Source organism: Symphalangus syndactylus, chromosome 7 (genome assembly GCF_028878055.3).
Source record: "Symphalangus syndactylus isolate Jambi chromosome 7, NHGRI_mSymSyn1-v2.1_pri, whole genome shotgun sequence".
NCBI lineage: Eukaryota > Metazoa > Chordata > Mammalia > Primates > Hylobatidae > Symphalangus > Symphalangus syndactylus.
This window is the reverse complement of record NC_072429.2, coordinates 107,232,450-107,304,538: the sequence shown is the minus strand read 5'-3', so window position 1 is coordinate 107,304,538 and position 72,089 is coordinate 107,232,450. Positions and strand designations below refer to the sequence as shown.

The window sequence follows — 72,089 nt, the reverse complement described above, 5'->3', positions numbered from 1 at the left end:
TATTAATAAGATAAACTATAGTGACAACAATACCCAATATGATTTAATGTTTAATAAAGTATAATAATTATAAAAACTTTTTTCCTAAATCACTTTATTACATGCCATATAAAAATTGGAAAATAATTTTTATTTTTATTTGGCAGGGTCATACATTATTGTGAAAGAGATCATTCATCCAAAAAGCTTGGGAAATAATGATAAATGTCAGTGATCCCCAAAGTATATTCCTGAGAATATCAGTTGCATGAAGTTCGTATTTTAAGAATAATGCCTTTATTGTTTTAGGAAAAAATGATGCACATTCAGTTTAGAAAGTACACTAAAAAGTGCCAAGAAAAAAACCCTAACAATCTACAAATATCCCATCACCCAAATATAGCCATTGCCAACTTTTATTAAACATCTTTACAAATACATAGTTTGTAAAAGGAAACCTCAGATGAGCAGATATAATTTAAGGAAAATTGAATAATCATGATTATTGTAAAAATAAAATTCAAAAATAAATGGAAAACAATATTGAAATTCAGATAAAGTTTCACCTCCACAGAAGATATGGTTGCTAAATAAAGCATCTCCCTAAGGCTGAGAAAAAAATGTTAAGAATCTTTGATGTCACTTTTGAAACGATGTTGTTTTAACTTTAATCAGTCTTTTTGTAATGAAAGATTAAATTATCACACTCTACCTTGTACCTACCCTCACCTTAATTTTTGTTATATTTTTCTCTTTAGCTAATCAAAGGTTAAATTTACGTTTTTCTCATTTATATTTTATAACAATAATTCCCAATTGCTTCAGTGCTATATTTATTTATTTATTTTATTTTTTTTTGAGACGGAGTCTCGCTCCATCACCCAGGCTGGAGTGCAGTGGCGCAATCTCGGCTCACTGCAAGCTCCGCCTCCCGGGTTCACGCCATTCTCCTGCCTCAGCCTCTCCGAGTAGCTGGGACTACAGGTGCCCGCCACCACGCCCGGCTAATTTTTTTTGTATTTTTAGTAGAGACGGGGTTTCACCGTGGTCTCGATCTCCTGACCTCGTGATCCGCCCGCCTCGGCCTCCCAAAGTGCTGGGATTACAAGCGTGAGCCACCGCGCCCGGCCGCTATATTTATTTTTTACATAGGATTAATAAAAATACTGGATCACAGGTATTTAGATTAGATGGGAATTACATAGAAATCTCTTATAAATTGTAAAGTGCTAGATAAATATTTGTTCTAATATAGTAATACCTCCCACCCTTCCTTCTCTCTACTTGCTTTTTAAAATTCTCCATCCTAGTAAGAAAAATCTACTCACTGTGCCTCTAAAAAATATTGTTTTCTTGGGAGATGGAGCCAAGATGGCCGAATAGGAACAGCTCTGGTGTACAGCTCCCAGCATGAGCAACGCAGAAGACGGGTGATTTCTCCATTTCCAACTGAGGTACCAGGTTCATCTCACTGGGGAGTGCCACACAGTGGGTGCAGGACAGTGGGTGCAGCGCACTGCGTGAGCTGATGCAGGGCGAGGCATTGCCTCCCCCAGGAAGTGCAAGGGAGCAGGAAATTCCCTTTCCTGGTCAAAGAAAGGGCAGACAGATGGCACCTGGAAAATCGGGTCAATCCCACTCTAATACTGCACTTTTCCAATGAGCTTAACAAACGGCACACCAGATTATATCCCGCACCTGGCTCAGAGGGTCCTATGCCCATGGAGCCTCACTCATTGCTAGCACAGCAGTCTGAGATCAAACTGCAAGGCAGCAGCGAGGCTGGGGGAGGGGCGACCACCATTGCCTAGGCTTGAGTATGTAAACAAAGCGGCCAGGAAGCTCCAACTGGGTGGAGCACACCACAGCTCAAGGAGGCCTGCCTGCCTCTGTAGGCTCTACCTCTGGGGGCAGGGCACAGACAAACAAAAGGCAGCAGTAACCCCTGCAGACTTAAATGTCTCTGTCTGACAGCTTTGAAGAGAGTAGTGGTTCTCCCATCACCCAGCCTGAAATCTGAGAACGGGCAGACTGCCTCCTCAAGTGGGTCCCTGACCCCCCGAGTAGCCTAACTGGGAGGCACCCCCTGGTAGGGGTGGACTGACACCTCACACGGCTGGGTACTCCTCTCAAACAAAACTTCCAGAGGAACAATCAGGCAGCAGCATTTGCAGTTCACCAATGTCCACTGTTCTGCAGCCACTGCTGCTGATACCCAGCAGGGTCTGGAGTGGACCTCCAGCAAACTCCAACAGACCTGCAGCTGAGGGTCCTGACTGTTAGAAGGAAAACAAACAAACAGAAAGGACATCCACACCAAAAATCCATCTGTACGTCACCATCATCAAAGACCAAAGGTAGATAAAACCACAAAGATGGGGAAAAAACAGAGCAAAAACACTGGAAACTCTAAAAATCACAGTGCCTCTCCCCACCAAAGGAATGCAGCTCCTCACCAGCAACGGAACAAAGCTGGACTGAGAATGACTTTGATGAGTTGAGAGAAGAAGGCTTCAGAAGATCAAACTACTCCGAGCTAAAGGAGGAAGTTTGAACCAATGGCAAAGAAGTTAAAAACCTTGAAAAAAAATTAGACGAATGGATAACTAGAATAATCAATGCAGAGAAGTCCTTAAAGGACCTGATGGAGCTAAAAACCATGGCACGAGAACTACGTGATGAATGCACAAGCCTCAGCAGCCAATGCAATCAACTGGAAGAAAGGGTATCAGCAATGGAAGACGAAATGAATGAAATGAAGCAAGAAAAGAAGTTTAGAGAAAAAAGAATAAAAAGAAATGAACAAAGCCTCCAAGAAATATGGGACTATGTGAAAAGACCAAATCTACATCTGATTGGTGTACCTGAAAGTGATGGGGAAGAAAGGAAACAAGTTGGAAAACACCCTGCAGGATATTATCCAGGAGACCTTCCTGATTCTAGCAAGGCAGGCCAACATTCAGATTCAGGAAATACAGAGAATGCCACAAAGATACTCCTTGAGAAGAGCAACTCCAAGACACATAATTGTCAGATTCACCAAAGTTGAAATGAAGGAAAAAATGTTAAGGGCAGCCAGAGAGAAAGGTCGGGTTACCCACAAAGGGAAGCCCATCAGACTAACAGCGGATCTCTCGGCAGAAACTCTACAAGCCAGAAGAGAGTGGGGGCCAATATTCAACATTCTTAAAGAAAAGAATTTTCAACCCAGAATTTCATATCCAGCCAAACTAAGCTTCATAAGTGAAGGAGAAATAAAATACTTTACAGACAAATAAATGATGAGAGATTTTGTCACCACCAGGCCTGCCCTAAAAGAGCTCCTGAAGGAAGCACTAAACATAGAAAGGAACAACCGGTAGCAGCCACTGCAAAAACATGCCAAATTGTAAAGACCATCGAGGCTAGGAAGAAACTGCATCAACTAACGAGCAAAATAACCAGCTAACATCATAATGACAGGATCAAATTCACACATAACAATATTAACTTTAAATGTAAATGGGCTAAATGCTCCAATTAAAAGACACACACTGGAAAATTGGATAAGGAGTCAAGACCCATCAGTGTGCTGTATTCAGAAAACCCATCTCACGTGCAGAGACACACATAGACTCAAAATAAAGGGATGCAGGAAGATCTACCAAGCGAATGGAAAACAAAAAAAGGCAGGGATTGCAATCCTACTCTTGGATAAAACAGACTTTAAACCAACAAAGATCAAAAGAGACAAAGAAGGCCATTACACAATGGTAAAGGGATCAATTCAACAAAAAGAACTAACTATCCTAAATATATACGCACCCAATACAGGAGCACCCAGATTCATAAAGCAAGTCCTTAGTGACCTACAAAGAGACTTAGACTCCCACACAATAATAATGGGAGATTTTAACACCCCACTGTCAACATTAGACAGATCAACGAGACAGAAAGTTAACAAGGATACCCAGGAATTGAACTCAGCTCTGCACCAAGCGGACCTAATAGACATCTACAGAACTGTCCACCCCAAATCAACAGAATATACATTCTTTTCAGCACCACACCACACCTACTCCAAAACTGACCACATAGTTGGAAGTAAAGCTCTCCTCAGCAAATGTAAAAGAACAGAAATTATAACAAACTGTCAGCAAATGTAAAAGAACAGAAATTATAACAAACTGTCTCTCAGACCACAGTGCAATCAAACTAGAACTCAGGATTAAGAAACTCACTCAAAACTGCTCAACTACATGGAAACTGAACAACCTGCTCCTGAATGACTACTGGGTATGTAACGAAATGAAGGCAGAAATAAAGATGCTCTTTGAAACCAAAGAGAACAAAGACACAACATACCAGAATCTCTGGGACACATTCAAAGCAGTGTGTAGAGGGAAATTTATAACACTAAATGCCCACAAGAGAAAGCAGGAAAGATCTAAAATTGACACCTTAACATCACAATTAAAAGAACTAGAGAAGCAAGAGCAAACACATTCAAAAGCTAGCAGAAGGCAAGAAATAACTAAGATTAAAGCAGAACTGAAGGAAATAGAGACTCAAAAAACCCTTCAAAAAATCAATGAAACCAGGAGCTGGTTTTTTGAAAAGATCAACAAAATTGATAGACCGCTAGCAAGACTAATAAGAAAAGAGAGAAGAATCAAATAGACGCAATAAAAAATAACAAAGGGGATATCACCACCGATCCCACAGAAATACAAACCACCATCAGACAATACTATAAACACCTCTATGCAAATAAACTAGAAAAACTAGAAGAAATGGATAAATTCCTTGACACATACACCCTCCCAAGACTAAACCAGGAAGAAGTTGAATCTCTGAATAGACCAATAACAGGCTCTGAAATTGAGGCAATAATTAATAGCTTACCAACCAAAAGAAGTCCAGGACCAGATGGATTCACAGCCGAATTCTACCAGAGGTACAAGGAGGAGCTGGTACCATTCCTTCTGAAACTGTTCCAATCAATAGAAAAAGAGGGAATCCTCCCTCATTTTATGAGGCCAGCATCATCCTGATACCAAAGCCTGATAGAGACACAACAAAAAAAAGACAATTTTAGACCAATATCCTTGATGAACATTGATGCAAACATCCTCAATAAAATACTGGCAAACCGAATCCAGCAACATATCAAAAAGCTTATCCACCATGATCAAGTGGGCTTCATCCTTGGGATTGCAAGGCTGGTTCAACATACGAAAATCAATAAATGTAATCAAGCATATAAACAGAATCAAAGACAAAAACCACCTGATTATCTCAATAGATGCAGAAAAGGCCTTTGACAAAATTCAACAACCCTTCATGCTAAAAACTCTCAATAAATTAGGTATTGATGGGATGTATCTCAAAATAATAAGAGCTATCTATGACAAACCCACAGCCAGTATCATACTGAATGGACAAAAACTGGAAGCATTCCCTTTGAAAACTGGCACAAGACAGGGATGCCCTCTCTCACCACTCCTATTCAACATAGTGCTGGAAGTTCTGGCCAGGGCAATCAGGCAGGAGAAGGAAATAAAGGGCATTCAGTTAGGAAAAGAGGAAGTCAAATTGTCCCTGTTTGCAGATGACATCATTGTATATCTAGAAAACCCCACTGTCTGAGCCTAAAATCTCCTTAAGCTCATAAGCAACTTCAGCAAAGTCTCAGGATACAAAATCAATATGCAAAAATCACAAGCATTCTTATACACCAATAACAGACAAACAGAGCAAAATCATGAGTGAACTCCCATTCACAATTGCTTCAAAGAGAATAAAATACCTAGGAATCCAACTTACAAGGGATGTGAAGGACCTCTTCAAGGAGAACTACAAACCACTGCTCAATGAAATAAAAGAGGATACAAACAAATGGAAGAACATTCCATGCTCATGGATAGGAAGAATCAATATCGTGAAAATGGCCATACTGTCCAAGGTAATTTCTAGATTCAGTGCCATCCTCATCAAGCTACCAATGACTTTCTTCACAGAATTGGAAAAAACGACTTTAAAGTTCACATGGAACCTAAAAAGAGCCAGCATTGCCAAGTCAATCCTAAGCCAAAAGAACAAAGCGGGAAGCATCACGCTACCTGACTTCAAACTATACTACAAGGCTACAGTAACCAAAACAGCATGGTACTGGTACCAAAACAGAGATATAGACCAATGGAACAGAACAGAGGTCTCAGAAATAATGCCACATATCTACAACTATCTGATCTTTGACAAACCTGACAAAAACAAGAAATGGGGAAAGGATTCCCTATTCAATAAATGGTGCTGGGAAAACTGGCTAGCCATATGTAGAAAGCTGAAACTGGATCCCTTCCTTACACCTTATACAAAAATTAATTCAAGATGGATTAAAGACTTAAATGTTAGACCTAAAACCATAAAAACCCTAGAAGGAAACCTAGGAAATACCATTGAGGACATAGGCGTGGGCAAGGACTTCATGTCTAAAACACCAAAAGCAATGGCAACAAAAGCCAAAATTGACAAATGGGATCTCGTTAAACTAAAGAGCTTCTGCACAGCAAAAGAAACTACCATCAGAGTGAATACGCAACCTACAGAATGGGAGAAAATTTTTGCAACCTACTCATCTGACAAAGGGCTAATATCCAGAATCTACAATGAACTCAAACAAATTAAGAAGAAAAAAACAAACAACCCCATCAAAAAGTGGGTGCAGGATATGAACAGACACTTCTCAAAAGAAGACATTTACGCAGCCAAAAAACACATGAAAAAATGCTCATCATCACTGGCCATCAGAGAAATGCAAATCAAAACCACAATGAGATACCATCTCACACCAGTTAGAATGGCGATCATTAAAAAGTCAGGAAACAACAGGTGCTGGAGAGGATGTGGAGAAATAGGAACACTTTTACACTGTTGGTGGGAATGTAAACTAGTTCAACCATTGTGGAAGTCAGTGTGGCGATTCCTCAGGGATCTAGAACTAGAAATACCATTTGACTCAGCCATCCCATTACTAGGTATATACCCAAAGGATTATAAATCATGCTGCTATAAAGACATATGCACACGTATGTTTATTGTGGCACTATTCACAATAGCAAAGACTTGGAACCAACCCAGATGTCCAACAATGATAGACTGGATTAAGAAAATGTGGCACATATACACCATGGAATACTATGCAGCCATAAAAAAGGATGAGTTCATGTCCTTTGTAGGGACATGGATGAAGCTGGAAACCATCATTCTCAGCAAACTATCGCAAGGACAAAAAACCAAACACTGCATGTTCTCACTCACAGGTGGGAATTGAACAACGAGAACACATGGACACAGGAAGGGGAACATCACCCACTGGGGCCTGTTGTGGGGTGGGGGGAGGGGGGAGGGATAGCATTAGGAGATATACCTTATGCTAAATGATGAGTTAATGGGTGCAGCACACCAACATGGCACATGTATACATATGTAACAAACCTGCACACTGTGCACATGTACCCTCAAAGTATAATAATAGCAAAATTTTAAAAAACATACTGTTTTCTCAACTTTAAGATTGATGCATAAGTTGCTCCCTCTACTGGGAATGCCAACACTCTATCTAAAACTATCTTGACTTTTGGCCAGGCGTGGTGGCTCACGCCTGTAATCCTGGCACTTTGTGAGGCAGAGATGGGAAGATTGCATGAGCTCAGGAGTTCGAGACCAGCCAGGACAACATGGTGAAACCCTGTCTCTACTAAAATCCAAAAAATTAGCCTGGCGTGGTGGCACATGCCTGTAGTCCCAGCTACTCGGGAGGCTGAGACAGGAGAATCGCTTGGACACAGGAGGCGGAGCTTGCAGTGAAGGGAGATCAGGCCACTGCACTCCAGCCTGGGTGACAGAGCAAGACTCTGTCTCAATAAATAAATAAATACTATCCAACTTTCAATATCAAGACCAAGCCCCTTCTCCTCCCTTGTCTTTACAGAATCCTCCAATCTTTAGTGGCATCTTCATCTGAAGATACACATCACAAATGTATTAATTCACTAGGCAATTAAAAGTCACTCTTCCAGCCTGGGTGACATGGCAAAATCCCGTTTCCACAAAAAAATACAAAAATTAGCTGAGCATGGTGGCACCCACCTGTAGTCCCAGTTACTCAGGAGGCTGAGATGGGAGGATCGCGTGAGCCCAGGAGGCAGAGGTTGCAGTAAGCTGAGACTGCACCACTGCACTCCAGCCTGACTGGACCCTATCTCAAAAAAAAAAAAAAAAAAAAAAAAAAAGAGTAAGACCCCATCTCAAAAAAAAAAAAAATCACTTTTATACTGACCTACTGGAAAGCTATAGGCTGATTATACTGAAGTAATTTTCATTCTTACGCATTGTCTACAAACTAAATCACAAGCTCCTTGAAGGCAAGATCTAAGTATTAGATTTTTGTCTCCATGCAGCCTTCTGTTTTGTACATACCAGGACCACTGGTATATTCATTTTATAAGCTTCCAGAAACCAGGGAATATAATTGTGTACCATAGAGCATATACAATGCTTTACATTGTTAGTAGATATTTAACTAAACTTTGCCTCTGAGACTGACGTTATTCAACAGATAAAAAGAAATACACAAATTACAATGAACATAATCTGCAAATCTACAAATTATGGAGAATATAATTTAATATGTGAGCATTTGGGAGTTCATTCCTCATATTTAGAACCAATACTAAGAGGGTGCTTCTATGTCCTTAATATTAAAAAGGCACTCTTAGGATGACTGAAGATAATCTTTATAAACATCATCAAGCATTATAGGTCAATGTAGTAGACGCAGATGAATTTAGAAGACAAGCTTGAGCTAAATGTGTAGTAAAATGAAATCTAAAACATATACTGAAAAAAATTTTAAGAAGAAATACCAGATATTTATGAGTTTACTTTTTATTCTGTTTCTCTCATAAAATTTGAAGGGAAACAATTTTTAAATTAGTTCATTTAGATTTTCACTTGTTCTAATGAAACTTACACAATGGTATAGGTGATGATAATTTTTCTTTAACTAAAAAGAAAACAAAAAACATCATTCTACATAGTTGAATTTCCCATATTAAAATTCCACTTGAAAAAATGCCATGTAAACTGAAAAAGCATAGTTAACTTTTGGGTTTTAATATTATTATAAAATTTTATTATACTGCAAATGTAGTCAGGTATATGTAGAGTAAGTATGGCACACAACTGCAGTTGCATTTCGTGTTCTTGGAATATAATGATGCAAGTAACAAGAAGCTACTGCTTCATTACCAAGAAGTCAAGGTTAATTTGCTTTCTTTTCCCCTCTCTCTTCAACTGGCCAAAATACAAGTTCCACTGCAAATGCAACAACCAGAAAACACAGATGCCATCATAAATACATAATGCTGCCAAGTAGGAAACCCTACACTGACAAATAACAGAACTCCCCATAGCAACTGGAAGACATTCTAGGCAGCATATTCAGTCCTGAGGCTATACTATAAATAAAATTTATGCATCCCTTAAAACTGAAAAATACATTTTTTGTTTTTTGTTTAACACCAACATTTACTGTTACCCAATGGGTAATTTTTCTGTCTGCTTCATATTCTTAATGGATTGAGAAATTTCCCAAGTCTTTCATTCTGAACTGCTGGAATAGATAACTGCTATCACAAAGTTCCTGCTGAGCCTTAAATAAAATTGGCCACATTCAATTAAAAAACAAAACCACAAACAGCTTTCCAACTTTACTAACCAAATTCATAGTCTGATAACCTAATTTGAGTGTTAAAGTTTAGCAAGTGAATGACACTCCTCACCATTAGCTGGCTTGGAGACAAAATATGAAATCAACAAATATTCATAAGCATTCACTGTGGGCTCAATATATGTTAGATGTTGTAGGGGAAAGGAAATTGAAGACAAGTTCCTCTCATGTACAGGAATTTTTCCTCTAGCTTTTAGAAATTATTAATTCAGGACACTAATAAATCAAAGCAGTACTTCCTGAGATAATCTGATTTCTCGTGGGCCATCTTGCAGGAAACCTTTGCCTATAATTGTTCTAAAGTCTGAACATCTAAAAGTAAAAATTTCAAGCATTACATATCAACAGATATAAAAACCAGAAGAGAACAGAATCTTTTAAAGCAGGAATAAGATAAAGGCTGTTTACCTCTGCAAATAGCTTTGGTTTTAAACCCAAACAAAGTTTTACAATTTTTTCAATGATATCTTTCTCCATCATAATCACTATAACATCTCAATGCTTGCTGACACTGCCTAGTTGAAGAAGCCTATAGGCTTCAACATCTTATTCATTATCTTCTCAATAAAGATATTTAGGTCTATGGATAAATTACAAAACCAATTCTTTCTAGATTTTTTCCCAAGAAATACGCATGTATCATGTCCACCTGAAAACCATAAGAAGCCAAATAAAAAGTTATTTTCATCCACAGTTTATTAGCATTTGAAAAACGTTACTTACTGGTATGTTCGCATCCCCAGTATTTAAGCTTACTCAATGGCTATGTCATCTGCAATTAAACTTTTTAAAAATCCATTGAACACAACAAGGTTAACATACACTGTGACTGTATTTTTATACATATATACAATGCTCTATTTATATCTTTCAAGTATTTTTATATATTTGAATTGGCACAGATAATAACATATTAAAATTAGTCCTAATATCATTGAATCAGACTTTAAAATTCCTGAGCATGATTTATTATCTATCTTATGTGGGCATACAGGTGAATTGTTTAATCTGGAAATATTAAACAAAAATATTCTATCCCCTGTACAGCAATCTCGAGAAAGTTACATGTAAAAACCAAGAATACATTTATGATAAAATTCCACGATTATTATAATATTTGGCTTGATTTTGATTAAAATATGTTACTTTTAGTTTAAAATAACAAACCAAAAAAAAGAAGAAAAAGAAAAAAACAGCCTGCAGTTTCTATAATTTAAAAAATTTAAAACTCTAGGTGGCGTACTTCTACAAGCTTGTAGGAGGAAAATTATCCAATTGAAAAATCAAACTTTATTACTATTTCTAATCAATGACTGTTAAAACTTTTAATTGAAAACTTGTCCACTGACATTTGAGGTTTGTTAATAGAAAAAATTAAGTACAAATTCATGGCCGGGCATGGTGGCTCACTCCTGTAATCCCAGCACTCTGGGAGGCTGAGGCAAGCAGATTACCTGAGGTCAGGAGTTTGAGACCAGCCTGGCCAACATGGTGAAACCCCGTCTCTCCTAAAAATTTAAAAATTATCCAGGTGTGGTACTGCATGCCTGTAACCCCAGCTACTACTTGGGAGGCTGAGGTGGGAGAATCACTTGAACCTGGGAGGTGGAGGTTGCAGTGAGCCAAGATCGTGCCACTATACTCCAGCTTGGGCGACAGAGCAAGACTCAAAAAAAAAGAAAAAAAAAAAAGATAAAATAATTAAGTACAAATTCAAAGCCATTAAACAAAATTAGGCCATAATTTAAGCCACAAAATACCTCATTATGAGTCTTTTTAGACTAGTAAATATTTCCTTGTGGGGAAATCTTTATTATTTAGAGAATAATAAAGTAAAACAATGAAATATTTAGCAGTATACACCCCCAAATTAAAAGAATATTGTTTTAAACTATTTTTACATCTTTAATGTTTATATTTTCAGAAATTCCTTCTCTAATATTTGAAAGACTGTGTTTGTGTAGGCATTGAAGTCCTTTGCAAATATATGTATTTCATTGCCCTTAATATTTGAGAACAATTCTGCATACATAAAAAGATAGCAACGTTAAATCTGCCAGGTGACCATCAGATTACTCTCCCCAGAGCCAGCTGATACCACAGGGCCTGTTTCTAAGTACAGCTCTGACTCCTGGGTACCACATAAGAGGCAACCATTTGTTTGGTACCATGTCTATGTCCCAACTGCTATTACTTTCCTTAAATCATCATATCAGTGGTGCTATTTGAAGTTTGTTTTAGTAAGACATTCTTATACAGTCTTTCCCAATGCTTTTATTTGGAACTAACCAACTTTTATTCCTCTCATAAGAACTAGAGGCATATTTATCTGTGCAGTTTGGTTTTGGTCAGAGTAAGTGGGCTATTAGAAAATTGCCAGCCAATGGGGCTGTGTTGTCTCCTATGTTCTCTGGCATACTACGTATGACAGGTACATCAGTATAGTGAAACTAAATCCAAAATCAGCTGTCATTTGAGTACAACTCTTGAAATCACTGGCTATTGTTACCACTCTGGAGACCTCCAATTTCATTTCAAACAGATATGATGTTGATAGTACACATTTTTACCTATGGTTTTCAAAAGATACACATACATTTTCACATAATTCTTACCCATGTTTTCATGTAATATTTAAGTTGCCTAATTATATCTCTCAAATTAATTATGCATAAGCTCAGATTTCTTCAGTTATGAATCCATTCTGTCTGTTTGGAAATACTCACCATTACTTGGTCTATTGCAGATAGATGTTTCCCCAGTAGTGACTTATTTGCAAGATTAATGTCTCCAAGTTTATTGTTGGTGGCAGCAGTTTGTTGAGCTGAAAACATTTTTCAGGGTTCTAAAGATTTGAATACAAATCTTATTACTTATAATGTTTACACATTCTTATATGGAGTAGTAGAGATGTAATGACCCTATTGGAATTCACCTATTTATTTGTGGCTGCAAGTGGTTTATAGCAATATGCTTCTAATTTAACTTTTATTGGCATCCAAATCTAATTATTAATCGGTTTTTTATATTAAAAAAACAATTTGTATAAAAGTCTTTATATTAAGACACATGCACACGTATGTTTATCACGGCACTATTCACAATAGCAAAGACGTGGAACCAACCCAAATGTCCATCAGTGATAGACTGGATTAAGAAAATGTGGCACATATACACCATGGAGTACTATGCAGCCATAAAAAAAGATGAGTTCATGTCTTTTGTTGGGACATGGACGAAGCTGGAAACCATTATTCTGAGCAAACTATCGCCAAGGACAGAAAACCAAACACCACAAGTTCTCACTCATAGGTGGGAACTGAACAATGAAAACACTTGGTCACAGGGGCGGGGAACATCACACACTGGGGCCTGTCGTGGGGTGCGGGGAGCAGGGAGGGATAGCATTAAGAGGAATACCTAATGTAAATGACGAGTTAATGGGTGCTGCACACCAACATGGCACATGTATACATATGTAACAAACCTGCACATTGTGCACATGTACCCTAGAACTTAAAGTATAATTTAAAAAATAAGTAAATAAAAGTATTTATATTATTCTTGTCTTCTACTATGCTCACTATAATACAAAGTTCCTACTTTCTGTATCCACTGTGGTTATTACAATTGGGTTCTTAAATAAATATAAATATGCATATATACATAGAGAGATGCATATATGAACATATGTGTATAGATAAAGAAATAATTTCTTTTTCTAAAGACCACAGGCCCAGCAGGGTGTAGTGCCTCACACCTGTAATCCCAGCACTTTGGGAGGCTGAGGCAGTTGGATCATGTGAGGTCAGGTGTTCAAGACCAGCCTGACCAACATGGTGAAACCCCATCTCTACTAAAAATACAAAAATTAGCTGGGTGTGGTGATGGGTGCCTGTAATCCCAGCTACTTAGGAGGCTGAGGCAGGAGAACTGCTTGAACCTGGGAGGTGGAGGTTGCAGTGAGGTGAGATCATACCACTTACACTCCAGCCTGGGTGACAAACCTAGACTCAGTCTCAACAACAACAACAAAACAAAGCAAAACAAACCAACAAACCACTGGCCCATCTTCACTCCCTTCTCTTAAGAATTATAAGTTTTTTTAAAAAGCTGTTGAAAGCAGTCAATATAAATCAAGTGAATTCACCTTGGCTTCTGAGAAAGAAAATAATAGTATAATTCTCTGTACTAATTTTAAAATTATTAAGAGAAAGATATTCAATACACAAAACAAACATGGGTAACTCAGTTCTTTACTATAGCATCTAGGGAGAATATTGCTGCCCCCCACCAAAAAAATAGAATAGGAGATGGGGGAAAACATATAAATCAGAAGAGGGGACAACTTAAAAAATGCCACACACAATCACAATGTAAGAAACAAAGTAACATGCAGATCTCCACGAAATCATTTGCTTCTTTCAGTCATTGTTTTCAAAATACAGTCTATTCGACACCAATGGTTCTCAAATTTTAGCGGGACTCAGAAACACTGGACAGGCTTATTAAAACACAAAGTGAACCCCACTCAAGTTTCTCATTCAGTAGATACGGGGTGGCACTCAACAGTTTTCATTTCTAACAAGTTTCCAAGTGACCAGACTTGGAGAACCACTAACCAGACCTTTCTATAATCCATCAACTTCTCTTGGCATTCACATAATCTTTAGAGTTGGGAAAAATTGGGGGCTAAGAATGGCTCCAGTTTACATTTCTCAAACTAGTCAAATTTCTAAGAATTATTTTTTCCTATTCTTTATGTGTTATATATATGATCCTCTTAGTAGTTTTACTGTGTTGTTCATGATATGCAGATTAGATTTTTTTTTTTGAGACAGTCTTGCTCTGCCACCCAGGCTGGAGTGCAGTGGCACGATTTTGGCTCACTGCAACCTCCGTCTCCCAGGTTCAAGCAGTTCTCCTGCCTCAGCCTCCTGAGTAGCTGGGATTACAGGCATTAGCCACCATGCCTGGCTAATTTTTGTATTTTTAGTAGAGACAGGGTTTCACCATGTTGGCCAGGCTGGTCTCAAACTCGTGACCTCAGGCAATCCAACCACCTTGGCCTCTCAAAGTGCTGAGATTACAGGCTTGAGCCACCACACCTGGCCTGCAGATTAGATTTTTGAAGTGACTTCCTGATTGCAGTTTCTTTTACTAGGGAACTAAGTGAAGAAGTGGAATTAAGCTACTTCTGGAAGTAGGGTTTGTTAAATAAACTATACCTAAATGTGCATAGTATTTTTAATTCATTCAAATACATACCATATGCAAGCATCATGCTAGAAACTAAAAAGGTAAACATGGACAAAAACATATAGGGTCTCTGCCCTCATGCAACTTAAGAATCTACTGAGGGAGACAGATAATCACCTGAAAATATAATTAAATGATAAACTCTCCAAATGAAAGGTGCATGACGGCTGTAATATAAAAGTGTATGATAAACTGATTTCCAGGGTAGCTAAACCTGTGTAATAAGTAATTCAGTAACTCTTATAGCTGTCTGCCTTAGTTTCACTTTTTTTCTTTTTTTTGAGACAGTCTCGTTCTGTCACCCAGGCTGTAGTGTAGTGGCGTGATCTCAGCTCACTGCAACCTCCACCTCCCAGGTAGCTAAACCTGTGGTGGAAATGTAAAATTTCCAATTTCAGACAAAATGTCTGAAAGTGGCTCTGCATATCTCAGCATGTGTTATTACCAGCTATTCTAATGGGTGTTCAATGGTATCTTGTTATAATTTGCACTTCCCTATTAATAATGATGCTGAACATCTTTTCATGTGCTTATTAATCTGTACAGCTTCTTTGATGAAGTGTCTGTTCAAGTCTTTTGCCCGTTTTCTAATTGGATTATTTCTTCCTAATAAATTTTGCAACTTCTTTATATATTCTGGACATAAGTTTTTTGTTGAACATGTGTTTGCAAATATTTTCCATTTATGGCTTGCCTTTTCATCCTCTTTAACAGGCTCTTCTACAAAATGTTTTTATTTTTTACAAAACTCAATTTTTTTTAAGGAATTTTAATGTCAGTTGGCCTAACCCTTGCTCAAGATTTCCTGTTTGCTTCTAAGTTTCAGTTTTATATGTTACAGTAAGAACCATAACCCATTTTGAGTTAATTTTTGTTTTAGAGACAAGGTTTTGCTCTCTCACCTAGGCTGGAGTGCAGTGGTGTGATGACAGCTCACCACAGCCTCAAACACCTGGTCTCAAGTGATCCTTCTGCCTCAGCCTCCCAAGTAGCTGGGACTGAAAGTATGTGCCATCATGCTCAGCTAATTTTTTAAAATTTTAGAGAGAGGTTCTCACTATGTTGCCTACCCTAGTTTCAAACTCTTGTCCTCAAGCTGTTCTCCCACCTCAGCCTGCCAACTAGCTGAAATTATAGGCACGAGCCCCCCATGCCTAGAGAGTAAAAGTTTTTATAAGGTAGAAGTTTAGGTTAAGGTTTTTCTTTCTTAGCTATGACTATTCAATTGTTCCAACACTCTTTGTTCGAAATTCAATTTTTCCAACACATCTATGGAATTGCTTATGTACCTTTGTCAGAAATTAGTTTTTCATACTTGTGTAGGTCTATTTCTGTACTCTATTCTGTGTCTATCACTGAGCTATGTGTCTATCACTACCAAAACCACACAACCAGTACCAATATCACAGTCCCGATTACTGTACTTACGTGTCTTAATATCTGGTAGCATGATTCCTCCAACTACATTGTTTTCAAATTGCTTAGGATATTCTAGTTCCTTTGCTTTTTAATGTATTTTAGAATGAGCTTCATTCTGATTCTTTAGAATCAGAATCATTCAACAAAGAATCCTTCTGGGATTTTTATAGGAATTGTATTAAACCCATAAATCAACTTGGGGGCAACTTAGTTAATATATTGTCTTCCAATCCATATAAATGATTATGTTTCAGACTCTTTAAGTCTAGACATTTACAATCTATTATCTCTCTGAAGCCTGTTACCTGAAGGATTCATCTGCATAAAACCTTGGTCTCCACAACCCCTTACTGTCACTTTCTATTGATAATAACTGACTGCCAATCAGAAAATCTTTGGATTTGTCTGTGACCTGGAAGCCCCCACTTCCAGTTGTCCCACCCTCCTAAGCTACATCAATGTACATCTCACCTGTATTGATTGATGCCTTATGTCTAAAACATATAAAGCCAAGTTGTAACCCAATCACCTTAGGCACATGTTCTCAGGATCTCGAGGGCTGTGTCACAGCCCATTAGTCACTCATATTTGGCTCAAAATAAATCTCTTCAAATATTTTAGAGTTGACTCTTCTTCAATGTCCTGTAGGTGTTTTGTTGGATTTATGCTTAGTATTACATTTTGAAATTGTAAATGGTGTTAGCATATAGAAATACAATTTGATTTTTGTGTGGTTGATCTTGTATTCTGTGATCTTACTAAATTCACTAGTTCTTATAAGTTCTTGGAGATTTCTTAGGACTTTGTATGTAAAAAATAATGTTAAATGCAAATATAGTTTTTATATATATGAATTTATATATATGAAATTTATATATATGAAATATATAATTTTTTCATTTCCAATCTCTGTGCCTTTTATCCCCTTTTCTTATATTATTGCACTGGATGTCAAGTACTACATTGAATAGGAGTGGTGAGTGGGCATATCCTTATCTTGCTCCTAATCTTAAGAGGAATGAATTTAGTCTTTCATCATATTATTTTGTAGATGCTGAATGTTTGTGGAAGAAGGAAGTATAACAACTTCATGGACTTTAAGTGTAGCTGAATTCAAAGTGTGGGAAAGTGGAAGGACATCATTTACAATTAAAGAAATTATCTCCTTGATTCTGATACTATACGGACCCTCGAAGGCCATATTAAGAGCCAATAAATGGAAAATAACAAGAGTTTTAATGGTGGGGGCAGCGAGGGAGGGAGCAAAATGGCATTATATTATATTCTAAATATTTTGAGATCATTCTCATATTGACTGTAAATGAAATAACATCTTAATTTAAACACAATTTAAATTAAAATATAATTTACCTTTTTAGTTAATTAAAAATTGTTTTACAAATCAGAACATCTGAATGATAATCCCTGATCTGCTAACAGGCTATGATCCCTGCATATAACTGGTTCTCATTTTTGTCACTCTAAAACTGGAACATCACAAGACAGCCAGATGCAGCAGAGGATACCAGAAAAAATGCTGACTTGGAAACCCCTGACATCCTGGGTCTGGTCCATGCTCTGTAACACAAGAGGTTAAGTTATCTGAACCTCAGATCTCCTCATCTTAAAATGAAGTACAACAAAATCATCTCCAAAGTCCTGTCTAAAATCCTATGGTTCTATGAAATGAATTAAAATGAAGTTACTTTGATGATAAGTGGGCTACCGTATATAAGACAAAAAGATTAACTGAAATATTTGTCAATAAAAAGTTGAAGCATATGCTTGCAGCATACTAAAATTCTGGTCTTCCTTTTATATTTTTCTCTACATTCTCTTGTGCCCCCAAATCAGTATTATTTTTACGGTTAAGCTGTGTAAATATGTCCCCTTTTCACTTCTGTTGGCTTAGAATGCTAGGAGCTGAGCTGCAATAAGACATTCCTTCTTTTGTTATATGTAATTATCTCCTTGCTTTAAATGATTAGATTCTGAAATAGTACTCCTGACACGTCTAAAATAAGTTTTACACATTAAAAAATGTTGAAGAGTGGATAAGTAGATACATTAGTCAGAAACATATATGGCTAAAGTAACAGGAAACCAAACAGTATCTTAAACAATCAGGAGTTTATTTTTTCTCACGTAATAATTGGGGAGTTTGGCAATTGCTCATCTTGGTTTGGGTGTTCAACAATGCCATATCAGGAACCCGGGATCCCCTTAATCCTCCTTCAGTTCCATCTCTGAAATGTAACTTTCATTCTCACATTTGCTGTTTCATGGTTGTTTGATGGCAGCTGCACCTTTAGGCATGTTGCTGGCCAGAAAGAGGAGAAAGAGGCAATGACTGTTACCACACAAAGCTCTGATTTTTTAATTTGAAAGGAAAGCCCTTCTCAGTAGAGTTCTGTTCATTTCATTCAATTTCTCAATTGCAGTAGCCACATATCAAGTACTCAATATCACATATGGTTAGTAGCTACCACAATAGACAGAATAGATGGTTGATTTCCTTCACTGCAAAAAGTTCTGCCTCGTACTAATCAGACTATATGGAATAAAACTACCACTTCTGTTTCAGATCAACAAAGGTGCAGCCTCTGGAGTTGGGGTAAGGTCCTAATCTCTTTGAGGAAGAGGGATCCTTGCCACTATTGGATCAAACTAAGGTACTGTTAAAGAAGAAATAAAGGTAATAGCTGTAGGCAACTGTCTGCTGTAACGGATTATCAGTACATTTAAGTTGAAGTTTATAAATTACTACGGATTGGCAATGTGCTTAACAAATATAAAATCTTGGCAAGAAGTTATTAAAATTTTGAATAAATAAAGTGATACTGGCCAGGCTCAGTGGCTCATGCCTATAATCCCAGCATTTCGGGAGGCTGAGGCGGATAGATCACTTGAGGCCAGCAGTTCGAGACCAGCCTGGCCAACATGGTGAAACCCCATCTCTACTAAAAATACAAAAATGAGACAGGCATGGTGGCACATGCCTGTAGTCCCAGCTATTCGGAGGCTGAGGCACAAGAACCGCTTGAACCTGGGAGGTGGAGGTTGCAGTGAGCTGAGATCACGTCACTGCACTCCAGCCTGGGTGACAGAACGAGAGTGTCTCAAAAAAAAAAAAAAAAAAAAGTGAAACTAAGGCAGACAGCTATAAGAGGCACTGAATTACTTATTACACAAATATAATTGCTAGAGTAAACACTAATCCAGTGACTGACGGGGAGGAGGTTTGAAGGGGAAAAGGTAGTGAGACAACGTGCAGGCACTATTTTCTTTACAGAATATGTAAATTTCAAATGGTTCAATGTTGAAAATGCAGTTACTAATTTCATGTGTACAAAGACGGGATCTTTGTGGTAACAAAGATTAGTAGAGAATTACCTTCAGATGAGAAGAGTTCTTTCAGAGAATATATTAATTAGCTGCCTATTACTCATGGCAGAATAAAATGAAAATGACTGTAATATGAAAGATTAGATATGGAGAATAATTTATTAGCAGAACTATTCAAAAGGTTAAAAGAAGCTGATATTGACAATACTTTTCTTTCTAAACACTTCTAGATTGTCAATTCCTCCACAATCCCCACTTCTCCAAAGCAGCAATGACAAGTCTGCAGATGCCTCTGTATATTTTTAGTAAAAATAAATTTAAATATATTTATTAAAGCAAATACCATAAATATTTGCTGTGAACAGTTGCTATTTTAAAAACCGATTTGTGTCTAAATGAAATTTAACTTTCAAAGTCTCTTCTATTTTATTGAAACGTCAAATACTGTTGAAGGTAGCATAATGGTTGTTTATTATGAAAAGAGAAAAATAAAAAATTCTAACTAAGGTAATGATAGAATAGGAAAATTTTATCATTTTTGTTTCTAAGGATAGTTTTAATTTTCTTATTTTTTCAAAATTAAGAATAACTCAGCCACTACAACCCCTTTAATCCCTACTCTATATGATTCTTGAATATTCTTTCATGTAATTTACTATTAAAGGGTTCAATAAATATAACTTGAATAAAAGTTAAATTTAAGTGTCATAACACATTTACCTTAAGGCATTTTATACGTAAAAATCTCAATTATGTCCTATATCAAAACACAAACTTTACAAAGAAATATTGCTGAACTTTGGAGAATGACATATTTTAAGCAAGACTCATCAGAAGGATATTACAGCAGATAAAACAATTCAAATAGCCCACTGGAATGTACAGCAAAATCCAATTTGACAATATAAACGAAGTCAAAATAATCTGCTTCGGTCAGCTACACATACTGTGTCTTTGCTATTACCAGTAAGGAGTTAACTAGAAACTGAGTTCTTAAACAATATATCCACTGTGAATATAACAAAATGAAGTTAGAATCTTCATACGCAAGTTTAATAAATCATCGTGGTTTATTTAACAAGGTTATTCTACATTAGAGTTTTATATATATATATATGTATATGTGATATGAAGAGACTGATGTACAATCAGTAAGTCTTAAATCTCTCTTCCATGGATTTACCCCATCTTCCCACTTAGCAGTAAAAGGCATTTTTAGGTTTATATAAACACATTCTTTACAACTGCCTTCTTAACAGAAAATTACTGTAGTATATAAATAGCACTGGGCATTTAGTAAATAAGTTACAGGCCAATAAGTTCAATTGTGCAGTTGTGAAATCTAATGTCAAAGAGTTTTTGAAACCTTAAGACTGGGTGATCTGCAATGTTTCCAACATGTCTTCAACAGCCTTAAGAGAATATTTGGTTTCCTTCTTACTTCGACCTGCAAACTAATTAAAAAAAAAAAAAAAAAAAAAAAAAGCTCAATTAGGCTCAATTTCAGTGGCAGGTTAAAAATGACAATCTTACTTTCACATTGTTAATGAAACTTAACATTGACTATTTTATCACTAGTAGGAAATCAAATATATTCTTTGCTTTTTCAATAAGAATAAAATTTAGGTATTAAGGACATTTTCCTTTAAGGTCGTAACCTTCAGTTGAAGTGTACAGAGAATTCACTGCACACTTGGCCAGTTTAAGCGTTTACATAATATAATGACCTATAAAAAATCATGTATTTGAAACTATCCTATTCAGACCAAAATAATATGAAATTGAAAGTATAATTTTAAAATGCAATTTAGCTTATATTTATGTAGTGTAGGAGTGTGAATCATTTCTACTTGTCTGATGTCTAAACAGATTTTTACAATTTCAAACAAAGGTACAATATAAATACAAGTTACTTCACTAAACATTCTAAAGTTGCAAGTACTCTCTAAAATTATTTAAAGTAGCTCATAATTTTTTTTGTTTCCAGATTTACTAGTTAACTAAATGATATGGCTCTGCAAAGAGCTGTCAAGTAAAAACCTATGCTACACATTAAAACAATGTAAACATGTGTTAAAATATGCATTTCTACTTTATTAATTGTAATTTATTTACATTATAAAACTAATTGGGGTTGGATTTTACTATGAAAACAAAATAAATACATCAATATATACACAAAATATACCCTATATTTGTGTATTTAAAAGCAAATTCCTGGCATATTAAATTCAATATCGTACACATAACTGCTGGAGGGAAACACTGGTGAATACCACATGCTGATTTTAAAATGAGTTTGTTAACTGGACTGAATTACCATCATTTATCAGTCTGATTTAAAACAAAAGATTTACTAGATAAGAAAGTGTTCCTTGATGGAGATGGGAGAAAGTTTATTGTGTATGTGTGTATGTGTGTAACCATTTTCTCCCTGAGAAAGTTTATTTTGTGTATGTGTGTGTGTGTGTGTGTGTGTGTATGTTAACCATTTTCCCCCTGGTTAAATATGATTAAAATACTTGGTATTAGCAACATCTCCACTCAATACATTTTCAAGTGACTGATCATTTCTTCAAATAACAATGCTGTCTTAAGCACTTAGTACTTGATTTATGATGTGTTTCTTGTCTTCTGTAATTAACTTAATTTGGCAAACTTCTCATGACCTGTTCAGAAAGATTAAGCGATCAAGCACAGGTAACATCATAGAAGCAACAGGCTTCAGGAATTGGTAACCTGTCTCTGACCCCTCTGGCTACAGCTTAACATTATGATTCCCTCACTTCCTACACTCTAAACCATTAGATTCGTTTCTGTAGTTGAATCCTGATTTGAAAAAGTACATAAGGAATGTTTCTAGGGGAAATGCCAGAGGAAAAAAAAAAAAAAAAGCTTCTCATAAAAATCAAAATCACCTTGCCTTTCAAAAGGCATCACGAATTTAAGGAATTCATATGTTAAATATGGTAACAGCAATATCACATTTAAAACTTTGTCTTTTTATAATTTCCCCTGAGGACTAAAGGCTGTGAGGCATGATTATTACTTCTGTTATCCAGTTAATAAATTCACTTACACAAGGATTTACCAGAAACAGAAAGCTTTTTCTTTTACCACCATTTATGAAACATAAATAGGAATGGTCCTAATCAGATACTTAAAGGTCTAATTCTGAGAAAAAGTTTTATGGGTTGGGGGAGGTGTACAGAATAGGACATCACATAGTAACATTACCACATAACATTTATTCTAATTGCTTTTAAATAGCAAAGTAAAAATAAAAAAAATTATGTAGAGCTAAAACCATAACATGTATTTTTAAATACAGTATTTTTCTTGGTTTATACTTAAACATAAAAATAATACAGTGTGATCTTTTAAAACTAGCTAATTTTAAAGAGTCACCTGAGATGGTGTCAACATTACTCACAACCAGTGCAATTTAGAATAAACCAAATGAATTTACTTGTGTCAGAACAAATAAAAGAAAGTTGGAAATACAAATCTATCACTTCAAATTTAATCTGACATGCAACTATTCTGTCTATTCCAGAATTGTATGGCAATTTAACTGATTAAGTCAGAATCATTTTTTCCCTCAAATCATGATTTAATTTTCTGTTTCCCAAAAGGATAGTAACAGAATCACTGCTGCAATCATAAATATCATATAAATCACTAGCACAGATTTACCAGTGCAGCAAAGAAGCATTTATCTGGAAAATCATTGTGAGTAGGTTCACATTAAAGTTTTTCATGTGCATTAATCAAATGTGTCTGCTTCTACCGAACATGCTAAACCAATTACCTAATTGAAGAGCAAATAGTAGCCATATTCTATTTCATCATTAAGTGGAAACACAGAAAGAAAAGCAGTTCTTGAAACCTAATTTTCCCTAATATATAAATATCTAGAAAAATCACATACGAAATATTATATACTCTACACTAGTTTATATTCCTAGATACGATTAAGAAATTCTCACTGAGATCCCAAAGATTTACCTAGTTATCAAGAATGTCATTCTCTGAAAGTTATACTCTTTTACATTATTCACAAATACTGTATTTTTGTTTTCATACAGTTAGATTTTGCTTAAGTAAATCTTTCATAATTCTCTGTAAGATCTATAAGAAAACTCACCAGAAAAAAACACAAAAACAACCAAATAATAAAAACTTGCTTATCAAATTCAGAGGTCAGTGATTCATGCATTGTAATAACTGAGATACCTTGCTTGGGCTTAAATTTACCTTCATATAATTTGTGGAAAATACATGGGTAGACAAAGTAATAGGAAAAATGAAATGGATTGTAAATGAATGAATCTCAAAAACATGCTGAGTGAAAGAAGCCAGACACAGAAGCGCACATAACCTATGAACTCATTTATACAAAGTTATGGTACAGGCAAAACTAATGTTTGGTGATAAAAATCAGATCCGTGCTTGTCTGTCTCCCAGTGGGGGATGAGGTTGACTGCAAAATGGCAAAAGGAAACTTTCTTGGGTGATGAAAATGCTATTTTGAGTGGGGGGCTGGGAAGGGGATGTACACATTTGTCAAAACTCAGACTGTATACTTAAAATATATGCACTTGATTACATGTAAATTATACCTCAATATACCTCAAGGGGGTCTTGTCACACTGAAGAGACAGGGAAAAGGAAAAACATAATAACTTATGTTTTAATTTCTTTAATTCTCAGAATATTTCATTATGGCCATCTTGCAGAAGAAAAGATACGGCGAGATGTTAGGTAATTTATCCAAGTTTGCATAGCTAATAATTATATCAGTCAAAATTTGAACCCAGACAACATGGGTCTAGCATCTGTAATCTTCTCTTTACTACACTGAACTAGCTTCCATGGACAGGACTCATGATAGAATACAAAGATGGACAGAAACACTGCATATCCATATGGGGAGCAACTGACCCCCTACTTCACATTATACATAAAAATCAATTCCAGGCCAGATGCAGTGGCTCACACCTATAATCCTAGCACTCTATTGGGAGGCTGAGACAGGATTACTTGAGGCCAGGAGTTTGAGACCAGCCTGTGCAATACAGCTGGACCTCATCTCTACAAAAAATTTAAAAATTAGCTGAGCACGGTGACATGCATCTACAGTACCAGCTAGTTGGGAGGCTGAGGCAGGAGGATAACTCAACCTGGGTGGTTGAGGGTGCAATGAGCCATGATCATGCCACTGCACTCCAGCCTGGGCAACAGAACCAGATTCTGTCTCAAAAAAATAAAAATTAAAAATTAAAAACAAATCAATTCCAAATGGGTTGTGGATTAAATACGAAAAGTAAAAGAATAGAAATTCTGAAGACACACAGAATTATGACCATGAGTAGCAAAATATTTCTTAAACAGAACACAAAAAACACAAATGACTGAGGCATTTGAACACATTTCATTTCAGAACTTCTATTCATCAAGATCATATGAGCAAAAAAGTAAAAAGTTATACATATTTGCTTATACATATAACTGAAAAAGGGCTCATAAGCAAAAAACTAAAGAAATAAGTCATGCAAACCAATGAGAAAAAGATTTCACGAAGAGGACATCCAAATGGCAACTGATCATCAGGGACATGCAAAATAAAACCATGAAGTACCACTCTACACATGTACCAGAATGGTTATAATTACAAAGACTGACAGAACCATGTGTTGGTGAAGATGTGGGACTATTAGAACTCTTACCACTGGTGGGAGTAAACTAATTTGGAAAATTGCCTTTAACTACTAAAGTTAAATATACATATATTCTATGACCCAGTATTTTCACTCAAAGGTATACAGAACTGCACACACATTCCACCAAAAGACCTGTACAGCAATATTCAGTATAGTTTATTCAAAATAGCCCAAACAGAAAATATTCCAAATGCATAGCAATAACTGTCTAAATTATAACATTCATACAATGAACTACGGAAGAAAATGAATGAACTACAGACACAAACAAGGATAAATCCCATAAACTGAATAATGATAGAAATATGCAAGACAAAAATGAATACATACTGGCTGATTCCATGAACTATAGGGTTATAAGTGAGTACTCTTAAGGAATACTAAGAGGAGAAATTAAGAGGACTTACCAAGAGAGCTTTGGGATGCTGCAATGTTTATATTTATTAGCCTGGATACATTTACCTTATATTAGTCACTGAAAGGCACATTTATGACTTGCATCCTTTTTTCTGTTATAATTCTTATTTCTATGTCATTAATTTAGTAAAAATTGATTTTAAAATAGTTATGTCAAGAAAGCACTCTAAGTAGCTGTTTCTCATAAATATCTTAAAAACAATTATGTAGTAGGCATAGCGTTACTTTTATATTACGCAAATCTTTTTTTTTTATATTACATAAATCACACACACCCACACACCCCCAAGCCTACTCTGTGTGGAACTCCATTACAGATCTGAGCTATCCCAAATTACATTTGAAGAAGCACAGTCTCACTAATATTTATAAATACTCTGACTTACAATATGCCAACAAAACTAACATGCTCTATAACAGACAATAAAAATACACAAAGGTGACTTTCAATGATGTGATTATGGAGGCACTACATTTGTAAAATCTCCTCAATTTTCTCCAACCAGAAGGGCAAAAACGAACAACAAAAAGCCAGCACCAAAACCAACATAATAGAACCCACGCCCACAGATGACATTTTTCAAAAAAACTAGGTAACAGTCAATTTTCCAAACCCTAGAATGTGACTATGTCATCAAGAGCAGCATGACCTACAAAAGATTAACAACTGTGTGGTAGGAGAAATAGAAAGTAATAGAGGACAACCTGCTACTCTACAAGAAACCAAAAACCAAACAAATTATGAATTCTTAATCCACTAAACAAGAAAACTTGAGATGATGCATCTGCCAATGGCCTAGAAGTCTTCATAAGCTCCAAAACAAAGATAAGTGTAAAAAACTGCTCATAAATGTGAGATTAGACAAGTCTAACCATCTAATATCTTAAAATCTCTAAAATATCTAGCAAACATTCTCTTCCAGAAGGACAAAACCTCACACCCTGAAGAAAAACAAAAACTGAAACCAAACTCAACAGGGCAGAAACATCAGGGCAAGGAGAGATGGTTCAGAAAAGGAGGGGTGAGGAAAGGAGTGATGCCCAGAGGCAGCATTCCCAGAAGAAAACAAAACAAAAAGGAAGAAACACAAACTGTAACAACAGTACGTAACATTTAAAGCTGAGAGCAACACCTCAGATTTCAAGATCTTGATGGCTCTAGAAATAGAACAGAAGGCTGAAGCCAGAAAATCTTTCTGAGTCACAGAGTTCTAAGACAGACTGGCCATTCGCACTCAGTTCTAAGAAAGACTGGCTATACAAAGAGGTCATATTTGAATTCTCTTTAGCAAAAAAGGAGACGGCCATAGAATAGCCAAGCTGGGAAAGCTACCCTAACCTATCTCCAACTCCCTGCCATTCCATAAACATCGCCTGCTAATAGTCCAGGAAAACTACCTCATTTAAACATGGAGGAAAGAAAAATATGAATCAAATTCATATTTTTATAAAATACAGAAAATGACAGAATAATTTGAAAGAAAATGAATAATAAAGGACATAGAAAAACGAAGTCTAATAAACTTACTACAGAAACCCTGAAAAAGAAAACTAAGCAGAGAAAAAAAAAATTTGTAATTCTAAAAGCAACTTTTCTCAAATAAAAGGGCTAAATTGATGTACTAAATGGGTGTACTGTGTATTTGGGAAAACTGACCCAAGAATAATCAATAAAACAAATCGTAGTAAGACTACTGGATTTTAAAGATAAAGAAAAAATTCCTTTGGGTAACCAGACAAAAAGTCACTTATGATAAAAAGCAAGTCAAGATGGCATCATACTTCTTGACGGCAACATTTTATTCTGAAACAGAATGAAATAGCTGGGCATGGCGATGCCTGCACCTGCAGTCCCAGCTACTTAGGAGGCTAAGAGGATCACATGAAGCCAGGAGTTCATGGCCAGCCTGGGCAATATAGCAAGATCTCATCTATATTAAAAAAAAAAAAAAAACTGAACAGTATGCTTAAGATACTTAGGTAAAGTATCAACGGGTATATAAAAAGCCAAATTGTCCTTTAAATATAAAGGCTATAGACAAATAAGGCTAAAGACATACGAAGATGTGTTTTCCCATGAGCAAATTTCTTATGAAAAATAATTTCCTAAAAAATCTGCTAAGGACGAGCTTTAGAAAACTAAGATACAAATGGAGAAGTTTCAGTAAAAGATCTGAAGTGTAAGCAGACTGCACAAACTCTGTTATGTAGTTTGATTAGTTTAAGGCTTTCTTCCTTCTTTTCTATTTCTTCAGATACCTATGATTAATAATACACTCCCATACCCAATCTGCTTCTGAAATGTGACATGATATTTATTTATCCTTTCTGAGTTTTTAGAATTACTTTGCGTTTGCCAAATGCAGAACCACTGAGATTTCCATATGGTAAGGCTAATTATGAAATAATAATACTAACAGACTCCTCTTGAGGGGAAAAAAAGGTAATCTTAAAACTACAAATTAATTCTTAACAACACATTTGATAAAGCCCCAAAGGCATATAAGTCCAATGCTAGACATACGACTTTGTAGTTTGTAGAAACAAAACTGAGAAATACATTAACTGACCTACATAGCAAAATGATCAATAAATACTAACCTGATAAGCTCTGTTTATTTGACTAGCTGCCCAACTAGCATATTTCATGTTGTCCTTTTTCGTTTTTGCACTTGCTTTTGGATTAGAAGCAATATGACTTGCTGACTAAAAACAAACAAATAAAAACATCAAAAGCAAAATTCATTTTTTGCTAGTCAAGATAATCAAAAACATAAGGGACATAGTTGCAATGGGATAATAAAGAATTTTTAAAAACTGTATTAAAATAATTTTTAATATAAACATAAAGTTGAATATTAGTGCTTAAAAATGAAAATATATTTTAAAATATAGTATAAATCCAAAATAGTGGAAAGGGAAAAGATATTTTAAATAATACCTAAAATTATTTAATTATGTACCTATAACAGCTCTTAAAGGTAAAATTCCATATCATTTAAATAAAGAGCTATAGAAGAACACTTTATGAACCAAAAGCACTTTACCACTGTAGGATATTACTGGTGTTATTTCTTATTATTGAATTACATAACTTGCCTATGTCAGAATCATAGAATTACTGAATATTTATAGAAAAAGGAAACTCAAAAATAATTTAGCCTGACATCCTACATTAATAGGTAAAAGAAATTTAAGTCCAATAAGAGAGATTTAACTTGACCAAAGCAAAATAATGGGTCTTCGAAATAAAGAAGATCCTTATCTCTAATCCATTTCTCTTTTCACTATACCATGAGTTTTCAAACTGTGTTTCAGAGAACCAATTAGTCCCTGCAATTTGATCCACCCTCTCCTTTTTAAAAATGTATTTAAATGAGCGGTTCTTAATCTGGGATCTGTGAAAGAATCCATAAAACCCCAAAATCATATGCTAATTACTAAATGTATATATTACTGTGAAGAGTAAGATATAACTTGATTCCTATTCTTAAATGTATTTTACTCTTAAAAGAATATGACCATGCGATTCAAAAAAAGGTTAAGCCTTTGTTTTATGCCAGCCTGTGCTATAGGCTCTTTCACCTATTTCTCCCTCTCTGCCAGTGAAGAATCTATATCCCCAAATCTGATTTTTATACCTCTATGACTTTAATGTTACCTTCTTCTCATGAATTTTAGCAGATGCAGTGGTTACGAGAAAAACTGTGGAGTTAACTTCCTGGGCTGGAAACCCAACTCAATCATTTAGGAGCTCTATGCCCATCTTTGGGCAAATTAATTAAATCTGTGTCTCAGTTTCACCACCTGAGGATAGTATTGACCTACTCAAACAGTTGATGTGCGGATTTATTGATTTAAAATAAAAAACAGAGCTCAGAACAATGCCCAGCACATAAAGTGCCATGTATAAACTATTAATAATTTGTTGTATATTAGTTTTTAAAATTAGTATTTATTTGATACAGAGATACTTCTACTATAGTGCATTTTCAAGCCATTGCAATTGGCTTTGCTAGAATCCAGGAAAATTTTCTTGAAATTCATTTGAATCATCTTCTAACCATATTTTGCCATTCCTTTTGAAAAACTATTTCATTTTTGTTTCTTCCTATCTCCATTTCTTCAATCAGTTCTTTTTCACTGAGCTGCAACAAGAAGACACTCATCAAGAAGTCAAAAGAACAGGATAAATAAAAAATTCAAAGAACTAACTGACATATTAAAGTTTATTTCTCCAAGCCTTTCTTATTGTAGAGAGTTGCTCACTTTATATATATGTCTTACAGGTCAGCAAATTCTTCCTCTGTTTCCCACAGCTCTTATTAATTGACTTTTCTAAGCTCTGCATTTGGCATACCTAAACAATAGGTCATTACATACTTCTCACAATTTCCAAACTGCTTTTCTACACCATAAAAAATGTTTTAATTTGATATATTAGGGATTTGATTTCTAATGTATTTTATTGGCACTGTTTAAAAATACCTCATACAACTATAATTTAGGGAAGAAATACAATAACGTTGGGCATAAACCCAAGAATATCAAAACAAGAAATCATGTTTTTTTCCTATCTGTCACTGTTTAATTTTATAAGGGCAGATTTCAATTCTGATATGATAATAGATAGTTTACAAAAAAAGAACGTCAAACAGCTAGGCTGTATTAACATTCAAAAATAAAACTGGCTTACAAGCTATTGCTCAGAATTAATTACAGAAAAAAACATATGCTTATCAATAAAATATAAAAAACAGGAGAGGAGTGATTGGAGGGGATAGTTAAATGGATTTTAAGTGACAGATTTTTAAAAATAACATTAAACATGCACCTCAACTCACCATATAAAGCCCAAACAAAGCTCTCATATTTCTGTTGTTCAGTTTCAATGCCTGTGCAAAATACTTTCTTGAAAGTTCGAGGTTTTCAAGTCCACCTTGGGTATACTTAACCTGTTAAAAATTGCAAAGTGCTGAAAACTGTTTATTTTACTACTTTGAAATATAGCATGGTTTCATCATACCACAGGCATTAAGTAATCGAAACAGATATTCTCTGTAAACAAATACAAGATGTTAAAAGAATTCACCTAAAGGTAAAATTTCAAACACAACCTTCCCCAAAAAAGCTATTCTGTTCTACGAACATTGAGATGACTGAGTAGTTTCTAAAACAAAAATGCTGCCACAATAAAAAGCCAGGATAATTTCTATTTCAGCTGCCTCGCAAATGCTTCACCTCACATTGTATTTTCTATTACTGGCATTATAAATGTGGACTTAAATATTGAATTGTCCTTTTATAATCTGCACGGACATTCTTTAATAATGAAGTCCTTCTAGCCTTATAGCATTCAGTTGTACTGCTATTCTTAATAATATGCAAATTAAATAAATACTTCTTATGTCCCAATTGGCTTTAATACAAATTTCCCAGAATATGGATTTAACAATCATAATCACTATAAATGTCTCAGAAGCCATTAAGTGGTGACATATGTGATATAACTTATAATTAGGAAAGAAAATAGTACACAAATATAAAAATACAAGGAATTTCACTGTTTTAAGTATGTCTTAAGTCAGTATTACCACTGCAATGTTAAAAATTTTAAACTTTTATTGCTACAATTCAATGCTCATCAGATGTTTTAAATATTTATACACTTGTTTAACATCAAGGAAATATTCTTAGTTCCATAGTAACACCGAATAGTAACCAAAATAAAATTATATGCCATTGTTCTGAAAACACTTACTTCAGCATACTGCTGACAGTATAAGTGGTTGTGTGGATTAGTCATCATTAATTCCTCTAAACAAAAGGCTGCTTTTGCATAGCTAAAAACACATCAAGAGGAGAAATTAGTTTTAAAAGTCACAAATTTTTATCTTAGTTAAACCTTGAAATAATTTAAGAACAACTTTAGTCATGTTAAACAACTTATTCCCAAAATAATTTACATAGCTTTATTAATAAAGTATTTGTCATCTGAAATTCATAAATATCAATGACATTAAATTTTATCATGAAATTAATTCACTCCTATTACATCCCATCACTACTAATAAGAAAGGCTTCAAGACCTTGGATCAAGTTGTATATAAAACAACTTCTGGAAGTTGACTGATCATTTAAAAAAATATTCAAACAGCTAATGTGTAAGAAGAAAATAAACGTTTTATTTAATATTCTCTACTCACTAAAAATTCTTCACAGGCATATATTTACCAACATATTCTATTACAAAGATTTCTCTCATTACTTAAGTTTACTGTCAAATACCAAATTATAATGAAGTTATAAATTTCTAAGCCCACGAAAAACAGATCAAGTTGGTTTTGATATATACTGTACTACTATTTAATCCTCTGGTAGAATAAACAAAAATCTTGCCGAAAACCTAAGGAAAGAGAACTGCCAGAAAGAGCTCTGGAAAAACGTTTTAAAGCATGTGACTATAATTCACTAAATACATTTTAAACGTTTAATGCCATGTGACTATCCTCACTATCTACAGGAAATCCTAATGAACACAGGTGTTACAAGATTTCTTCCCAGTGAGGAAGCGATGACGCTACCCAACAGAAAGAGGTTACCTAAAGTTATTTTTGGCATTTGTTACCAATATATAAAGGTATCTACCTTTACACTAAAGCCTGATATACTTTTAAAAATTATTTTCCTGTTTCACACATGCATACTAATAATAGCTAACTTTTACTAAATGCTTATTACGTGTCATGCATTGTCCTAAATGTGTTACACGTATTAACTCATTTAATCCTACCAAAACCCTAGGAAGAAGGAAATTATTATCACCATACTAGAGCTGAGAATACTGAGGCACAGAGATGTAAACTGAATCCCAGGCTGTGCCACTCCAGACAGCCTGTACTCTTTAACCACTACATATGCTGCTTATATGCATTACACATCACATTGAAAAACTGAAGATGTCAATGGTAACACGAAAATGTGTACAGCAGCCGGGCGCGGTGGCTCACGCTTGTAATCCCAGCACTTTGGGAGGCCGAGGCGGGCGGATCACAAGGTCAGGAGATCGAGACCGCGGTGAAACCCCGTCTCTACTAAAAATACAAAAAATTAGCCGGGCGTGGTGGCGGGCGCCTGTAGTCCCAGCTACTCGGAGAGGCTGAGGCAGGAGAATGGCATGAACCCGGGAGGCGGAGCTTGCAGTGAGCCGAGACTGCGCCACTGCACTCCAGCCTGGGCGACAGAGTGAGACTCCGTCTCAAAAAAAAAAAAAAAAAAGAAAATGTGTACAGCAGTCACACCCAAAAGGACTGAGGAAAAAAAAATACACCCTGCAGATTACCTAATAATTACAGCATTTTAGATTTATGAAGGACCATATATATACGTATATATACGTATATATAGGTATTTAATAAGACTGAACAAATGATTGAATAAATGTCTAAAACAAATGTATTATGACTACCTTATATTTATCACTCGAAAAGAAAAGGGAAAATTTGTCTCTACCTTAAACACTTTATCAAAAGACAGTTCTCTTCTAAATGTGTTCCTTTAATTATTAACAGTATGATGCCAAAAATTCATATTGAGACTAAGAATAAAAGTTCTTAGAGATTTAAATGGGTTGAGCACAACTGTGACACTGGTGCATAAAGCAAGATAAAATGGGCAGGTAGTAGCAGCTCTTAGGGTAAAATGAATACCAAGATATTTTCTCAAAAATCAATTAGCATCACATATGAGAAAAGGATTCCTTCCCCCAATTTTACAAAGTACGGTATCAAACTAATTTTGTGGATAAAATATGGAATTAAATAAAATTAGAGTTAGAAGGAGCTCAAGAGATGGTCTAGTCCAGCTTTTCTAGGCCATTGTTAGGCCACACAGAAGGTGACTATTTCCTCAGTCTTGTCAGGGATAATACATAGCCAGTACTATCCTAGGTGCGTAGAGAAGTTAATTCATTATACACAGTGACTCAACAAGACTAAGAATAGAGAAGTAAAAATAATTTGAATCTACTTAAAACAGAATAACAATTGTTATTACAATGTTAGAGTCAGTACTAGAACTAAATAAAGTTTTCTTCTCTTCCTTACAAAAGTATATATAACTAAAGGTTACAGTATTTGGTACTGTGTATTACTTTACCAACATCACAATTTTTCCTTATAGAATTGTGGTAATTCCCCTCGATATGGAATTTTAAAAGGCTGGACCTATGAAAAGGAACTACAATCACAATCGTAATTAATGTATAATACTAACTGTTCCTTGCTGTATAGTATCTAGTTTCAATTACAAATGAAGTAAAAAAATCTGTCTTTCATAATGTGAATGTATTTTTGCTTACAAAGGTTGAGTATCCCTTAACCAAAATGCTGGTACCAGAAATGTTTCAGATTTCAGAAGTTTTCAGATTTTAAAATATCTGCATTATCTTACTGGTTGAAAATCCCTAATGCAAAAATCCCAAATCCAAAATGCTCCAATGAGCATTTCCTTTGAGCATCATGTTGGCACTCAAAGTTTCAGATTTTGGAGTATTGTGGATTTCAGATTTTCATGTTATGGATACTTAACCTATAATACATATTGGTAGTGCTGACACAAAATAATTAACTGTAGTTTTAAAACTTTAGAACAAGTGTCTCAATATGGTCAATGGATGTAACATATATCCCTGGAATAACTAAAAACAAACTATAAATCAGAAACAAACTTATAAAAGTAACTTAAAAATACAAAAAGTTTATATGGCACAATTCTATATCCCCTTTTCTCTCTATAGAAACATTAAATAGGGCTATATGAAAATTATACTATAGATATTTATTTGGAGTTAAAAATTCCAGAGCTGGGCACAGTGACACACCTGTAGTGCCAGCTACACAAAAGGCTGAGGTGGGAAGAGTACTTGAGCCCAGGAGCTCAAGTCTGGCCTGGGAAATGTTGTAGACTCTGTCTCTTAAAGAAAAAAAATAGTTCTAGATCTAGGCTACCAAAGCTGCCTGTGCCCTATTATACTTAAAAAAGCTTATAACTGTTCATATGCAGAAAAGAATATCGAATGTTAAACATATCTAATATTTTCGAAACTGTTACATTTTTGCCACTGTGTTCACAAGACTGGTGCTAAAACTGATATCCTACGATAATTTAACATTCCTCCAAAAAATTCCTGCCTCCTATAATGACTTGCTCAAACATGTCAAATGAATCAAGTGAACTGATTGTAATTTTCAGTTTCAAAAAAATCTGTAGATATGTATTTCCAGTCACCTAAACATAAATATTCCTTCTAAGTGTTCAATTAGAAAAAAAAAATGGTCATTTTGTAACTAACTAGCTTTAAGACCAAAAAGACTTTTGTGATACTAGATAAAAGGGTAGGCTGACCATAATTATCATTTTCTCTAAAAAAATATTTTTTAGGTGCTCCTACATCTTTGTAAATCTTCATTTTTTGAGATTTCTCAGTTCATTTCTCTTAAGTGTACATTCACCTCTATTTCAATAAACTCTTTAGATTCCAAACAAAGCAAAACTGAAGGTGGTACCACATGGTGAAGAAAATAAGTAAATTTAATGGTAGGTTAAAAATAAGGTATAACCTAAATTTGATGATGAAATAAATATTAGAAACACATGCAAAAAAATAAAATTGCAAATGAAGTAGGGGAAAAAGGTGATACATTTTTAAGCTATTAAAGGATAGCAGACATGATAATGTTAAAAACTGATGAATCTGATTTTCTAAAAATGTAGTTTCTATAATTTTAAGAAGTCAGTATTTAAAAAGCATATAACAAGGATATACCTTTGACAAATGGTTGCTCTCTTTTACAAAAAGAGCTCTTAAAAATGAACTAAAAAGGTAGAACCAATTTCACCTATCAAACTTGTAAAGATTAAAAAAGAATCACAGTATCCAGTGTTGTTAAAGAGGGACTCTAGTAAATGCTGGTGTGCAAGTAAATTGATGTTACCATTCTAGGGAACAATCAGGAACTATTTATCAAAACCACAGAAAATGTACGTCTTATTTAATCAAGCAATTTTACTTCAAAGAATTTAACCCAAGGAAACAAAATAAAAATGATCACTACAGCATTATATATAAAAATATAAAACAACCTTTATATCTCCCTAGGAAACTGGTTAAAAATACTAGGGTAAATTAGTAAGATGAAATAATATAAAGCCATTCAAAACACACTGTAGATTGTTATAGTTACAAGAAATTTTTGAACAAAATATAAGAGAAAGTATAAATTACGAAAGATAATTTTATTTTGGGCTTTTGTTTTAAAAGATAAGGAAGGATAAAAACCAAACAAACTATAGTTAACTTAGGATGCTGGAATTACATGTAATTTTTGTCTTGGTCTTTATGCTTTATTGTGTTTCTCAAATTTTCTGCATTAGGTATTCCTTTAACTTGAAAAAAAAAATTTCCTTGTTGATTTGAAATGTTTTAAAATGCTTTTAGTCAGAAAATCTTTAAAAAGTACAAAAAATGTTAAATGACTGTCACCTGTTTTAGAAACAAAATAAAATTAATGCTAATTATTTTTACTATACTCTAAAAATTAATTTCATGTATTTAAATATAAGTATTATATACTGTCTCACATGTGTAAGAAATCATGAGTATGTTTACATATGTGTACATACAAGCATATCATCTATACTGAATGTGATTCAGGAAATAATTTCCTAATCAAAACCAGAATATCTGTTTCAGAGTATAGCAGAGAACTTGAAAAACAGTTCCTAGAATATAGTACACATTCATTAAATCACAGCTATTACTTTTATTTTAGCTCCCACTTTTCTTAGACTTATGCAAATAGACTACCTCAATCCTCTAGATCACATTATATATATAGACCACAGAAAACAGACAAATGTCTTCATTCTATTTCTCATCAGTTGTTTGTAGTATGAGAACAAGGTTAAATATTCATGCACAAGAAAATGTGCATGAGAATCTGATTCTATTCTGTCAAAAAGAAGGAAAAGAAACAATGTCATATACTTCAGATTTAGAAGAACTAAGAAAAAAAATATAAAACATGCCTCTAGATGGAGGTTAGCATTAATGCTGTAATATTAGAAAACTTGCACTAAGACTCTGGACTAATCCTCTCACACTGGGATTTCCTCCTGTCACTACAGCAATAAAAAAGCTAACAAAAACATTAAACATCCAATAAGCAAGATCCTAGAGCATTCAACATTCTTGATTATTCTCAGTTTTTTACCCAGGCAACAGAACGCTTCTACTTTGGAAGAGTTGATTCTCTTAGTACTAAGGCTAATACATGCATACAACTGACAGAATTTTTAAACAGCAGGGAGTATAATACTCTTTGTATATAAGAACAATTTGAACTCTAAAAATTCACAATTTTGATTTACCAAAAATAAACTTAGCTTAGCAAATGCAGGCCTTTTTATTTCCAAAGAATGCCATCTCTATTTGAAAGAAAAACTTATTTCCTAAACATAAACAACCTGGCAAAACACAAATGACCTAGTTAAAGCTATTCACATATTAGGACCAGTGAATTATTGATTTGTTATTTTTCATTTAATTGTTGATTTGTTCTGTTTTTCATTTCAAATGACATGACTCACACCCTCTCACCAATCCTTTGGAAACCACAGTGCTTTCTGAACTTACAGTGATGAAAACTGCACTCAACAAAATGTTGTGTGTTTAATAACTTACTCATGTTCATTGATGTAAAGTTCTGCAAGTTCATGCCAGCCTTCTTGGTCTCCTACAAATCTGGTGAGAGGAAAAGAAAAAAAAGTAAGTGTGTAGATATTCTGTAAATGAACAGCATGAAAACAAACAGGAAAATCAAATGCAAATTCCATTTTAATTAAAAAAGATTTATCAGAATAACAAAACACGACCCTCTTGTAAAATACTCACTGTTCCAGATACTCATTCAGCTCCCGAATGGCCTCCACATTTTTCCCCTGGGCTTTTCGAATGGCAATCTTACGCTTTCTTGCAGCCTGTGGGTTGACATTAATAAAGGATTAGGCCCTTATGATTCCTTGGGGTTTTGTAAAGAAGGTAATTTGACTGTGCAAATTATTATCTCAATGCCAGAGAAATTCCACTGTAGAACTACTGCTTAGTGGGAGTTTATAAACATACCCCATGACATCCCACTGGGGAATTCAAACATTCCTCTAACAATCACATATGCTTTACTTTTGATGCACACAATGTATGCATCGTTTCATCCAAATAAATAACCATCCAGATTCTGATAATTACTAACCAGCAGGGAATCTTAATCTTTATCCAACTTAAAGCCCTTTACTCTGTCTCATTCATAAGATCTGTATCCTAAGAAGGGGAGGAACAGTGGAGATTAGGGGGAAAAAAATCTCACCATGGCATGGCCTTTGAATATCATTATATAAATATGTCTTCTGACAACTTTTTCACAATTTTAAGAGAAAATCTACCCATAAGTCTTTCACAAGAATAATACAGTCCTGAAATAAATATTATATAATAAGCAAAACAATTAAAAGTTGTAAAGTTTTTAAAATGATAAACATAAAAATCAATGCCATTTATTGTGCATTCATCAAATATGTACCAAACTTCTATTGTTTGCCAATATTGTGCTACACAATGAAAATATAAAGATAAAAAAGAAATGATAATTCCTTGCAGCTCATTCTCATGACAAAAACATATCAAATAAAAAAGTTAATGCAGTAAGAGCAACGAAAGGGATATCTAGGGTGTTAGGAAAATAAGGAAGAGATTCTGACACATGTTGTGGCAGAGTGGACGAAGTGGAAAGAGAGAAGGCAAAGGCGGTCCCACATGTGATACCTGTACTGAAACAAAGAGTAAGTAGACATTAAAAAACAAAACAGGAAGTTATTTATGGAAACTGCATAGTGGGGAAGCAAAGGCCTAGGAGAAAGCAGTATTGGCTGAAGTAAACAGTCAGGGACTGGAGCATACTGTATAAATTACTAAATTTATATCCTCTCTATTTATGTTTGCTTCAAATACAGAAGGATAAACAATAAAACATACTATAACTGAGGCCAAGCTAAACTTAATTATGAATAAAGTTTCTTATTGTTGATATAATATTCCACAAGATGCAGACAGAAGTAAAACGGATGTGGTCTCTTTAGAGTATCAAGAGCTACTCATTACAGGGTGGTAAGTGAGTGATTTGGCTCTGAAGAAATGAAAGTGAAAGTTTAGAGAAATCAAGACACTAATAAATAAGGGTCAGAGAAATGTTTATAATAATTTGGGTAATTAAAAAATGATGTTTTAATAATATATATCCCTAAGCATATCCTGAGAGTAAAAAAAATAAAAAATAAAAAAAAATCTATATCCTTAATTAATCAGGTCATAGCAAAGGCCTTAGCACGCCTGTCACACAGTAGGCACAAGCAAATATTTTTAAAGTAAGTTTACTAAGTAAAACAAAAATGTGCCACAATAAATGCAAAGTTTTAAAAGTCTCAAGAACTCAGAAGAAAAGTAAAAGTAAAGCTCTGAAAGTAACTCAAACCTTAAAGCCATTAAGAATTTTAGACTTAAAGTAGAAGCATTGTCCCTAGACCTCCAAATAGATGAGGGATAAATTAACATATAATCAGGAAACTTTCAGCCATTTAGTATCTGATTTCACCAAAATTTGAAACATAATTTAATCTTTCATTTTTCATGACATTACTTCTTCCACAGACAATATGCAGAGCATAATGTCTGTTTTGAAATCCAGAAGACAAGAAACTGAATCCCAACTCTTATCACTTACTAGCTTTTTTAACCTCTGCAAACCTCAGTAATACCACCTACCTTCAAGCATCAATATGAAGCAACTAACACAGCACATAATATTAAATAAATGTTATCTTCCTTTTTTTAACATTTGGTTCTGGACTTAACGTTTATGTATTAAACCTTGCCACAAAATTCTAACTAAGCAATCTTTAAAGGACTGGCACAGACTTGCTTTATTTGATATTTATATCTTGCCCCAATCCTTACAGGATCTGCAACAGCAGAGATGAGATACTGTATGCAGTGAAAACTTGTTGAAAACAACTGGATTCACCTGGGAGCAGTGGTGCATGCCTGTAATCTCGGCACTTCGGGAGGCTGAGGTGGGAAGATCACTTGAGCCCAGGAGTGAGAGACCAGCCTGGGCAACATAGTGAGACCCTGTCTCTACAAAAATAAAAATAGACATTTTTAAAAAAGAAAATATTGCATACAAATGCCACAAATCAAACAAAAAAATTAGCTAAGTGTGGTGGTGTGCACCTGTAATCCCAGCTACTTGGGAGGCTGAGGCAGGAGAATCACCTGAACCCGGGAGGTGGAAGTCGCAGTGAGCTGAGACTGCGCCACTGCACTCCAGCCTGGGCAACAGAACGAGACTCGGTTTCAAAAAAAAAAAAAGCCATTTACAGTCTTAAAGTTTTGCCACATAATTCAAAGCATATCTAAAATTTTAAACAAACAATATACAAGGCATCATACATAAAATAACCAATTATAATAACAAAAACACTGGTTCAAAAACTAAGACAAAAATAGAAACGCACATCTTAAGTTTCTGCGCATTCATACCAAACAGTACTGGACACTGAAGGAAGTATCTACTGCAGATCGGTAGCTATCTGCAGAATAAATGAATACATCACAAATTTTACAATTGGAAAGAACTGAGGAGCAGGCAGTGATAATTACATCTCTTCATTTTATGTAAATAAAAACCAAAGCCCAGACTTACACTGCAAATCCTGGGACTCCTGAATCTGTTCATGTCTTTTTTTTGCCATAGTCTCTTGCTCTCTGGACACTTACTACTCAGCTGTCCAACTCTTTATTCATATAATGTCTAACTGTGAATAAAGAGTCAAGCAGCTTATCTCCCAAAAGCCACACAAAGCCCTAGGTTTTGAATGATTATCAAGCAACCAGAATGAGGCTCAACAAGGCTTCTTGTGGCTTTTGGGTCTCATTTAGAGCACACAAAAAAGGCTTGTAAAAAAAAGACCAATTTTGGCCAGGGACAGTGGTTCATGCCTGTAATCCCAATACTTTGGAAGGCCAAGGTGGGAGGATCATCTGAACCCAGGAGTTTCAGAACAACCTGGACAACACAGCAAAATGTTGTCTCTACGAAAAATTTTAAAAGATTACTTGGGTGTGGTGGTACACGCCTGTAGTACTAGCTAATCAGGAAGCTGAGGTGGGAGATTGCTTGAGCCCGGGAGTCAGAGGTTACAGTGAGCTATAATCGCCTCACTGCAATCCAGCCTGGGCAATAGAGCGAGATCCTGTCTCAAAAAAAAAAAAAAATTCTATCATAGCTTCCTTAGCATAATATTCTATAAAATAAAAATTATCCTTAGATTTTTAAAAACAAAAACAAGTTATTAGTCTTCACATACTCTTCAATAGTGGCAAGTAGTCTTGTTAAATGACTAAATTTAAATAATAAAATTTCTGTAGGGGTAACAGCTGGTTGTCATGCGTATTAACTACTTACTCTCAATCCCATTTATTACCATTGCTTCTTTCCTCATGATAAAGAGCCTTAATTTCTGAAATCAAAGTACCTATCCAGAATTTCTTACTAACTGTACGATTTTGGGCAAGTCACTTAACTTCTCTATGATCTTGTATGCCTATAGAATAAAGACAATATCTGAAAGGATTATGATGACAATTAATGAGATAATATATGTAAAGTGTTTAGCTCAGTGATGGCCCATAGTAAATATTTGATAAACATTACCTTTCTTCATTATCACAGTATCATCATTTTCTTCAATTCTATCACTCCCTTTCACCATTTTCCTCATATTTATACTCTGCTCTGTAGAAAGCTGCAGCTTTTTCTCAGTTGTAAAGTAGAAATCTGGATGACCATGTAAGTTGTTCTTTTAACTGAACATGCTCTACTTAAATGTTTTTTAAAAATTAACAAAATCAGAGCTCACTAAACAAATTATATCATCCCTTAATAAATGCTAATAATTACATTTTTTTGACCTCACAAAGTTTAGAAGATTTTTAGCCAGTATCAATTCAAATAATTTGCGGCCCTAATCGATGTTCTGAATAAACAATCTGAAGGCATTAAGAAATGCAACAATAGTTCTGAAGAACCCATGTATGATAGTGAAAAACACGCTACTAAAAGAATACCATGAACCACAAACAATTTACTCCATTATTCAAAAGTGAATCAACTGGCCAACAACATAGATCCTATTCTATTTTCTTCAAAGGGCATTGAATACATAAGGTTCAATCCCTGGCTTCAGAGAATTCACATTCTTTTAAGTGAAATATGTGTTAAATATAATATAAATAAAATTGAGAAGGAACAACTAAAAAGTACAGTATTGTTTAAACTTTGGAATGAGCATAAAGGTTATTGTGATGTTTACTAAAACAATCAAAGGGAAGGTGGCTACAGGACAGCTAGACCCTGAATTAAGTCTAGAATTGGAAGAGTCATGCTCCTGTAAGATTTTTCCAACTAAAGATATATATACACTAGTGCCAAACAATAAATGGAAACCTATATAATTTGTTTCAAACTTTTAAAGACCATGAATAAATCTTCATCCAACTGGCTACAAGCCTTCTATAATATTACACAGAATAGGGCTAGCTAGCAATTTTTTCTGAAAGACACACAACATTTTTTTATTTTAAATAGGCTACCTGGGGAAGAGATACTACCTAGAATAGGATTAAAGGATTAAGGCCTACCAGCAAAATACAATCTAGAACCTCCCCCCTGCCTCACTCCAGACTCAGGGACTCAGAAGGAACTGGACAGTTGACTAGCAAAAGAAAAGCAGAATCCAGGTTCCCTGCCTCCAAGGTTTATACCTAGAAGCCTGGAAAATGCAGCATTTTAAAAGCATCTTCTGGAGCAAGATACACTCTCAAGATAATTGGTCTTACACATTTACTGTTTATGGAACACGTCTGACTGTGCACTCGGGTGTATTCAGCAGCATTGTTGCCTGCAGTTCCCTGTGTTCACCAGAGATGCTGAGCTCAAAGTGGAGGTTTTACTCTACTCATCACTGCAATCTGCACATTGCTCCACAGTCACACAGAGGCCTGTGTTCTGTTCCCGGTAAATGGAAACATGTTATGAGCCTATCTGCCTCCCGTGGCTGCACCTGGTTCTCCGTACCAACCCCTGGGGGTGTCCACAACCACTTGGGACAGAAGAAGGTGGAATTTCAGACAGGAGCTTGAATGGATCTCCAATGACAGACTTGGACTAGCTGTGGCCCAGATGTCGGCCCCGCCCAGAATTGTCAGGAGGAGGCTTTGCTGGCACTGCAGGTAGCTCAGGGCCTACCTCCCTCCACTGAGTCCAATGGGCACAAGCAGGCTGGCATATGGCCAGAGTTGGCCAGAGTGTGTCAAAGCCCTCCGATGCCTTTCCTTTACCTTTTTTAAAGCATATCAAATAACTCATTGAAATGACTCAAAGGTGAAAAAGTTTTACCAAAAGGAACCCTTTTTCAGTTAACTACTAATCAAATGGATGTATTCTGACCCTCTCAAGTTTCTTTCCCCAGTTACAGTGGGGAACGGGCTGAGTGTTAACTGTGGGATTCACTGCAGCATCTTACCCTCAAGGCATGAGAAGACGAAAAAGATGAAAATGCAACCTGCAGAGCTGGGCTTAATTCCCACATCACAGTCTGGCCCCTGCTACAGGAGGCTACCCTTCTCAGAGAGAGATTTAATAGGGAATTGAAGGAATAGTTAGGGGGCCAGGGAGATGTGAGTGACACTGGTGTTCCAGGTGAATGAGGGGTTAGTGGAGGGTTTGGTGCTATAGCCAGTCAGGATATTTGCAAATGTGAACACATTTGCAAACACATTCCTGTGTGAGGCATTTATCAGTTTTTGTGAATACGTGTATTTTAAGCAATAAGATTTAACTGGTCAGACTTTTCTAGGCAGTCTCAGTGGTGTATTTCCTGTGTTGTGACTGTTCTGAAGATAGAGTGACTCTAACCACTGTGAGAAGCCTGAATAAAAATCGACCCCTGCCCTCTCCTCACCGAAAAAAAACATCTTTACCCTTGGCACAGAGGAAATTACATCTAATTCATAAATAAAACTTCAAATATTTGATATATCACAATAGGCAGAGTTCACAATTCAGGATAAAATCTGATCTTCTGAAGTATGAAATCAACTAAAAGACAGTAATTACTCTGCTTTCTGAAAGGCATTCCTTCAACAAGTATTCACCGGAAGCCTACCAAATGCTGGGCACTCTCCTACTCAACGGATATAATTTTTTCCCCATAAGGAAGATTCAAAGTATGAAAAGTCAATCATTTTCAAAACGCAAGCCAAAAAAAAAGTGCCAAAACTGGTACTGGAGTAATACAAAAAATAAAAGCTGACAGTAGCCCAGTCCCCTCCAATTCCATCTGTCTTAGTTTTAGATTCCCATAATCTCTAGCCTAAGAACAGCCTCCAAATTACTTATCTCTTCTCATCTCCTTCAAAATATATCCTATTTCGATGACACATTATCTCTAAAACTAACTGATATTTACCTAATCAAAATTTGACTTCATACTCCATTCTCTAAGAATAAAAATTAAAAATTACCAAGCTGTTCACAAATGTAGACCTTCTTTTTGTACTTCTAGCTACTCTGTACAAAGAATCAACTCAGAGGTATAAAATACTGTCTTCCTCAGAAGTACATCAGTGGAGGAGAAGGTTAACTAGGCAGAGCACCAGAACCTTGCCCTCTCTTTATCAGAAGAGAAATGAAATTTGAAAAAAGCGTAAAAGGAGACAGCTCAGAAAGAAAAATACAAATGGCTGTTTAAGAATATTAAAAGATGTTCTCACTCCTGTAATCCCATAGCTGTTTAAGAATATTAAAAGATGTTCTCACTCCTATAATCCCAGCACTTTGGGAGGCCGAGGCAGGTGGATCACGCAGTCAGGAGATCGAGACCATCCTGGCTAACACAGTGAAACCCCATCTCTACTAAAATAAATACTAAAAAATTAGCCGGGCGTGGTGGCGGGCGCCTGTAGTCCCAGCTACTCGGGAGGCTGAGGCAGGAGAATGGCGTGAACCCGGGAGGTGGAGCTTGCAGTGAGCCAAGATCATGCCACTGCACTCCAGCCTGGGAGACAGAGCGAGACTCTCAAAAAAAAAAAAAAAAAAAAAAAAGAATATTAAAAGATGTTCAGCAGTAGTCATAATGCAAATTATAACAAAATAACATTTTTAACCAATTAGACTGGCAACTATTAAAAGAAAAAAGCTGATAATATACCACGTGGCAGGATATGGGGAAAGTGGCACTCGCATATGCCACAGAAAGTGGGTACGGATGAATAAAAAGCCTTTTCAGAAGGAAACTTGTAACATCAATCAAAATTTAAAATCCATGGACCTCCTGACCCAGACATTTCACCTCTAAAGATTCATCCCACCAATGACATCCACTGAAAAACTGTTTCTGAGAGGAAATATCAGAATCATCCTAAGGGTTCACCAAGGGGACTTAAACTTTTTCATCAAGACAAGGGACTATATATCCATGCAATGCAATCCTACTCAACAGGATAATGTAAACGATGTGATGACATGGCATGGTCTTTAAACTATATCGTTACATAGAGTATACCACATTTGCATTTCTAACCATTCTCCCTGTCAGAGGAATACACACACACATGCACGCATGTGCACACACGCCTATTTGTGCATGAACAAATATCTCTGAAAGATCACATAGAAAAATCATTAACAGTGCTTGCCCGGCTGGGCGCGGTGGCTCATGCCTGTAATCCCAGCACTTTAGGAGGCTGAGGCAGGCAGATCACAAGGTCAAGAGATCAAGACCATCCTGGCCAACATGGTGAAACCCCATCTCTACTAAAAATACAAAAATTAGCTGGGCATGGTGGCACGTGCCTGTAGTCCCAGCTACTCAGGAGGCTGGGGCAGGAGAATCACTTGAACCCGGGAGGCGGAGGTTGCAGTGAGCCACAGCCTGGCGACAGAGCAAGACTCCATCTCAAAAAAAAAAAAAAAAAAAAAAAAAAAAAAAAAAAAAAAAAAAAAAAAAAAAAGGGCTTCCCTAACAGAAGGAGGACCTGAGCTCAGGGTTAGAGGAACAGACTAATTTTTTTTTACCATATCATTTTATATTGTCCACAATTTTTAACATGTGTATGACTTTCTCAATAGAGCATTTTAGAACTTTAAAAAAGATGGGAAGAAGGTATGCCATTCCACCATTCTTTCAAATAAAAAATTTTGAAACTTCCATTCTAATTACCTTATTCTTTCTTTCCTAAGCAGGCCTTGTACTTTAATAATGCTTGTACTTTAATAAAGGCTTATTCATGCATTCACTTGGGATACAATGTCTTTGTATCATTTAAGTCACATTCATCCTTTAAGGCCTTCCAGACTCAAAACTCATGCAGCAAGTCATCAAAGAAAGAGAATTTAATAAATCAGTTTCAAAGTCTACAGGATGTTCACCACATCATGCTACCTCACTAGAAGCACAGAAAAGGCTAATTCATCCTTGTGTTTTTTCTCACCACCATGCACACTGCAAGCATAACAAATGTTCTCTGAAAGAATAATGAATGCATGTGAATAGGAAGTACAGCTGCTTAAAGCTTCAATGAACAACTTCATTTCTATACTGGATATCCAGAAACACAGAGGCATAAGACAAATAAAAGGTCACGTGATCACTTTTCAACAATGCAGGGAGCAACAGTAAATGAGAATAAAACTGGACTTTCCCACCTCTGAGATACTAAGTTGCTTTGGAAAAAGAGATGGTGATGTCTTCTACGGAGTAACTTTAACTGTTGCATATTAGTGAAGTCTACTTATAGACTTTATTAGTTCTAGGTCTTTTATGGCTATGTTTTCTCCTTCAATGTCTAGCACAGTGCTTCCTAAGGATATAGGAACAGAAACAGTATCTCTACTCTTACTAAGAGCAACTCTGATGGTTCATGAGAGGTATTCAATACATGTTTACAGAAGGAAAGAAGGGACTGAAAAAAGATCAGATCATGTTTGATAAAACAATAATACATTTAGCAAAGCTGAATTAAGTCGCCTTGCTCTCAAATGTTTCCCTAACCACTAAGGGATTTAGTTACTACAGGGAGTATCCCTTATACAAAACGCTTGAAACTAGAAGTGCTTCACATCTCAGATATTTTCAAATTTTGGAATATTTCTGTATACCTGAGATATCACAGCAATAAGGATCCAACTCTAAACACAAAATTGGTTTACATTTCCTATACACCTTACACACATATCCTGAAGGTAACAATTTTATACAGTATTTTAAGTAATTTTGTGCAGAAAACAAAGTTTTCATTGTGTTTTGACTGTGACTCATCACGTGATCGGGGTGAAATTTTTCCACCTGTGACATTATTTCATTCTTCAAAAAGTGTTGAATTTTGAAGCATTTTGTATTACAAATTTTCAGGTTAAGGATGTTCAATCTGTACCACTTCACACATATTCTATGAGGGGAGCCATTTGGATTTCTCTTTTAGCCAGTTTTAAAAGTCACAAAAAGCCATAAAATATGAAAGATACTACAAAGACAGAGCAATAATTGATTACATATTATCTTATATTCTGAAGAAGTGAAATAACTTACTAAAAATTCCCAATGTAAACTGAGACAGAATTAAAATATTGTACTCCTAATTCCAAAATTGACTTAAATTACACTGATTTTTAACCTGGGATGCAAAATATAAAATTCAGAAGCTGTTTTCAGAAACTTAATTTCAGTTTTTTCAATCTATGGCTACAAGAAAAATGAGTTATCTCTGAAACCACAGTGAAGTCTTATAAATTAAGAATAAGAAATAAGTACATGAGAAAATCTTCAGAAAAAAATGGGTGCTTTTTCTAAGAAATTGTTGAACTAAGACAGATAGTAAGCTATTAGAATTGTTAGATTAGGAAATCATTCAAAAACTTTACAATTTTAACTTTTTATTCTCAGTATCTACATAAGCTTATAGAAGTTATTTCTTATTTTTATTTTTTATTACAGATAGGTTTGCAGCTGTCAAAACTTTTCCTTGAACTTTCTATATTCTGAGAATCTTCACAAAACAATGAAAGTTCTCAGCTATCTAGAACAAAACAAACACATCACACACACAAACACACACACTCACATGGCTTGGCCGTGTCCCCACCCAAATCTCATCTTGAATTGGAAATCCCACAATTTCCTTGCATCATGGGAAGAACCCAGTGAGAGATGATTGAATTATGGGGTGTGTCTTTCCTGCACTGTTCTCATGATAGGGAACGAGTCTCACAAGATCTGATAGTTTTAAAATGGGAGTTTCCCTGCACAAGCTCTCTTTGCATGCTGTCATCCATGTAAGACATGACTTGCTCCTCCTTGCCTTCCACCATGACTGTGAGGCCTCTCCAGCCATGTGGAACTGTAAGTCCAATACACCTTATTCTTTTGTAAATTGCCCAGTCTTCTCGGGTATGGTTTTATCAGTAGCATGAAAACAGACTAACACAGTAAATTGGTACCAGTAGAGTGGGGTTTTGCTGAAGATACCTGAAAATGTGGAAGCAACTTTGGAACTGAGTACTGGCAGAGACTGAAACAGTTTGGAGGGCTCAGAAGAAGATGGGAAAATGTTGGAAAGTTTGTAACTCCCTAGAGACTTGTTGAATGGTTTTGCCCAAAATGCTAATGACACAGACAATGAAATTCAGGCTGAGGTGGTCTCAGATGGAGATGAGGAACTTGTTGGAAACTGGAGCAAAAGTGACTCTTGTTATGTTTTAGCAAACAGACTGGTGGCATTTTGCCCCTGCCCCAGAGATGTGTGGAACTCTGAACTTGAGAGAGATGATTTAGGGTATCTGGTGGAAGAAATTTCTAAGCAGCAAAGCATTCAAGAGGTGGCTTGGGTGCTGTTAAAGGCTTTCAGTTTTACAAGGGAAACAGGGCAAGTTCAGAAAATTTGCAGCCTGACAATGCAATAGAAAAGCAAATCCCATTTGCTGAGAAAAATTCAAGCCAGCTGCAGAAATGTGCATAAGTAACAAGGAGCTGAATGTTAATTCCACAGACAATAGGGAAAATGTCTCCAGGGCATGTCAGAGGTCTTCATGACAGCCCCTCCCATCACAGGCCTAGAGTCCTAGGAGGAAAAGGTAGTTTCATGAGCCAGGCCCAAGGTCCCGTGCTGAGTGCAACCTAGAGACTTGGTGCCTTGCATCCCAGCTACTCCAGCTGTGGCCGAAAGGGGCCAACATACAGCTCAAGCAGTGGCTTCAGAGGGTGCAAGCCTCAGGTCTTGGCAGCTTCCACCTGGTGTTGAGCCTGTGAGTGCAAAGAAGTCAAGAATTGATGTTTAGGAACCCCTGTCTAGATTTCAGAGGGTGTATGGAAATGCCTGGATGTCCAGACAGAAGTTTGTTGCAGGGGCGGGGCTACCATGGAGAACCTCTGCTAGGGTAGTGTGGAAGTGAAATGTGGGGCCGGAGCCCCCACACAGAGTCCCTACTGGGGCACTGCCTAATGGAGCTGTGAGAAAAAGGCCACTGTCCTCCAGACCCCAGAATGGTAGAACCACTGACAGCTTGCACCGTGCACCTGGAAAATCTAAAGACACTCAACATCAGCCCGTGAAAGCAGCCAGAGGATGTACCCTGCAAAGCCACGGGGCGGAGCTGCCCAAGACCACAAGAACCCACCTCTTGCATCAGCATTACCTGAACGCGAGACATGGAGTCAAAGGAGATCATTCTGGAGCTTTAAGATTCCACTGCCCCACTGGATTTCAGACTTGCATGGGGCCTATAGCCCCTTTGTTTTGGCCAATTCCCCCCATTTGGAATGGCTGTATTTATCCAATGTCTGTACCCCCATTGTATCTAGGAAGTAACTAACTTGCCTTTATTTTACAGGATCATAGGTGGAAGGGACTTGCCTTATCTCAGATGAGATGTTGGACTGTGGACTTCTGAATTAATGCTGAAATGAGTTAAGACTTTCAGGGACTGTTGGGAAGGCATGATTGGTTTTGAAATGTAAGTATATGAGATTTGGGAGGGGCCGGGGCAGAATGATATGGTTTGACTGTGTCCTCACCCAAATCTCATCTTGAATTGTAACTTCCACAATTCGCATAAGCCATGGGAGGAACCCAGTGGGAGGTGACCAAATTATGGGGGCGGGTATTTCCTGCACTGTTCTTGTGATAGTGAATGAGTCTCTGATAGCGAGAGCTGATGGTTTTAAAAATGGGAGCTTCCCTACACAAGCTCTTTGCCTGCTGGCATCTACAGTAGATGTAACTTGTTCCTCCTTGCCTTTTGTTATGATTGTGAGCCCTCCCCAGCCATGAGAAACTGTAAGTCCAACAAACCTTTTTCTTTTATAAATTGCCCAGTCTCAGGTTGTCTTTTATCAGCAGCACGAAAATGGACTAATACACACAAACACACACACACACACGCGCGCGCGCACACATCCCTACACAAACCCCCACACACCCACTCAAAAAGAAAAACAAAAACCCTAGGGAATTTCCACAGAAAATCTCCCTAGGGTGGGAAAAGACTAAAAGTAAGCAACTATCATTTAAGAAACATACCAACTACTATAATACATAAGTATTATTACAGAATATCAAAGGAAATAAGCAGAGATAAGGGATTTATGATCAATGCCTGAGATAAATGTGCTCTAGAAACTACAGACATCAAGTTACCGTTGTTAAATAATTAACCATTTACATCTTAAAATCTACAGTCAGACATTATATAAGATTTTTTAATGTCTATTTTTAAAGAAATACTTGCCAAATAAGAGAGAAACTTCATGTATCTTTATTGTGTTAATACAACAATTTCTCCTTCTATAAAAGAAAAAAAACTCAACCTGGTTTTTGTTTAAAATTTTTAAAAATACTTATTTTCTTTTAGCAGGCATATATGTGTGTGTGGAAATAATGACATAAAACATTAAAATGACTGATGTATTATCTAAAGTCTCTCTGTAACTTTTTAGTTAAAAGGTTAAGTCTGAGGGAAGCTATTATGGCAATAAACTATAATGTTCTCAACATTAAAAACAGAATTCAACAGGGTATTTTTCAAACAAATACTACTATATAGGTATTTTTAGAACAAATATTCTAACCAATAAACTAATATACTTGTTCAAAATTACACTAAATTAAAGGGGTATGTTTCTTCTTATTCATGTATAAGGCAGAAAAAAGCAAAAACAAAATAAAATGCCTTCATTAATTCCATATACTAATTATTGAAATGCCTTTTTTTCATTAAGACAACTAAAAAGTAACTGCACAAATTAAACAATTTAGTATTCATAAACTTCAAAATATTTTATGCAAACATATAGTGTACTCTTTCCAAATCTCAACTAGCCCCTTCTCTCATACGGTATCTTCTAGAAGTCTTTTTTTTTTTTTTTTTTTTTTGAGATGAGATCTTGCTCTGTTGCCCAGGCTGGAGTGTAGTGGCATAATCTCAGCTCACTGCAACCTCCGCCTCCCAGGTTCAAGGGATTCTCCTGCCTCAGCCTCCTGAGTAGGTGGGATTACAGGCACTGCCACCACGCCCAGCTAATTTTTGTATTTTTAGTAGAGATGGGGTTTCACCATGTTGGTGAGGCTGAGAAGTCAAATTTTATTGGAGAGTCTTAAATCTATTTAAAATAAAATGTGGCCCATCATGAACTATTTAAAATTAAAAATAAAAATATTTTTCAATTAAAAATTAAAAATATAAGACCTAGTTCCTTATGTATCTTTCCATTATTTCCTCAATGAATTAATTTTATCTTTTAAATTAAACTTTAGATTTCTTTCAAGACAATCTGCCAACTTACAGTGTTAGTTGGATCTTCTTGTAAAATCCTATCATATAGCTGTATAGCATCATCATATCTATTTAAAAAGAAAAAGAAACATCTACAATTATTACCTTAAAAATATGGTGATAAATAGTAAATACAGAAAAAAATTAAACTGGCTTTAATATTTTAATTTAAATGCATTTATAATTGCTTTAAATGCATTTATAATCGTTACCAAAGTCTTCCATCTTCATATAACAGTAAATGTTTACCACAGTCTTATTTTGTTAAGTAAAGCAAATCATGTATACAGTACTTACAGAAAATTTCCCTTAAAAAAATACTAATTCAATTTGTCCAAAGTACAAAAGTAAAAAGTAGCCACACAAGTTGAAGACAGAACAAGCATCAGGACCAGATGTAGATATGGTAGAAGTATTGGCATAAACAGACTAGGAATTTAAACAATGATATGTATTTTCACGACTCTAATGGAAAAAGTAAACAAGATGCAAAAACAGATGGGTAATGTAAACAGAGATGGAAACTCTAAAAAAGAATCAAAAGAAAATACTAGAAATCAAAAACAATGCAAAAGAAATGATGAATGCCTTTGATGGGCTTGGGCTTATCAGTAGATGGGGCATAACCTATAACCCAAAAGAGTCAGGAGGTTGAAGAATTATCCATACAAACTTTCAAAACTGAAATAAAAAGAGAAAAATAATAAAACACAATATCCAAGAAGTGTGTATGATTACAAAAGATGTAATATATATGTAATGGAATACTAGAAGGAAAAAAGAAACATAGAAAATGTTTAATGGTTGAAAATTTTCCTAAACTTATGATAGACACAAAACTACAGATGCAGTAAGCTCTAAGAACATCAAGCAGAATAAATAGCAAAAAATCTACACCTACGCACATAAAATTCAAATTACAGAAAATCAAAAACAAAGAGAAAATCTTAAAAGATGCCAGAAGAAAAAAACACATTACTTATACAGGTACAAGGATACGAATTATATCAGACTTCTCTTCAGAAACCATGCAAACAAGAAAAGAGTGGAGGGAAATATTTAAAGTGTTCTGAGAGAAAATCAACTTAGAATTCTGTATCCTGAGATACTGTCCCTTAAATGTGACAGAAATATACTCCAGACAAAAAAAATTAAAGCAATTTGTTGTCAGCAGATCTGCCTTTCAAGAAATGTTAAAAGCTGCTCTTCAGAAAAAAGGAAAATAATATTGGTTAGAACTTTTGGAAGGTTCTAATATATAAAGAAAGAAAGAGCATTAGAAAATGAACAAATAAAGGTAAAATACAGGTAAAATAAAATTTTACTTATTCTTAATTGATCAGATAACAGTTTGCTCAAAGTAGTAACAGCAACAATATATTTGGTGATTATGATTTATGAATAAGTAAAATGAATGAAAGCAGTGTTACAAATGACAAAAGAGAAGAATTAAAAATACTCTGTTGTAAGGTATTTGCCCTAACTGTGAATCAGTATATTGTTACCTGAAAGTGGATTTGGACAGTTCTAAATATATATTGCAAACTCTCAGACAGCTATTTAAAAAATTTAAAAAGAAGTATAACTAATATACTGAGAGAGAGAAAATATGAAATTCTATAAATGCTCAATTAAATCAAAGAAGGCACAAAACAAATGACAAAAGAAAAAATAACAAGAACAATCAATAGAAAATAGTTATGAATATGGCAGATAATGAAACAACTTTATTAATAATCACTTTAAATGTAAATGCTCTAAGTATACCAATGAAAAGACAGAGATTATCAAAGTGGATTTAAAAACATGACCCAACTAAATGCTGTCTACACAAAACCCTCTAAATACAAAGATACAACAGAATAAAAACAAAGGGAAGGAGAAAGATATGCTGTAACACTAATCAAAAGAAAGCTCAGGAGCTACATTAGTTTCAGACAAAGCAGACCTCAGAGCAAGAAAAATTAGTAGCGATAAAGACGGGCATTACTTAATATAAAGGGCTCATTCTCAAGAAAAACACAACAATCCTTAATACTATGTGACTAACAACAGAACATCAAAATACGTGAGGCAAAAACTAATAGAACTGCAAGGAGAAATAGATGAATCCACTATTAAAGTTGGAGACCCCATACTCCTTTGTTAGTAATTAATAGACATAATAGGCAGAATATAAGGACACAGTTAAAACTGTACAGCACAATGAATTATCTAGAAGTACTGAAAATAAAATTTTAAAAGACGGCATAAAGAAAAATAGTCTGACAGCACTCTTACAAACTAAAAATAATCATAATTTAAATGTTCCTATTGTCTAGAAAACACTACTGAATATTGTTGAGACATTAGAAAAGAATTATTGGACAGGACAAAAGAATGACTAAGCATTAAAAAAGATGATAAACTGAACTTCATCGGAACTAAAAACTTCTCTACTTCACAAGGCACCATTTAGAAAATAAAATATTCAAGCAAGAGAATAGGGAGAAATATTCACAGCACATATATCTGACAAAGTTTTTATCCAGAATATATAAAGACCTCCTACAAATCAGCAGTAAAAAAGGTGAAATAACCCAATTTTTTTAAATGGGTAAAGACTAAAGAAGATACTTCAAAAAGAAGTTATTTGAATATCTAAGCAGGCATGACAAGGTTTTCAACCTCATTAGTCATCAAAAAATGTAAATTAAAGCCATAATGAGACAGTATTTCACACACTCTAGAATGTCTGAAATAAAAAAAAAAATCAACACCACTATGATTAACATGCTCCATGCCTACCAGCTGACAAGATTTGGTTACCTTTCCATGGCTTCAAATCTCATGCCTGTTAATCGCTTGACTCTGTGACTACCAGGGAACTGTCTTCTTAGCTCTTGAAGACAAAACTGAAAAAATAAGGGTTGAGTAGTAATTACATTATTTATACTAAATGGGCTACAATGAATGGCCTATATAGTCTTCAATGTGTTTTCTTGAATAATTTCATTAGTGTCATCTAATAACATGAAGTGAAATTAATCAGTAACAAATAATGGATTGAAAGAAGAACTATGACATTACAGTGAAGGCAACAATCAGTTCTCAGAAACTGATCATGCTCTTAACCAGGAAAATGAGCAGATTATGAGAACCACTAATAACTCTTCAAGTACTAATATCATACTTCTATAATGTGTCAGGCCCCTACTTAAATGACAACAGCACTTGGCGTTTTCTTCCTAATTACAGCATAAGCATTCTCCTGGTAAGAACTAAGTTTTTTAGTAGTCATCTCAAGTTCCTAGCAAATAACATAAACACTGTTTAATTTTGCCCTGTTGAAATTTTATATTAATCAGTCAACCTTTCTTTTTTTTAATATTAAGATGGAATCTTGCTCTGTCACCCAGGTTAGAGTGCAGTGGCACGATCCTGGCTCACTGCAAACTCCACCTCCTGGGTTCAAGCGATTCTTCTGCCTCGGCCTCCCAAGTAGCTCGGACTACAGGCGCCTGCCACCACACCGAGCTCATTTTTGTAATTTTAGTAGAAACGGGGTTTCAACATGTTGGCCAGCCTGGTCGTGAACTCCTGACCTCAGGTGATCCGCCTGCCTTGGCCTCCCAAAGTGCTGGGATTACAGGCATGAGCCACTGCACCCAGCCAATCAATCATCCTTTCAATCAACATATCCTGATTTGGGGTCAGAAAATACAGACATTAAACAGATGGAATACCAATTTTTTTGAACAAGTATCTATAATTGACTCGTCAACTTGACTAAATAAATAATCAAGTATTTATTGAGTATCTACATTCTCAGCAACAGATGAAGGATTCTAAGTTTTGGAAGTCCTAGATATGTTAAAGATGATACAAATGGTCCACTGAAGCATATTAATGCATGTGTGACCAAAACAATGCCATTAACTACTGATGAAACTATTAACTGGTAATAAAATAAGTTTTAATAAGAATTGGAAATACAGCTTCAAAGTTTGTGGCTGAAATCTGCCATACTAAGAAAAATATTCAAGTTAGTCAAAAGTGAAGATATGTTCATTTATTTCTTTGATATCAAGCAAAATCATAATACTTGGTCAGTCAAGCAAGCTAACTATAAATAATCTTAACCATTAAAAAGTTACTGTTTAATTGGATATACTGCTTTATTAATCAATAGTGTTATCTAATTTGACTTCCCACTTTATCAAGTGATATTTGGCTATTCCAAAAAAAATAAAAATAAAAACTTCTCTCAAGATATAAAACTGCCACCTCTATGAATATCCAAAAGACTATGTCTCACAGGTTCTGACGGTAATCCAACAAAGGTTTTGTGGAATGTTTTCACTACTAACAGCTCCACTAGAATTACATGTATAGCCAACCCAACCTTGAAAAGGACAGTACTAATTCAGATGTGAATTTTTTTCAGGTATTTCAATTTTTTGTTTTTGCATATTCTTTCAATTTAAATACAGAGGCAGCATGAAGTGGTACTTAAGAATTCAAGATGATAGGAACAACGTAACAGATGCTTCTGCTTTCTGATTTATAAAATAAATATAATAATAACATCAAACACAAATCAAATCAAGAAATAATTATGAAGGCTCAATAAAATCATGATGTAAAGCATTTAGCTTCATTCCTAGCATGAGTCCAAAAACATAGCTACCATTACGGTGTTATTTTAAAAGCAGTATTAGGTTTTTTTTTTTTTTTTTTTTTTTTTTTTTTTTTTTGAGATGGAGTCTCGCTTTGTTGCCCAGGCTGGAGTGCAGTGGCACAATCTCAGCTCACTGTAATCTCTGCCTTCCAGGTTCAAGCGATCTTCCTGCCTCAGCCCCCAGAGTAGCTGGGACTAGAGGCACGCTCCACCACGTCTGGCTAATTTTTTGTATCTTTAGTAGAGACGGGGTTTCACCATGTTGGCCAGGCTGGTCTCGAACTCCTGACCTCAGGTGGTCCGCCTGCCTCGGCCTCCCAAAGTGCTGGGATTACAGGTGTGAGCCACCTCGCCTGGCCAAACATTATTAGTATCTTAAGTTATGTTCTATACGTCAGGATTTTCTTATGTCAGATATGTTTATAGTATTGTGTAACAGTATTGAACATTACATTCTATGAAAGTCATTCAATAACACAAAATATAAAATTGTTTTAAACTTTCTTATTTTAAACTCTATAAAATAGGATAAGTCACTTACTAAGCAGATAAATTTCAGTAACTAAATCTTTCCAGTAAAACTGGGATACTAAACAGCTACTTCTCAAGACTAATAAAAAGATTTAAGATACTTTATCCTAAAATATCTAGTTAGTTCCACTTACTGTTCAGAGTAGCACTCAAAACCAGCTATAGAAAGCATTCCATATAAGCCATACATTAAGTCTTAACTACGGTATACAATTCATTAAGCAAATTAAATATATACTTCATGTAAATACCTACCAATGCCAAGTCATCCCGACCATAGTCTAGTGCTGCAATCATCACCTGTTCATATATGATCCAAACTAGATACACATAAAGGGGGAAAAAAACTGAATTTAATATTAAAACAAACCCAAATGGAAATTAATGAATTCTAGTTTCTGATATTTCTAGAGAACATTACTTATAACTGAAAACTGATTTATTGTATTATCTCTGAAACTAAGGAAAGAATGCATTCTTACATGTTTCAGCAGTGTAAAATATGTTAATGTAAGGTTAAAATCTCCAATTATTTAATACTTTTACTGTTTTAAAAGAGTCCATACACAATACATTTTGTCCAAACATTTGGCAGCCCTGTGAGCTTTAAAACAAAATGCCTATTTGATAGCTTACTACTATCAAGCAATTATAAATCCCTCTCAAAATAAACTATCATTAAAATTCTTGGGACAAAAAGTCACAGAGAAAATTAATATGACAAGTAGAAAAATCATAAATGAAAGAACAGTTAAAAAAAAAAAAAAAAAGGCCCATGAATGCGACATGTACTGAGCCTGAATGTAATAAAAGAACTTACTATCATCTCCCAGCTTAGAAGCATATTCGTTAATTAATTCTTCTCCAACTTCCACAATTTGCTCACTATTTCTTGAGTTTTCTTCTCTCCATTTTCTCATTTTATCTCGCATTTCTGAAAAAAAAAAAAATGACATTTAAGTGTATATGTACCCAGACACACACATACACATCCGCTAGATGTCAAAAACCTGACATGACAAAATCAGCTTTTTAGGTCAGGAAAATAAACTCACAATCACGTAGAAGTCTGTGGTATCTCAAATTTGATAAGGCAGAAAATTAATTGAACAAGGGCAACAGATCCTTTAGAAGACTGAAACAGGATTACAACTGGTATTATGACTATCTTTAGAAGTGATGAATGGGCCAAGCACAGTGGCTCATGTCAGTAACGCCAGGACTTTGGGAGCCCAAAGTAGGACAATCACTTGATTCAGGAGTTCAAGACCGGCCTGGCCAACGTGGCGAAACCTTGTCTCTACTGAATATACAAAAATTAGCCAGCTGTGGTGGGACACACTTGTAATCCCAGCTACTCAGGAGGCTGAGGCAGGAGAATCCCTTGAACCCAGGAGGCGGAGGTTGCGTGAGCTGAGATCGTGCCACTGCATTCCAGCTTGAGCGACAAAGCAAGACTTTGTCTCAAAAAAACAAAAACAAAAACAAAAACAAAACAAAAAACGCAGCATGGTGGCACTCGCCTGTGGTCCCAGCTACTCAGGAGACTGACGTGAGAGGATCACTTGTGCCTGGAGATTGAGGCTGCAGTGACCTGTGATTGCACCACTGCACTCCAGTCTGAACAACAGAGCAAGACCCCTGTCTCTTAAAGGTTGAAAAAGGAGTTCAACATGCAAATAACAAAGTAAGTTATCCTATACAGAAAGAACTACTGGTAGTTGAGAATTAAATAAACATGCTAGGATCAGGAAATGAGTGTATAAGAAGAAGAGTGAGTTTCTTGGAAGACTTTTATTTCATACTAAAGAACTTTAAAGTTTGTTTTTATAGGTACAGAACAACAACTTAAAAATGCTGAACAAAAGAAAAGCAACACAATCATAGTTGTCTGACAGGAAAATCATTCTGGTGCAAAAAAAAAAAAACCACTAGAATATTAAATTTTATATGTCAATTTTAAAAATACATAAATTTGAAACCAAAACAAAAAGCCCCAGAAGATAAACTGGAAAGGAGTAAACAGTTCAAAGAAAAGAAATCGGTTGTATTAGTCCGTTTTCCCACTGCTGATAAAGACATACCCGAGACTGGGCAATTTACAAAAGAAAGAGGTTTAACTGGACTTGCAGTTCCACGTGGCTGGGGAGGCCTCACAATGATGGCAGAAGGCAAGAAGGAAAAAGTCATATCCTACGTGGATGGCAGCAGGCAAAGAAAGAGAGCTTGTGTAGAGAAACTCCTGTTTCTAAAACCATGAGATCTTGTGAGACCCATTCACTATAATGAGAACAGCATGGGAAAGACCTGTCCCCATGATTCAATCATCTCACAGTGAGTTTCCTCCTCAACACGTGGGAATTATGGGTGCTACAAGATGAGATTTGGGACACAGAGCCAAACCATATCACCGGTCATGGAGGACATATAGTATACTGTAAAGAACATGGACTTGATACACTTGGTTTGAATCTAAACTCCATCTTTTACGTGACCTTACATAACTTACCGGATCTGTACTTAGTTTCCAATACCAATGAATAGAGATAATATTACCTTTACCTCAGGGATAAGCAATTAAGATTACATAAAATATATATAAAGTTGCTTGGTTCATACAATAGTTTGGATATTTTTGTTTTTAAGTTGATTTTGATTGCCCTTAGATAAGGGTATACACTTACCAGTTCTTCATAAGCACCACTATTGTCTTTCACCCAAATACATGTATTTTCCTCATCTGCTTGCCCCTTAAGTTTAGGACACCAAACACTAGAAAATTCGTGTAAAGTATTTTACAAAATGTGAAGCCCTACAAAAATTCTAGTTACTTTTATTTTTTTAAAAAATCTGATAACTGTTTCAGCCTCTCACAAGAAATAAAGGCTCTTCCCTCACTCTTTCCTCAAAGGTGGCTTAAAACTTTCATTTTACCCTTTCACCTTCCTGCAAAAGGCTCGCTCCTCAAAGCCAAGGTCATTTTATTACATACTATGTAAGTAAGATTCTCACTGCTTGCTTGTACATTTTATTAACTACTGTGCAACCCTGTGAGATGAGCTAAAGGTCAAAGGTTAAGAGAGTGGCTATGATGGTTCTGTTTATTCCCTCCATGACAACTTGCATGAGGTGTCACTGCAGTGAGGTGGCCTCTGAAAGATGGAAAAATATGCCTGCTACTTAATTCTGATTTCTTTAGTCCAAAACTACTTCCTCCAATCCTGTATCTTTTCCACTTCATTTTGTTGTATATTTGGAAATACCACTTACATATTCATTTACATAAACCAGCATATTCTTTTAAAAGGTTGATAATTACAGGATAAGAAATTTAAAATTATTCATGGTCCCATAAAAGTATCTAGTCAGATTGGCTGCAGGCTGTTGGGAACAGCTATTCTAAAAGGCAACCTGATTTGAAAAAGGAAAGGGTGAATTTATTTTAATACACACAGAGCTCCAGGAGACATATTTTTCAAACTGTGTATTACAATCCATTAATAGGGTATAAAATCGATTCAGTGGATTTCTTCCAGCATCTGTTGCGGGGGGGGGGGGGGGGGGGCGGCGCCCATGGGGGAGAATGAAACAAAATGAACAGAATGGAAGCAATACTCATAAGAATACTTTGTAAATGAAATTTTCGTTTCAGTTTATACATACACTCAGATTCATGTATATGTATATTTAATTGAGTATGAGTTAATTTGTAAAAGGTATTTCTTATTGTGGAAAAACACTCTCAGAGGAAAGAGAACTTTTTTTAAAGCATAACTTCTAAGAACGACAGTCTGACACACAGTCACAAACATATTAAAATATAATAGCTGAACAAAAAACAAGAAACACTGTTTGTGTATGAAAATATAACTTTTACAAAACAAGCAACATTTTACCTATAAACACCTTAAGCTATACACCTTACATAGCTGACCCTGCCACACTGGAGTGCTGCTGCAATAAGTACATTTGTAGCACCATTAATGACATACTATTTTTAGAAATGCCTTAAGTACATTTATCTAAAAAATTATTTGTAAAAATAAAACCATCTTGAAGAAAACATGTTTTCACCTTTGATAGCTCATTACCTCAAAATCACAGCATCCAAAAATCAAGTCATCTTCACTTTCTAAAAATATGGTTTCCCTTCCCAATGTTCACATTTCTGTTAATTCCACCTTCTGTTAATACTATCTGACATACCATTTTTTAGTGCTGTTTCTGACTCCTACTTTGGTTATCTAAGTCCTGTGGGTTCTTTTGAAGTATTTTTAAGATTTACATCTTCTACTCTATTTCCACTGCTATTATCCATGCCCAGGCTTTCATCACCCCATGCTAAAATTGCTAGGACAGTTTCCAAACTGATCTCTCAACCCGAATTCAATCTGTAAATTACTACCAGATATTTCTAAAGATTTACTTCATTACAATTTAAATTCTTAAGATACCCAATGATTCCTACCTTCTTTGAGGCAGTATAGTGTATGACCGGAACTATACTTCATTATTCAACTAATATTTACTTCTTGGAGCAAATATTGGAGTTCTTCATCACTCAACTAATATTTCCTAAATGCCTACTATGAGCCAGGCCTGATCTGGGTATTGAGGATAAAGAAAGAAAGAAAAAGATAAAGTTCCTATATACTCATAATGCTTAGAGTATAATAGGGTAAAAAGATGAAAATCCACATAACTTCAGATAGTGAAATTATACAAATAAAACTAAAAGATAATATGATAAAGTCAGGAGATTGGGAGAAAGGAGGAGCTTTTGGAAAGGGTGGTCAGAGAAGGCTTCTTTAAGAAGGTCATTTTCAAGCTAAGAGAAGAATGAGAAGGAGCCAACCATAAACAGCAAATCTAAATTCTGGAGAAAGAAACTAATTTGGCCTATTCCAAGAATAACAGAATAACAGCCTAGGTGGATGAACTTAATTAGTTAATAACTCAGTGGGGGAGAAGTGTATAAGAGCAGCTCAAATCACAGCACTCCCTTTTACTAGCTGTGGGATATTAGACAAGTCATTTCACCTCTCGTTTGCTTCCTCATCTGTAAACCGGAAATAAAGCCTATCTCATAAGATACATGTGAGGATTAAAAGAGATAACATATACAAAATGTTTCATATACTATTTTCATCATTATTATTACCATTATTACATACAATAGTGGATCAAACTTCAAAAACAAGCTTCATGTCCTAGCATTCACTCACTGAACAAATGAGCATTTACTGAGAGCTTGTTTTCTGATTCTCACCACTATGGCTGGTCAACAGAAGGACTGAGATCTCTGTGTGTAAAGAATGTAAACAAGTAATTAAAATATGATGGAGAGATTAATGAGGTTCAGTAAAAATTCTCTTGTTCATCTTCCTGTTAGAATCAACTAAAATAATTGCTTTCTGTAAAACATAATAATCATGGCCAAGATTTTAGAAGCTCTTAGCTAGTAAGTCACATCAGCTAGCTCTTGGTTAGTTGTTTTCAACAGTTATTACCTTTTAAAAATTTAGCTACCTGTATCCAAACCAGTTCATGCCAGTTAAATTTAATGTAATTATACAGTATAATGAAATATTATAAGCCAAAGAAAACTTAAGTGCAAAAAGAGACTGGTTTCTAAAAAACAAAGTTGGATGCTTTGAAAAGACCCCATAAAAACAAATAGCTCTGAAAAACTGCTGTCATATTACATATGGGGACTTAATTTAAAATATTATGAGAAAAATAACAAAAATCTAAAAGACTTGTGCACTGAAGCTTCTATATTAGGGACTTTATGTTCCTGCTCCACGTTAAAGAAAGCAAAACCAAGAATGGTTTATTAAACATGACAAGGAATTTCAATCAGGAGATCTCTACCAAAGAAAAGGCCCTGTTCTATATCAACATGCAAAAGTTTAATGAAAGGAGCCACTGATTTTTTTCTTTTTGAAGTTAGGACCTTGGCTCCCATCTATATACAAAAAAGAAGTGTGAACTCCTTAGTCTAGCATTCAAGGCACCAACCTACCTTTCTAGCTCTTACCTTTCATAAGTGACTTTTGCAAAGCATATACTTCATTCCCACACATATCTGTACTTTCCAGGCTTTGAAGTCTCATAGATCTGTATCTTAAAAGGTGAGCAGAAGTTGTTTATGAATGAGGGGAGATACACAGTGCTATCTACTTTTCTAGGGAAAATGCAGAAAAGAATAAGTGGTGACAGCGGTGGTGCTGGAGGCAGAAGGCAAAAGGAAGATGATGAGTTCAGTTTTGAGTTTTATTAATTGTGAAACATCCATTATATGTGCCCTGTAGAACACTGGAAATATGGATATTCAGTTTACGAGTGAAATTTCAGGGTATGTCCCTTGAAATCTGGGGCCTTGCCTGTCTTACTTAGCACTATACCCTCAAGAACTAGAACAGTGCCTGGTGCAAAGTACTTAAATTATGTTAAATGTGTTATTTACTATATAGGCTAATTGATAGCTAAAGCTGGATGTGGATAAGATTGCCCACAGATGTCATTTAATCTATTTTAGGTATCTTCAAAGCTAATGAGAACTTTGAACCATCTTTTCCCAGAAATATGTATGTTTACACACGCACTAAATTTTGCACGATTTCATCAGACCACACGACAGATGCTTTTATCAATTTAAAGTCTATTGATCTCAAACTTACAAACCACCAATAACAGATTAGGGCGACGACTAAGAAACACTGAAACACCAAAAAATGAGCAAATGGATGTAGAGAACTCAACAAAGGAAAGGCCCAAAAAGAAATAACAAGAAGAATGTTATTAAGAAAGCAAAGAAAGACTTTTTCACAGAGGAGTGATCTACAACAGCAAAAGTAGTAGAAGTATACAAAATACATATGTTATTATTAGGTCTCCTAGAGATCTTAGCGGAGCGGTAGGGCATGGAAACCAAATTGAGGTTGTTTGAAGGACTGAATAAAAAGAGAGGAAGTAGGGGCAGTGAACATAAACAACTAAAATGCTCTCAAACATTTCTCACACTTTTTTTTTCAACAAATACTCATTTAATACCTATTATATGCCTGGCATTGTTCTAGGCATCCTATCCATGTCCTGCCCAAATATCATATCCTCAGGAAACTTGAATATACTCTCCTTACAACTCTAAATTCTCCTTCCCACCTTCAAATATCTAATAACTTCCCTACGTAATAAGTATCAATCACTTTCAATTGGCTGAAGAAACAAACCAAATAGTCTATTAGTAGAGTCTAACACAGATGTGGAAGTGTGAAACTTACTACATAAGTCTTTTATAAACAAGTGATAAATTTTTCTATCACAAGAATTATAGCATTCCGAACTAACCAATTCACAACACTGTTCAGTAGAATTCCTAAGGACACACCTCTGACACACACCCCCCCAAAAAATCTGAACAAAACACTATCCCTGAGAATCTTCCCATCACCCTTCATCCTAAAAATTTGTTATCGTAAGTCTCTGAAATAAAAATCTGGAATACTCTTTTCTTTAAAGTTCCTTAAGTTAGAATTTTAATTCTGGAAAGGTCTAAACCTTCATTTTACTAGTGAGCAAACTGTACCCTATTACTTAAGCGAGTTGCCTAACTTCATCTAAGATACTAAAACCTTTATCTAAGATACTAAAGAAATTATCGCTAGAAAAATGGCTTATAATATTTTCTGACAATGTGTTAGTGTTTATTATTAATCCCATTAACAATTCATTTAGTCATCAAATAATTACTGAGCTCCGCCCCCATGTGTCAGGCTCTAGAGAAGTGACAGTGAAGAAACAGGCCTGGTCCCTTTCATCTTAGGAGAGACAAAATTTTAAAACAAAACACAATTGGGTAAGTGCTTCAATAGTATTAGAATAGAATACATAATCGAAGGATTGCAGGTGTGTTTTGTTGCTTCATTTTGTTGTTTGGGTTTTTTCTTTTTTCAGTTTTGGTGGGGGGATGAGGAAAGGCAAGGCGGTAGTAGAGTGGTCAAGTAAGGCTTTTTTGTAGTAGGTGAGCTTTGTGGGGAATTGATAAATGATAAAGTTTAATGGGGGCAAGAGTGAGGCAAGGAGGGAAGAACACTCCCAGTGGGAGGACTAGCATGTGCCTGCTTTAAGAAGCAGCATGGCAATTTTGGGTATTCAACAAAGACCAGCACAGGCAGCTCACAGAGTGAGAGGGAGAAGGGCTCAAGATAAAGCTGGAGACATGGGCAACGCCAGATCATACAGAGGAGGGACATAATCATATTAGCACTAGCTAATAATAACACATCCTTTTATATAGTACTTAACAGTTTACAAAGCACTTTAAAATGTTTTCTTTGTTCCTACAAATTTGTGTAGTAGTTATTATTTATTATTCCAAATTAATTACATCAATCCTTTTTAGAATGACCACAGGGTAAGGTCCAAGTTACTCAGTTAAATCACCTTGTCTGTTGGTAGTATACAGCTACTCGTCCCTCAGGATTTTATATATGCTACTATCATCTAGGAAACCTATAATGAACATACCTTCATAATAGCGCTTTCTAAAAATTATGTAATATTTAAAACATTTTTTAAAAAGCATTAAAAATAACAGCCATTTATCTACGATCCAGCTTACGGAAGATACCCTGACACAAGCCTTTTAAAACTGTGTTTACAGGTTTGTTTTCTCCATTAGATTGTGAATTCCTTGGAAGTAGGGACTGTGTGTTGATAGAGCCAAGATTTTGCACTAAGAAATCAACACTGTTGTTTAATATAATGGAATCCCTCAATTCAGGTATAAATACTGAGATTCACAATGTGCTAGAGGCCATAAAGTCAATAAATCATTTAATTCAGTTCAAGTACAAAGAAATTTTGCTTTATTTGTAACGGATTTACAACTTTATAATAACTGATATATTTATTCACGATAAAACAGAAAATATAACTTTCGGTCCACATGTTTTCAGGTCATTATTAAAACATCCCAAGAAGGCATTCGTTAAGCAAATTAGCTACTTAAGTCTCCTGTATTATGCTACACGCTGGGAATATGAATTCCAATTACACAAATTCCACGCCTTAATGAAATTCAAGTTTCTTAAGCACACAGAATTGATCCAAGGTTTGGCTGTTCCCAGATTTAAAGAACACATCCCACTCTAGATCAACTAAGGATAGGGAAAAGTGACCATCACACGTAAGCACTTACGTAGCCCAGAGTTAATCAGTTATTTTTCCCCTCAGAAAAGTAACTACTAGTAGGGAGTAAGAAAGAAGTTGTGTTGTGTGTGTAAATGTGTTATGAGGAGGGGTGGGACAGAGACTAGACTAAAAGGAAAAGAAACTGGAAACCCGGGTTTAAGGAGAAAACTAAATGTAGAGTGGCATATGAGAATCACATTTGTTCACGCATCTTTTACACAGCTTTTCTGCACAGAGCTATAATCCTTACACATCACTTAATAAAGGGCCTTACAGGCCCTGTGTTTCTTGGCTCCAAAGAAGCTTCAGTAACCACCTATTCCGCCTCTTCCGCACCGCCCAGCAACCAGTTAGAGTGTGACAACCCCAGCCCCAAGTCCCTCCCGCCCGCCTCATAAATAAAAGCGGCCCCAGGACGCTGGACTGGCGCGGAGGAGGGCAGGTCAACCGAGGAGCAGACACCGTGGGAAACACCGCAGAATACGCGTCCGGGCCAAAGAAGGGGTCAGCCTCAGCCTCCACCTCAGCTTGGCCCGTACAGTGAGGGCTCTGGTACCAAAAAGAGACCGGAGAACCCAGCTCCCCGAAAGCAGCGGGTACTCCCGAACGGCTTCCCAGCGCTTTTAGTGTTTCCGCACCCGCCCCCACCTGAAGTTACCTTCCCAAGTGACATCGTAAAGCTCTGAGACCTTCGCCATCTTCCCAGAACCTAGAGGCAGCGGAGTGAGAGGGCGGGGAGACGCAGTCACGTGACCCGCCACCGGGCGGTGGCGAGTTACGTAGCTTTTTCTCATTGGCCAAGAGAGCAGAGGGGGCGGTATCCGCCAAGCACGTGCACGCGGCTCTGCGGAGGGGCTTTCGGGGAAGGGGGCGGAGCGAGCTGGGCGGAGCGAGCTGGACGGAGGGCGGAGCGAGGTGGGCGGTGCGCGGCGCTCCCGGAATCTCAGGATACCCTGGCTGCTGGCGGGACTGCGGTGCTGGCTCGGGGTGAGGTGTGTGTGTGTGTGGTGTGTTTTTGTGTTTGTGTGTGTGTGTGTTTTGCCGTGGATTTTTAACAAATGCTGGGTTTTTAGTGTCCGTCAATCCTGGCTTTTCAGTTTTTTTCTACCTAGGCGTGTTCATTCTCTTCACACTCCGTTAAGTACCCTTATTCTCTTCATGGCCGGCCGCAGTGCAGCCTTCTGCATGAATCCCTTATTTGTCCCCAACTTTCCTCCTTCCCTAATGGGATTTGCATTCCGTTCACTTTTTAATCTACTGAACGGATAAACTCCAAAGTTTTGAGGGACTAAGTGGGATTCTTCCTTTGCGCTCTGAAGTTCCCTTGAATGCCCTCGCGCTAGCTTGTACCCTTCATTAACGCTCGTCGTGCCTGTCATTGCTTCATCCATGTCTGCATGCCACACTAGGTTTGAAACTGTAGCGAGTATGTAAGTACTTATAAGGAATGAATGTACGAATGAGACCTTCACAGTTCCAGAACTTCGCTCCTCATTACTCCTGGGTGGATGGGGGAGCCTCCTTTACCACCAGACTAATTGCTTTTAGGAAACTTTGCACGTCATCTCCTAGACTTAAGGAGAAATGTCTGGACAGGAAGCAAAAAATTTGAGGATGATAAGCGTATATTTAGTATTTGAAGCAATGGGGACATGAGATTGTAGAGGAGGAATATGTAAGCTGAGGAAAAACTAAAAATCACTGCAGTGCAGCCGAAAGTTATTGGTCAGTGAAGAAGGGGCAGTTGATTTGAGAAGTAGAAATAATCCTATCCCACAAGTCAAAAGAGTGGAGGGTTTTTTTCTCAGCTTTATTGAGGTATAATGGACAGAAATTGTGTATATTTAAGGTATACAAAGTAATGATTAGATGTAAATATACACTGTGAAATGATTGCCACAAGCAAGCTAATTAACACATCCATCACTGTACGTATTTCCCGTGTGTGTGTGTGTGTGTGTTGAGAACACTTAAAAATTGCTCAGCAAACTTCAAAATATACAATACAGAATTATAACTGTAGTCACCATGCTGTACATTCGATCTCCAGAACATATTCATCTTACAACCAAAAGTTTGTACTATTTGACCAACATCTCTCCATTCCTCACCTGTCGGCTCCAGTCAACCACAGAGGTTTTTTTTGTTTGTTTGTTTAAAAAAAGAAAAAAAAAATCAAGCCATATACCCCAGAGAAGTCACTTAACAACAGAAAAGACTAGTGAATGTATAAACTTGGATTGAATTCTAATGAGCTGGCATTCTTTCTAAACAGACTTTTTAAAACTCTTTCATTCAAAAAGTTAAAAAATACTCAGAAATGCACATATTTTAATGCTCCAACAAAACAACCTGGTGCAATAGGAAGAACAAGAACTCCCAGATCTGAATCCAGGCTCTACCTTTTAGTAGCTGGGTGACTTTCAGCTTATTTCTCTCTAAACATCAAAAAGGCCCATATATAAAAATCTAATAATATCTGTGTAAAAAGAAAATAGCTACCTTGTGTTGTTAATCAAGATGAAAATAGATGCTGCAGCTAAAGCCCCTGCGTGGCACCCTCATGGAGGTACCTACGTCTAGAAATGCTGTTTATATGCTGATCAGTCCCAAACTGATAAACTTTCCCAAAACCCAGTCTGGTTGCTTGACATACTCAGATAGCTAGCTGATACGCATCTCAAAGTTAACATATCCCACACAGAACTCCGGATTCCTGCTGTCACCTTCCGCATTCCCACCTTGTTTTCCCTGTCATAGGTGAGGAAACCATTTACCTAGTTGCACAAGTTAAAATTACAGGAAGTACCTTTGATTCCTTTTTTTGACACCACCCGCCATATCTAGTCTATCAGCAAATTCTATATTGCACTTCCCAAAGTTCATCTACTTTTCATATATATTGCAATTACCTTAATCTAAGCCACAACTGTGTCTCTCCTGAATGATTGTGACAGTTTCCTAGCCACCTTTGTTTCATTCTTGCTGTGTAAAATCTGATTTTTTATACAACAACCCTACTGGTCTTGAAAAAAAAAAAATCAGACTACAGAAGTCCCTTGGCGATAGGCCTCAAATGGCTCCCCATGGCAATAAAAATATACTTCAAACACTTTACCATGGTTTACAAGGCTTTACTCAGCCAGGTGACATTTGTCTACCTCTCCTACCTCATCTCCTACTATTCTATCTCTCCTCACTAGCCCCCAGCCATTCTCATCTACTTCCTATTCCTCAAACAGACCAAGATCCTATCTGCCTTGTATCTGGCATTTGCCCAGCTGTTTCCTTTTCCTAGAAACCGTCTTCCTTTTGTCATTCATATCTCAGTTTTAAATGTATCTACTCATAGACCTCTCTTGACCATCCAAAAAAGTAGCCCTTAGGTAATGCCTATCCATCATCATGACACTTACCACTATTTGATTTTTTTGTTTGTTTACTTGCTTACTTTCTGTATTTTACACCACTTTAAGCTGCTTCAGAGTACCAACTTTGTTATTTTCACCTTGGAACATCCAGCCTAGAAAAATACCTGGAGACAGTAAAAATGTTTATTGAATGAATGAGTCAGATTAAAAATGACAGCTTATATTAATGATTATTAAGAATAACATTTCTTAATAGTACACATATGAACTCCAGTTAAGCATGGGATATTTTCTTTTTATAGCCGATACTTTCCTAAAAATTATAAATTCAATGAATTCAGGGACCATACCAATTCATTTTTATATCTCTCAGCCCTTACTACAATATGTTGCATACAAGAGCCACTTAATATTTTCACGAAATTATTGACACTTAACATTTTGTTGATTTGTTTGAGGGGTCTAAAGCCTCTAGGAAAGCTCAAGGAGGTCTTTTTTAAAGCCTTGCAATGGATTTTAAAGTTTACAACTAATTGAGGGAATACATATTTTCTAATCACTTCAGCTAAATATCCCATAGCTAGCTACTATTGTCTGTCAAGCAGTAAGCCATATGACACTGAGTTAAAAGTCATCATTTTCAGAATTTCTAAGCTGGAAAATGGAGTAATTTCATTTTTGAGTTAGAATGGGCTGATGATTCTTGAGAACAATATTTTTCAAACTTCTTTTTCCTGCAACTCATATTAAAAGACTATGTTTTGCATTGTTACATAGTGTGTGTACGTGTATTTAAAACTGAAACAAAATTTACAAATTAGCTTTGTCATGTGTCTTGTCCTCTACATTTTCTATTCAAATTCTGTCAGCTACATTTTATTTTCTAAAACTACTAGCATGACACAGAAATGAGGTCATGACTCATAGTTTAAAAAACACCAATGGATATCATATTTCCTAACCTGAAGCCCTAACGTGAAATGATTTGCCCAAGTTTCTACCACTAGCAGGTAACAAAGATAGGTGATTCATATGGAGATCAGTTGTTTAGATTGTAGATGAAAGATAAAATATTAATGAGAAAAATATATTTAGGAGAAATTTTGTCACCAACAGTACTCTGAAGTGGGGAAAATGATTGCTTATAGATTATAACATTTTACATGTCTAATAAAACTTGCTTTCCTCAGGCACACTTAGGAAAAAACTGGTATGTCAGTGACAAGAATTCTATATTCTTCTTTAACATTGTATAACATGTAATTATAACTAAATGAAAAAATACCTTCTATAAATAAAACTGTAACACTGAAAACATAAACATCAATCTTACCTTCTGTAACTCCTCCTTTACAAGACGTCTTCAAAGTTTTGCTTCTCACCCTCTCACTCATTGGGAGAATTTTCATTCACAGGCCGGGCGTGGTGGCTCACGCTTGTAATCCCAGCACTTTGGGAGGCCGAGGCGGGCGGATCACGAGGTCAGGAGATCGAGACCACGGTGAAACCCCGTCTCTACCAAAAATACAAAAAATTAGCCGGGCGTGGTGGCGGGCGCCTGTAGTCCCAGCTACTCGGAGAGGCTGAGGCAGGAGAATGGCGTGAACCCGGGAGGCGGAGCTTGCAGTGAGCCGAGATTGCGCCACTGCACTCCAGCCTGGGTGACAGAGCAAGACTCCGTCTCAAAAAAAAAAAAAAAAAAAAAGAATTTTCATTCACATGTGTTTAAAATATTTAATCCAGTTTTTCTGATTGAACATTGCCCAATATTGGTGACAAATACCAACGAAATGTCCAGGCAGCCAAATATTAGATTATATTAGTACCCACATTGTGAATAAGATGTGTCAGACACCACGGGAAGCATTATCTCACTTAATGATATCAACAGCACAATGAAAATGTCTATAATTTTTTTATGTGAAGCTAAATTGTGATTTGGTTTTTTTCCTGCAAGATTATGTTTGAAGAGTTGGAATGACAATAAATCGGAATGAACTAGACTGATACAGGAAAAACTTTGAATAAGCCCACATTTTCTTTGAGGTAGGATATAATCCAAATTAGTCCACAGAGCACTTTAGAGTACATCTTTTTTATAGTTTACTTAAATCAATTATTATCTTCAGACATTGTGAAGGACTAAGGCAACCTCTTAAATTTAATAAACTTTACGGCATTTATACAATGTACATTATTTCACAGGATATAAGCCAAATTAGTCCACAGAGCACTTTAGAGTGCATTTTTTTATGGTTTACTTAATTCAATTAATAATTATCTTCAGACATTGTGAAGGACTAAAGCAACCTCTTAAATTTAATAAACTTTATGGCATTTTTACAATGTACATTATTTCACAGGATGGAACATAATACTATTCTAGTTGATTTTGCAATATTCAGCATCTTCATC

General features: G+C 35.8%; 1 protein-coding gene across 5 annotated transcripts; it reads right to left on the bottom strand.

Moving 5' to 3' along the window:
- Positions 1-18,540: 18,540 nt before the first annotated feature.
- Positions 18,541-67,076, bottom strand: EMC2 (ER membrane protein complex subunit 2). Of its 5 annotated transcripts, XM_055287060.2 has the most exons (13): positions 66,962-67,031; positions 57,926-58,039; positions 57,361-57,425; positions 54,723-54,808; positions 51,925-51,982; positions 37,868-37,953; positions 37,658-37,717; positions 31,676-31,757; positions 30,759-30,869; positions 29,979-30,062; positions 28,516-28,620; positions 21,141-21,228; positions 18,541-18,749 (listed from the first exon to the last, which is right to left on the bottom strand). In XM_055287060.2, the coding sequence occupies exons 1-12, from the start codon at positions 66,999-67,001 to the stop codon at positions 21,142-21,144; spliced, it is 978 nt and encodes a 325-aa protein (XP_055143035.1). In that variant the 5' UTR covers positions 67,002-67,031; the 3' UTR covers positions 18,541-18,749; position 21,141. The 5 variants fall into 5 exon arrangements, with proteins under 5 accessions (XP_055143035.1, XP_063498996.1, XP_055143037.1 ...); XM_063642926.1 differs by lacking the exon at positions 29,979-30,062 and having other exon boundaries at positions 66,962-67,076; XM_055287062.2 differs by lacking the exon at positions 29,979-30,062 and having other exon boundaries at positions 57,361-57,452; positions 66,962-67,061.
- Between the last annotated feature and the right edge of the window lie 5,013 nt (positions 67,077-72,089).

Bases quoted from the DNA above. Each gene is read 5' to 3' on its own strand.
- EMC2 (XM_055287060.2), bottom strand. From the start codon at position 67,001: ATGGCGAAGGTCTCAGAGCTTTACGATGTCACTTGGGAAG. The intron at 58,040-66,961 runs GTAACTTCAGGT...TTTTTTTTTCAG, and splicing joins TTACGATGTCACTTGGGAAG to AAATGCGAGATAAAATGAGA. The intron at 54,809-57,360 runs GTAGGTATTTAC...TTATTTTTTCAG, and splicing joins GTCGGGATGACTTGGCATTG to TTTTGTCTTCAAGAGCTAAG.